The sequence below is a fragment of the Abramis brama genome (assembly GCF_963993115.1).
Source record: "Abramis brama genome assembly, chromosome: 4".
In the NCBI taxonomy this organism is placed as follows: domain Eukaryota; kingdom Metazoa; phylum Chordata; class Actinopteri; order Cypriniformes; family Leuciscidae; genus Abramis; species Abramis brama.
In genome coordinates, this window is record NC_139966.1 from 15,000,563 (window position 1) to 15,072,651 (window position 72,089).

At 39.2% G+C, this 72,089-nt stretch overlaps 1 protein-coding gene and 1 long non-coding RNA gene across 2 annotated transcripts; both read left to right on the forward strand.

The window, feature by feature from the left end:
* The first annotated feature begins 2,826 nt into the window (after positions 1–2,826).
* Positions 2,827–16,445, forward strand: LOC311081668 (E3 ubiquitin/ISG15 ligase TRIM25-like). The gene is made up of 5 exons (XM_084112278.1): positions 2,827–3,489; positions 3,888–3,983; positions 5,524–5,757; positions 6,178–6,337; positions 15,046–16,445. Exons 1-5 carry the CDS (start codon positions 2,920–2,922, stop codon positions 15,567–15,569), a joined length of 1,584 nt encoding a protein of 527 aa, XP_083968404.1. The 5' UTR covers positions 2,827–2,919; the 3' UTR covers positions 15,570–16,445.
* A 22,894-nt stretch (positions 16,446–39,339) lies between these two features.
* Positions 39,340–41,147, forward strand: LOC311081714. The gene is made up of 3 exons (XR_014605986.1): positions 39,340–39,923; positions 40,680–40,804; positions 40,893–41,147. It is a non-coding gene; the product is annotated as an uncharacterized lncRNA (long non-coding RNA).
* Positions 41,148–72,089: the final 30,942 nt, after the last annotated feature.

Consider the following 72,089-nt stretch of genomic DNA (forward strand, 5'->3'; position numbering starts at 1 on the left):
TCCAGCGCTGCTCCTGCTTATACGCCTCCCTCTCATGTGTCTGCAGAGACTTCTCAAGGAGATGACGCAGGGTTGCAAGGTCACTCCCCTCTGTCTGGTCTCCGCCCATTGCTTGGGCCCCACCATCGCCATCTGGGAGTTCATCCGTCTCCTTTTCAACCTCCTTCGGGTCACCTTTGCCTATCCGCCGATATGCCATTCTCCCCCGGGACTGGCGCCGTTTTCCTCCTCTATTAGCCAGTGTCGGTCACCATCCCACTTCTGACACCAAATGTGGGGAACCGAGCGTCACCCCAAGTATTGGGATGTGTAGGCTCACTGGCTTGCGATGGTGGAGGTGGAAAAGACGGCTACCAGATCTCAATTGTTCCAAAAAATAAAATAAAGTTTATTTATATTTTAACTCAGAATTCAAGAAAACAAAATAATCAAAAATAAATCGGAATAGCACAATGCTTTTAGCTTCCAACAATAGCAAACACTTTGTACATAGCCTCACAGCAAGCTAGTACTCACCCTCACTCTCCCGAATGCAGAATGAGGCCCTCTTAAATAGTCCAAAGCATTAAGCCAAATTGGACCATACCAACATTCAGGGTATTATCTTTAGCCTAAGGCCATAAATAAGCTATAAGCTAAGTAGAAAATAAACATTACATGAAAACAAAATATTATTATCATATCACTAACATTTTATACAACATTTACACCACCTATTCACACCCCACATATACATACAACACATTATTACAAACAGACACCCCTGTGAACAATGCTCTGCACCCTCTGCCCTGTGACCGAGATAAATACCGCCCCTACAGCGGCGCGCGCATCCGCATAGGAGCAGTCGAATCGGACCGGGATGCAGGAAATGCGTGAGTCACAATATGTATGAATTAACTAGGATTTTTAGACAGAAACAGGGAGTAAATGAGACATGAACTAGTGGGTACCGCACTACATGTCATGAAGGTGGTAAAGTAGGAAGTAATAAGCAGTGACAAATTAGTTTTGAGTGTTGTGAATGAAATCGCGGACTAACCGTTCTACAAACAAATGCACGCGAATGCGTTAATGGCGCATAGCCCCGCGCCAGCCTTCTCTTTAAACACAACCCCCCCTGTGTTCACTAGCCATCCATACCCCTTCACAAAATAACACAATTAGCCTAAGCATGGCATCATGTTTATAAAGGAGCGTGCAGGTGTATGTGTGTGCGTGTTCAAATGTCCAGAGTCTCTCCCGCTCTTGCGTGTAACGTCATTCACAGTCAATGCGAGAGTGCGTAACAGTGAGAAGTGAGGTTCACTTTCTCACACACCTTTAACCTTATTTTAATTATTCTCAGGTTAGGTAAAGTAAGTCACATCTGTCCTAAATACTAAGCATTTGAATTTCCAAACTTACAATATTTAGATCACAGAAGACTTCTCCGTGGTCGGTTCAGCTCATTCTTTTGTTAAACTGAGACTTATGGCAGGCGAGTTTATTCATTTCAATTATATATATTTTTTATTAAATACAGGTTAACTAGTTTACATAAAAGGGACTAAAATATAAAATAAAAAAAAAGTAAATCAAAACCAAATAATTTACAAACTTTTAACTTCATGAGGCACAATGGCAAGGCATCTAACACCGGAGAGGCCGTCCTTGGTGAATCAGCGTCTGACTGCACATGTCATTCCAGCTCTTTTAAAGTCCATCAACTTTTTGACATCTTCAGAAATCCCCTCCTGGAAACTCCCTAAAACTTGTTCATTGGTAATCCCCTCCTAGAAACCCCCTAGGACTTGTTCATTAAAGCCTTTGCTTCTTCATCCTCCTTCTTCTGGACCTTTTCTTCAACGCATTCTGTATCTCGTCCGCAACACATAGACGGTATTGCTTGCATTTTTCTTCTTTCTTTGGCAAAGCTCTTTCATACATTTTCAATTTCTCTCTACTCTGACATTTGCTTAATAAATGCTTACAGCATTCAGTGTGGTATGTTTTTCTTTATAAACCATTTTCTCAATAAATGATTTTACAACAACAACTTCTGGTGTCTTGTTTTACAAAAACACTTCCATTATATAAGGTCACCATTATGGTTGACTCCAATACATTGCTTCATACACAAAAAGGCATATTTATAATATAAAAATGTGCATATTCCATAATACTGTCAATTAATTATGAAACAGCAATTTAAAAAAAAAAAATTACTTTGCGTAAAGCAAACATTAAATGTGAGTGATTCACTTTACATTTGTGGTCTATGAGCTCTATACCGGTACATGTAAACGTCCTCCTATTATTACTGAAAAACAGTAAGAAAGATTAAAATAACTTCGCAAAATCATTACCATTGGCAACAGACTTGCTGCCATGAGATGAATTGTTTTTGTAAATATGACTCATCTTATATATCATGTACGGTCTGTATTAGTGTATGATTCTACTGTTCCCCAGGGTCTAGTATTAAAAATAATAATAGAACAATCGCAATACATTGCAAAATCGAATCACAGTAAATGTAGAATCGCAATTCTTAAAAATTGCAATACATATCATATCGGCACCCAAGTATCGTGATAGTATCGAATTGGGAGTTGTATCGTCCCAGCCCTATGACAAACTGGACACAGTTTTCAGTCCTGCAGTACCAGTGAAGTATTTATGAAACAGAATTACTGAACTATTAAGGGTGTTGTCTTGCTTCTCTGTAACTTCTATTCTTCTAGTGTGTGTCTGAGAGTGATTAAACACAATATGTGTGGGACCAGGAGTGAGGAAGCTGCTTTACAGACACGCCTGTTTTGCACACGGCATTTAAACACAGAACCAGGAAACAAGAAACAGTTTCAGTTCAGGGAAAGAGACACTGAAGTGAAGTTGAGCTGTTGTGTGTTTGTATCTTTGTATTTTTCCAGTAAAATGGCAGAAGCCAGAATTACTCAAGATGAGTTCCTGTGTTCAGTGTGTCTGGATCTCCTGAAGGATCCAGTGACCATTACCTGTGGACACAGTTTCTGTAAGAGCTGTATTACAGGCTGCTGGGATCAGGAGGATCAGATGAGAGTCGACAGTTGCCCTCAGTGCAGACAGATCTTCAGTCCAAGACCTGCTTTAGCTAAAAACACCACGCTGGCTGAAGTGGTGGAGAAACTGAAGACTAAACTTTCTGCTGACTGTTACGCTGGAGCTGGAGATGTGCAGTGTGACGTCTGTAATGGAAGAAAACGCAAAGCTGTCAAGTCCTGTCTGGTGTGTCTGAACTCTTACTGTCTGAATCACCTTGAACAACATGAGAGTTTCTTTAAAAGAAAGAGACACAATCTGACAGATGCCACTGGACGACTGCAGGAGATGATCTGCCAGAAACACGACAAGCTCCTTGAGGTTTTCTGCAACACTGATCAGAAGTGTATATGTCTGCTATGTACGATTGATGAGCATAAAAACCACGACACTGGATCAGCTGCAGCTCAGAGGACAGAGAAACAGGTATGAACTTAAAGGAGTCTCATAATACTCATTTACAGGCTTATCATTTTGTGTATGGGTCTACTACAATACATTTACATATTTAATGTCTGTTTTCACCCTCACTGTCTGAATACTGTTTAGCCCTAGAAACAGAGATATTATTCAAAATACATTCTTTTGTGTTATGCAAGAGAAAATCATACAAGTTTGGAAAGACATGAGGATGAGAAAACAATGAAAGAATTTACATTTCTGGGTAAACTATCCTTATAAAATTGATGAAATAATTTGATGAAAATAACCTTACCATGTAAGATCTTTAACCCCTCAGTCTCACCACTTCACAGATATTGGATTCATATCTGTTTACCTGATGATTTGTGTGATGTTTCTCCTGTCACTGGTTTGTACTTTAGCACCAGCTGAAGGAGACGCAGAGGTCGTTCCAGCAGAGGATCCAGCAGAGAGAGAAAGATCTTCAGCAGCTGAGAGAGGCTGTGGCGTCTCATAAGGTGAGTGTGAGTGCGCATCGCAAGATTTTCGTGTCTAATAATAACAATCCACATACACCGTTTTCTTCATGTAAAATCTTCCTTTAATCCACACTCGTTAGAAAATCAAACAAATAAAAGAAAATAAACAAAATATAATCTTAAATCCTAAATATCACGGATGCGGTAAAGAAAACTATGCGACTCCACTCTATTTCATATAAAGGATGCACAACCGCTTCACTTAAAGGCACAATATGTAACTTTTTTGCTTTAAAAATAGCAAAAATCACTATATTTATGTTATATATTTTTTTTAGTTGTGTACTTACATTATCCCGACTGTTTCCAACAACTTTCAAACCAGGAGAAATTTTAATTTAATTTGAAGACACGTCCCTTTTCTTTATTTCCGTTTTGTCGCAGTCAATGGCGTCATATCCGCGTTGTCCCTGGTTTCCGCTCGTGCTGCCATGGTAACCAGAGCTATGAACCAGAGCGTCTGATAGTAACCAAGACGACAGACGTGGACCACTGTAGTTCGCAATGTCTATTTGCACGCTGTTGTTGTTTCGTTCAAACATTATGGACCATGGCAATCCCTTTGGATAAAAAAGGAGAACTAAAACGAGAATCAATATCAGCGCGGTGTTTTCGAGATGCCTAGAGCTCCCATAGACAGTATATAAACGAGAGCTCCACGTCCGAGACTTCGACCGCTCCTACATGTACTTTATTAAACAGGTGAGCACATTTACATAAAACTAATCAATGTTTTATAGTTCAACAATGATAAAATGTTAGAATATGATCTGTATGTTATTCTAATGTTGATCTAGCTCACTGCTAGTCTCATACAGACAGACTAACACATACATTTCAACACATTCAAATGCAGTTTAGTGTGATAGTGTAATGTTAGACCAAGTGAAACAGCGCTGCGTTACCTCACAAGTTTAATTTAAACTGACCTGTGAGTTGTAATTCTGCACTTGCGTGTAGTTCGGTAGAATGAAATGTCCATATTCCTTTTATATCTGCGGGACTCGCGTCGCGTGTGGAGCTGATAGCTGTCTCTTAGCAATCCCGAACTGCTTCATATCAGTCATGATAAAAACATCGATGTATTCAGTCATCCATAAACATTATTAGATCGGTCGGCTTGACGTTGACGACAAGATCCATAATTCTTAGCAAATGTTGCATCATCAAACTACGCCTTTGTTATTGTAAATAGGTTAGCGACCCCTAGTGGAGAAAAAAATCCATACTGTACGTTTAAAGTCGCAATTATTAAAGGGCCAGTGCACAATTTTAACATATAACATATTTCAATGCAAATATAGAGAGTATTTATGTAATTAGTACACACAAATAAAGAAAGTTTACAATCAAACACAAATATTCAAATACTGAAATGCAACATATAATATGCAATAATCGTCACTGAACATAAGCAAAATTAGGCTCCTACAGTGAGTCTGGAGAAGAAGAGAAGTTTGAGAAGTCTCAGTCAGGACTCACTGAAGCTCACTGTGTGATTGTGATGTGTGTGTAACAGCGCTCTGCACAGACAGCAGTGGAGGACAGTGAGAGGATCTTCACTGAGCTCATCCGCTCCATTGAGAGAAGCCGCTCTGAGGCGACACAGCGGATCAGAGATCAGGAAAAGACTGCAGTGAGTCGAGCTGAAGGACGACTGGAGCGACTGGAGCAGGAGATCAATGATCTGAGGAGGAGAGACGCTGAGCTGGAGCAGCTTTCACACACACAGGATCACATCCATTTCCTGCAGGTAACAGAGATCTAGAAGAACAGGATCATAGTGGACTTGAGCAAGAGACTCAAAGAGAGACTCAAACATTTCATGAGAGCAGAATGAGCCATTGACTGAAGTGTTGATCTTCGTGATGTTCGGTGTGTTCCAAAGAATTCAGAATGAATCAAATCTACTCAGTCCCTTCCATGTGACGCCATTGATGCACTTGATCTCTTATATTAATGTCATTGCCAGATGTTTGATCATCCAAGTGTTTTCCTAGAAAGTTCACATATAGTGCAAGTGTAAAACGCTACAACTTATAGCACTAGTATGATATAATGAATATGAGAAGAATGAAGCTAATGCTGTGAAAGTGCTGGATTGAGGAGAATATTATTGAGGAGTTATTGATGAAGTGCGGAGGTGATGAGCTTTGATTTCTGTTTTCTGTAGAGTTTCCAGTCTCTCTCAGCTCCTCCTGAATCTACAGACGGAAATGACAATCCCTTCTGTTCTCTCTCCTCTTTTGATGGCATGAGAGAATCTGTCCGTCAGCTGAAAGACAAACTGGAGGATTTCTGCACAGAGGAGCTGAAGAAGATCTCTGACAGAGGTAAAGTCCTGGAGATTCTGCTCTCAGAAATGATCCTCCATCATCTCATATCATGTAGAAGATCATATTAGAAATGTCTTAGTAATAAGCAATTACTTATGTAACACCCGCTAGGGCAAATTATAAAAAAGGAAAAGAAACAGATCTATCACAGAAGACAATAAATTGTAGAAAAAAAAGTATTTAGTCAGCCACCAATTGTGCAAGTTCTCTCACTTAAAAAGATGAGAGAGGCCTGTAATTTTCATCATAGGTATACCTCAACTATGAGAGACAAAATGAGAAAAAAAAATCCAGAAAATCACATTGTCTGATTTTTAAAGAATTGATTTGCAAATTATGGTGGAAAATAAGTATTTGGTCAATAACAAAAGTTCATCTCAATACTTTGTTATATACCTTTTGTTGGCAATGACAGAGGTCAAACGTTTTCTGTAAGTCTTCACAAGGTTTTCACACACGGTTGCTGGTATTTTGGCCCATTCCTACATGCAGATCTCCTCTAGAGCAGTGATATTTTGGGGCTGTCGCTGGGCAACAGATTTTCTATGGGGTTGAGATCTTGAGACTGGCTAGGCCACTCCAGGACCTTGAAATGCTTCTTACGAAGCCACTCCTTCATTGCCCAGGCGGTGTGTTTGGGATCATTGTCATGCTGAAAGACCCATCCACATTTCATCTTCAATGCCCTTGCTGATGGAAGGAGGTTTTCACTCAAAATCTCACGATACCTGGCCCCATTCATTCTTTCCTTTACACGGATCAGTCGTCCTGGTCCCTTTGCAGAAAAATGTTTCCACCCCCATTCTTCACAGTAGGTATGGTGTTCTTTCTCCTCCAAACACGACGAGTTGAGTTTTTACCAAAAAGTTATATTTTGGTTTCATCTGACCATATGACATTCTCCCAATCCTCTTCTGGATCATCCAAATGCTCTCTAGCAAACTTCAGACGGGCCTGGACATGTACTGGCTTAAGCAGGGGGACACGTCTGGCACTGCAGGATTTGAGTCCCTGGCGGCGTAGTGTGTTACTGATGGTAGCCTTTGTTACTTTGGTCCCAGCTCTCTGCAGGTCATTCACTAGGTCCCCCGTGTGGTTCTGGGATTTTTGCTCACCGTTCTTGTGATCATTTTGACCCCACAGGGTGAGATCTTGCGTGGAGCCCCAGATCGAGGGAGATTATCAGTGGTCTTGTATGTCTTCCATTTTCTAATAATTGCTTATACTGATAACAAGTTCAAACAGGTGCCATTAATACAGGTAATGAGTGGAGGACAGAGGAGCCTCTTAAATAAGAAGTTACAGGTCTGTGAGAGCCAGAAATCTTGCTTGTTTGTAGGCGACCAAATACTTATTTTACCGAGGAATTTACCAATTAATTCATTAAAAATCCTACAATGTGATTTTCTGGATTTTTTTTTCTCATTTTGTCTCTCATAGTTGAAGTGTACCTATGATGAAAATCAGGCCTCTCTCATCTTTTTAAGTGGGAGAACTTGCACAATTGGTGGCTGACTAAATACTTTTTTGCCCCACTGTACATGGTGATCCTGAATTTACTCCATCAGGCAAACAGTTCTAAAATATAATATAATAACCATATTACCATAATTGCAAACTCATACCCACATGATAAATTAATGGATTCCAATACCCCCAATTAATCTAAAAAATAGATTGCGAGTGACTGCATCAGTACAATAAAAACATCACTTGTAATAGTACACCAAAAAATACAGGTTTACCTTCAATTGAGAAAACGAAGTACAGAGGAGCCTATTTATCTATCTGAGCCTATTTAGCCTATCTGAGTGTTATTTAACACTCAGAAATATAATGTCATGATAATAAATGGAGTGTAGAGTGTAGTGTAAAGTCCAAGCAGTCTGGTGCAGGGATGGCTGCTCTTACCCCTTCTAAGGCCGTCGTGACCTTCGATTCGATCTCCCATGTGAGTGTGGAGATAAATAGTGTCTCAGGTAAAATACACTCGGGTGTGGACGGGTGAGTCCTCATATCAAAAATATGAGATAAAGAGTCGGGTTTGATGTTCTTGGAACCCAGGCGGTACGAGAGAGAAAAATCAAAAAGACAGAAAAAAGTGCCCACCAAGCCTGGAGTTGAGACTTTTAGCAGATCTAATATATTCCAGGTTCTTGTGATCGGTCCAAACGATAAAAGGTCCCCCCGACCCTTCTAACCAATGGCGCCATTCTTCCAACGCTAACTTGACTGCTAACAACTCTCTATTACCAATGTCATAGTTACGTTCGGCAGGTGATAACCGGTGAGACAAAAACGAGCAAGGATGCATCTTGTCATCTGTGGGAGAGCGTTGGGAAAGAACCGCGCCTACCCCCAACTCTGATGCGTCGACCTCCACCTGACATGAAGGACCAGGGGCAATCAGGATGGGAGCCGAAACAAAGCGACTTTTCAGATTGGCGAATACAGCTTCGGCTGTATCGGACCACCTGAACGTCGTTCTGGGGGAGGTCAAGGCAGTCAGAGGCGCGGCTAGTTGGCTGAAGTTGCTAATGAAATGCCGATAGAAATTGGCGAACCCCAGAAACCTCTGTAGAGCCTTGCGGGAATCTGGGCTTGGCCAATCTACCACAGCCTTAACCTTGTCAGGATCCATACGCACTCCCTCAGACGAGATGATGTAACCTAGGAAAGGAACAGACTGCATGAAAAGTGCATTTCTACGCCTTGACAAAAAGCCCATTCTCTAGCAACCTCTGAAGCACTCGTCTGACGTGCTGAACGTGTTCCTGGAGAGAAGAAGAAAAAATCAATATGTCATCCAGGTAGACATATATGAACTGATCTACCATATCTCTCAGCACGTCATTGAGAGTGCCTGGAAAACCGCTAGGGAGTTGGACAGGCCAAAAGGCATAACCAAAATATTCAAAATGCTCCCTGGGGGTGTTGAACGCGGTTATCCATTCAGCTCCATTCCTTATGCGGACCAAATGATAAGCATTGCGTAAATCCAATTTTGTGAAGACTGATGCTCCCTGCAACCGCTCGAAGGCTGAAGACATCAACGACAACGGGTAAGTATTCTTTACTGTGATGTTGTTCAGCCCCCGGTAATCAATACACAGTCGCAGAGAACCATCCTTCTTCCCCACAAAAAAAGAACCCCACCCCCGCTGGAGAAGAGGAAGGACGGATGAACCCCGTTGCTAGAGAATCAGAAATATATTTCTCCATGGCCTCCCTTTCTGGAGCAGAAAGCGAATATAACTTGCCTTTAGGCGGAGACTTACCTGGCAGTAAATCTATGGCACAGTCATAGGGACGATGCGGAGGACGAGAAGCAGCATGGGACTTACTGAACACTTCCTTCAGGTCGAGGTACTCAACGGGCACGTTTGACAAATTCACTGCCTCCTCGTGAAACACAGAACCAGACACAGACGAACAAGCAGACACTAGACAAGACGCATAACTTTGATCACTCCAGGTCGAGATAGAATCTTGGCCCCAATCCACCCTGGGGTTGTGTTGTACCAGCCATGGGTGGCCAAGAACTATGGGTGCTAACGGGGAGTCCAAAAGTAGAAATGACAGTGTTTCTGTGTGACAGGCTGACCGTGTCCCCGCCGCTGGCCTGTGGGACCTCGAGGACTCCAGGTAGTCTGATTGGGCGTGTAAGTCATTCCATTAATTCAGACAAGCATCCACTCTCAGTGCCTGTTCAATCAGCCCGTTCAGACTCTGTGGAAGGTCTAGGGCGTAGATCTCTTTCTGAACACGGTCAGGCAACCCATGCAGGAACATGTCCCACTGCGCCTCTTCGTTCCAATGGCACTCTGCGGCCAGTGTGCGAAACTCGATGGAGTACTCCGATACGGATCGGTCTCCTTGCTGGAGGTTGGCGAGTAGCCTGGCCGCCTCTCTACCCGCCACCGCATGGGAAGGCAGTGCTCAGTGGTTCATGTAGGTTGTCTACAAACCGGAAGGTTGGTGGTTCAATCCCCGGTTCCACCTGACCAAGTGTCGAGGTGTCCATGAGCAAGACACCTAACCCCAGCTGCTCCCGACGAGCTGGATGGCGCCTTGCATGGCTGACACCGCCGTCGGTGTATGAATGAGTGAGTGAATGGGTGAATGTGAGGCTATGTAAAGCGCTTTGGTGGCCATAGGTCTGTGAAAGCGCTATATAAATGCAGTCCATTTACCGCACGGTCGAAGACTCTCTTCATTTCTTTGGAGAGTGCCTGGAACGAGGCGCAGCAGAGATCTTGGTTCTCCCACACCGCCGTTCCCCAGAGAGCCGCTCGTCCAGTCAGCAGGGTCAGCACGAAAGCCACCTTAGAACACTCGCTGTTAAAAGTCAGCGGTTGCAGAGAGAAATACATAGAACACTTAGTTAAGAATGCTCTGCAATAATTGGGTTCACCTGAATAACCTTCCTGGGCAGGTAAGCGTGGCTCTGGCTTACGACTCGGATCCATGGAAGCGGGCTGAACGGGCAGTGTGGGCGGCGCAGCGGGACTCTTCAGTTGTTGGAGCTGTTGGGTGAGCTCGGACACCTGTGCCACCAAAGCTTGCACAGCATGACCCGTGTTCGAAATGTGTTCTTCCTGTTGCTCCATGCGTGCAATACTGCGCGAAATGAATTCACTCAGACCTGTTGAACTCGCTGCATCCATACTGTGGTCAGATCGTACTGTCACGATAATAAATGGAGGATACAAGATGCAAGTAACAACAGTTTATTTATAAATGAAGTGTAGTGCAAAGTCCAAGTAGTCTGGTGTAGGGATGGCTGCTCTGAGTGGCGCAGGGACGTTGACAGTCAACCCGCTCGGTGATGTCAGAAGTGCAGAGAAAATCCACGAGAATCCAGCATGCAGCAATAAACTCCAGATGAACAGTAATCCCAGGGCAGAATGTAAAACAACAAGAACAAGAGATCAACACAGGCAAGGTATATGGAAGCAGGACAGGACACTGGGAATACTCACAATGATCTGACAACACAAGACACCAAACAATGAACACATATAAGCACGGCTGATAGGCAACAGCTGGCGCTAATAATTACGGTGATTGGCCATCACCCTGACACACACACACACACACACACACACACACACACACACACACACACACTGACATACAAGGCAGCAAGAGAGACAGTGAATTCATGAACCGTGACATATAATTCCTCTTTACATGCTTTTTTAATTATATATAGGTGAAAAATAGTACTAATATACACCAAAATATATATTATAAATACAAATCTATAATATACATCCCCGAAAAAAAGTTTGGGATCGTTAAGTTTAAAAAAAAAAAATTGTAAGAAGACTTAACTTATTTGATCAAAAATACAGTAAAAACAGTAATATTGTGAATGTTATTACTAATTAAAAGAACTGTTTTCTATTTTAATATATTTTAAAATGTAAAATAATAATCTGGAATGCATGGAGGTGTTTTTTTCTGGACTTTTTGATGAACAGAAAGATTGAAATAGAAATATGAAATGAAAAATAGAAATGTGAGTTATTTAAAATGATTTAAAATAGACATGTTTATTAACACTTTAAATGTCTTTACTGTCATTTTAAATTTTTTACTGCACATTTACAAAGTGGGAAAGAGAGCATAACTATATCATACTTACTGACATCCAAAAAAGCAAGATTTGAAATGAACTCGTGACTTTAAAGGAACACTCCACCCATTTGCATTAAGCTTTGCAATGTTAGAAACCCAGTCATACTATTGAATGGTCGTGCAACATTTTCTAATTTTTCCCTGAGACGAGAGAAATCTGTATTTACCTCTTTACACTTCCTCCTACAATGACGCAAAAATCGTCATTTTGCGTCATTGTAGGAGGAAGTGTAAGAGGGGGGGATTTCTGTTAAGACTACAAGCTCTAGTTCCCACCCTTTCAAACCCGCCCATAGGGGGTTGGAGCTAATGCGCTAACAGACCTATCACAGATCAGTGCGAGTACGTTTGATTTCACCAGCAGAAACCTGCAGAAAACATGGACGAAGAAAGCTGAGTAGTAGGGGTTACCATACACTTTTTCCCGGACATGTCCGGCCGTCGAGATCGTCCAAAATGTCCGGGATTCAGCTTTTGCTTTCTGCGGTCGCCATTCATTGTTTACATGCTCACCTTTTGTTTCAATCTAACTGAATTCATTCCGATTGGTGAATCTGAATGTAGTGTTTACATGAACGCTAAACAAGTGATCGGTTGATGTGCGTTTTAACATTGCTAAGAAAATTCCCGCACCTCCGTGAGATGCAAGACCGGTGCGTCTCGCAGGTCTCGCTCATCAGTAATCACGCCACCGGCCTCGCGCCGTTCTCCCGTGGCCCTCAGTCTTGTCCTGTTCGCCACAGTAAACATGATGAATGGCGACTGTAGAACGCAAAAGCCGAATCCCGGACATTTTGGGCGATCTCAAAATCACGGGCAAACTCGTCACGGAGACTCACTCGTAGCCTAGACTTGTTGTTTTCAACTGCGCTCTCTTACCGGTAGGCGTAGCTTAGGAGTGGCCTCGTAGGGCAGCGAAGCAAGTGCATTCTGGGAGTTGTTGTCTTTCATCCACATAAGCCAAAAATACATTTTCTGGCTTTTCTCAGTCTAGAAAGCTCCAAATTCAAAAATAATTTCACATTTCTTCTACATAAATGACCTATTTTAAATACACATTCATCTTTCCAGAGGTGGAGTGTTCCTTTAACAAAAATGTAAATCAGGACAGGCCTAAATTGGGGGTTCAACATATTCTTCAAAAACAGGATAAAACTAAGGGATAAATATGGGTAACACTTTATTTTAAGGTGACGTGATTACACGTTACTACATGTACTTACTATAGTAATAACAAATTGTGCATAATTACAAGTAACTAACCCTAAACCAAATGTAACAGATTGAAAGTCTGTTTAAAATAAAATACATTTTAAATAATTTTATATAAATCTAGATTCCCAGCCACACCAACACAGCGAGAAAGACACAAGAAAATATATCAAAATAGTATTTTATTATTTTAAAAGTTAAGTTTAAAAGGACATCAAAATCACCATCTCCTCCTCAAAAAGCAGGGGAGACAATAAAACCATGGATTGTCCAATATTCTGTCCCAGGGTGAAACAATACCCAAGTCCAGTCCAGCCTGGAGTCAGCTCAGCGGGACCTCGAATAGCTGATTCAATCCAAAAATCCAGGACCCGGAATTCCGTGGCGCCGCTCTGCTTCTGTCAGTGGAGAGATCGTAAAATCAATAGGTAGCCTGCTCGTAGCCCGGCAACTTTAAAACAGTCTCGGGTGACTAGAGTGACAACTTTCCTTTTCTATACTTCAAGTGGACTCCTCAACAATACTGTTGTGTCTGCTGCTCTGCCGTCGGCCCCTGGATCTGGCACCTTCGCAGAAATGAACAACAACTAACAACGACTCCTTTAGCTCAAATGCTAAAAACACACACGCGCATCAGTGTGGGAGAAAAGGACCACTTGCCTTTAGTCGGAGTTTTGTGAGCGTTGACACTGCAAAGTCTGGGATTCAGCTCCACCAGGGCACAGGAGATCCAGTCAGCAACAACAACGAGGGAAAAGAAGATCAGCAAACCAGTCCGCTGCAGCGCACGTCCATCCGTTCAGAGCGTTGTCCCCTTTCAGTAAGAGATCTAGCTTCCTTTTATTGGGAGTGATCTGATCAGCTGGCAAATTAGATCGCTGATGTGAACGGGGTTCTACAGGTGTGTCAATTAGTGTTTGTTGTTGCAGTTTGTGAAGGGGGGAAAAAACAGTATTATCAATGGTCCAACAACATCACAGCAAACAAGGGAAAACCACAGCAAACAATATAAAAGTTAATCCACAACAAACAATATAATAAATTAATCCACAGCTAACAAATATGAAAGTGTTAAGGCAAAAATCGCTATATCAAACAATAATTTCCAAAATAAAGTAAAGTTAACCATCAATCACACTGCTCCACTTGTTTTATATTATATGACACAAACCCTAACTGTAACTCTATAGGAAGTACATGTAGTTAATTGATATTACTCAGTACTTACTAGAGTAAGTACAATGTCACTACATCACCTTAAAATAAAGTGTAACCTAAATATGATTATTTTTCACTGAAAGCCAATTAAAAACATTGATCCACGTTTTAGAGGTAACATTCACAGTAGTAAAAAATTTGCTTTTCAAGAGTTTCAGGAAAGGAAGAACAAACTGAAAACTCTTCAGTAAAAAACTATTCCACTATGTTTTTATCCTCAACAGGATTTTGTATCAATTCTCTTTAATTTTTGAGTCCTCAGATGGAAATTTATAAAGCTCAAGATCACCAAAGGCTGAAAACACTGAAAATCCCCAACAATATTATTACACTTATTGGTGAATCAATTTAATGGATCCTTGCTAAATTAATATATCAGCTGCTTTAAAAAAAGATAAAATTAAGGGTAAATACATTCTACCATTTTAATAATGTAAATATAATAATAGACCTAATTATAATAAACAGAATAATAACCAACATTAATATTCAGGGAAGACGATTAGACAATATTTGATTTTTATTTTAAGAGGGGGTTGTCAGGGACCTGGATGATGGATAATGATAATGTTGATATGCACAGGATATCAGACAGATCTGACAGATTCATAATTGTGTTTTCTCTCCATCAGATTCCCATCAGCTCATTCTGGATCTGAACACAGTGAATAAAGCCCTCAGTCTGTCTGAGGAGAACAGAGTGATCACTAACACTGACACAGAGCTTCAGCCGTATCCTGATCATCCAGACAGATTTGATGTGTGGCCTCAGGTTTTGTGTAGAGAGAGTGTGTGTGAACCCTGTTGGTGGGAGATTGAGTGGAGTGGGAAATATGTGTGTATATCAGTGTCATATAAGAGCATCAGCAGGAAGGGACGGAGTAATAAGTGTCGGTTTGGACGTAATGATCAGTCCTGGAGTTTGATCTGCTCTTACTCCAGTTACTCATTCACACACAATAACATAAAGACTGAACTCCCTGTCAAGTCCATCAGCAGGAGAATAAGAGTGTGTGTGGATCACAGTGCAGGAACTCTGTCCTTCTACAGCGTCTCTGACACATTGAGCCTCATACACACAGTCCAGACCACATTCACTCAACCACTCTATCCTGGGTTTAGGGTCCTTACTGGATCATCAGTGAAACTGTGTTGATGAATGAGAATAGACTGTAGAGAGATTCTACCCATAATGCTTTGAGCTGCATGATAAATCAGTAACAGTGAGATGTTCTAGAGTCTCTTATTTTCTCTTCATTACATTAATAACACAGCTGACCTTCTGTCAGTGAAATAACATGTCAGAATAAATGTGTGTAATGAATCCTCATATAGACAGTAAGTTCAGTGTGTGTGTGTGTGTGGTAGAGCTTAGATTCTCTGCCCGAGACCGAACTTGATCAAGCATTTGTGTTTTTTTAATCATTACTTTATTAGCCTAATTGGGTGGGGAGTAAGCTATGCCATTATCAGAAATATTATATATATTTTTAGCAAAGTAGGCCTAAGAAACAAATGTGTACAAAGCTGCACAAGTTAGGCTACAAAGTTACAAAATGCAACACGTCACGTGTCATGCGCAGCGTCTCCTCCACTCGCACACATCACACTGGGCCTGCTGTGCTGTACTGTGTAGCTTAAGTGCAACATGGAGATGTAAATAAAAAAAAGAAAAACAGGAGAATTAACTTTGAGCAAGTTTGGAGGAAAGTCAGAGGTATGGAACCATTTTAAACAAGTCGTGGGCAGTGACAACATATGTGTTGGCTTTGTCGAGTACATTAAGTGCTCGCCTACGACAGCAACAAAACGGGACTTCGTAGATGAAGACACATGAAGCATGCCATGACAGAAAGGATGATAGTCAGCCTTCAATGTCCTCTTTTGTTACTTCTCCAGTCCTAGGCCATCCAAAGTTCATTCTTGTTCATTTCTGTGTTCATCATTGTTCACATTTTTTTTTTTTTTACGTTTCTTCATTCGGATCCATTTGCGATCCATTCCATTCTGAATAAACAAACAACGCAGTTTACATGCTTCGTCCTTGTTGCATTATTCATTAAGATAATTCTAAACAGATTTCTGTAGTTCGAACAACTCGGAATTGTAGTTGAGAACATCAGTTATAACGGCCCACGTATTAAAAAATAGTCTTTTAGGTTTAAATCGGGCTCGGGCTCATAATTACAGTTAATGTGTCGGGCCGGGCTCAGGTAGGGTCGGACTTGATTTTTTGGGCCCAATCTAAGCTCTAGAGTGTGTGTGTGTGTGTGTGTGTGTGTGTGTGTGTGTGTGTGTGTGTGTGTGTGTGTGTGTAAATTACCTTTCAATTGAAAATGTATCATTAATTTTTTTTTTTTTTTTTAAATTGATAAATGTCAGTTTATTAATAAATGTGAAATATATAAACCCAGATCCTCTGATCGCACTGTAAACCCTTGATCAGTGAAAGTATGAGCACAATTATTCTGATCTAATCCAGTTTACTGTAAATAAAAAAGTGTAATGTTTCAATAGAGGCTGTCAAACACTCTCATTAGCTTCTTCTACATCTAGCAGCACGTTCATAGTTGAGCGACCCATTTGATCTCTACGATGACCTTTGACCTTCCTGAAAGATAAGCCAATCCCACTGGATTATGACCTCTGTCAGTATTTCTGTTAAAGAAACACGCTGTATCTGAAAAACTTAATTGAATTTCTGTCTTTGATCTGTTGTTGTTTGTTGTATTATTAAGTCAAGTCATCTTCATTTATATAGCGCTTTTAACAATGTAGATTGTTCCAAAGCGGCTTTAAAGAGATACAAGGATAGTTTAAAGTAGCAGGTCTTGAATAAAGTTATTTTCCAGCTAAAGTTAATTTGATTGATTCACTTCCGTCGCAACAATCATTAGTTATTAAATGGATAGTTCACCCAAAAATGAAAATTCTGTCATCATTTACTCTCAGCTTGTTTCAAACCTGTAAGAATTTCTTTTTTCTGCTGAACACAAAAGAAGTTATTTTGAAAAATGTCTATAACCAAACAGTTGATGGACCCCATTGACTTTCATAGTATTTTTTTTTTTCCTACTATGAAAGTCAATGGGGTCCATCAACTTGTTTGGTTACAGACATTTTTCAAAATATCTTCTTTTGTGTTCAGCAGAAAAAAGAAATTCTTACAGGTTTGAAACAACTTGAGGGTGAGTAAATGATGTCAGAATTTTCATTTCTGGGTGAACTATCCCTTTAACTTAGGGGCTGCTAACACAACACCGTTTTAACAGGAAACTCTACACAGACTTTAAATGTGAAACCGGTGAGAACACTGATGGCGTGCACATGCGTATTACGAGTTCAGTCTATTGGTATGCGTGTTTGAATATATGTGTGCAGGTTTGTAATTCCCTACAAACCAAGCCTTAAAAAACTGCTTGTCTGGCCTTAACATTTTGATACAGAATTGTATCACTTCGGGGTAGATACGCGAACCGAATTTTCCAGACAACGCTTTATCTGTAGAGTGGTAAAGGGATCCTCCATAAGGAGAAACTAGTTGGCACTTTAGCACCCTGCTATGACATCGGGTCCAGGCGCAGGTCCTTCATCAGATCTGGATACGGCCTGGATCCGGCAGGCTGCGGGAAAACCTCGGGATAAACAAAAAGACTAAAATTAGCGTAGATGCCATTCTTCTTATGATGTAACGAGTACATCAGGATTTATGGGAAGTGTTCCCGGTTACGATTTTTAATAGGGAGCCAATGCAGTGTTGACAGAACAGGGCTAATATGGTCATATTTCCTGGTTCTGGTAAGAACTCGATCTGCTGCGTTTTGAACTAGCTGTAGTTTGTTTATTAAGCGTGCAGGGCAACCACCCAGTATAGCATTACAATAATCTAGCCTTGAGGTCATGAACGCATGAACCAGAGTCCTGCACGGGTCCGATTTTGTAAACCTGCACCCGCCCGTACCCGCAGTGCTTAAAACCGCAACCGACCCATTTTCCAACAGCAGCACTAATTAAAATCCGCACCTGACCCGACCCGCTTAAAATAGAACCGATACCCGACCCGCACCCGAAATAAAATCAGTTTATACTATCACATTATAGACACAATTACAAAAATGTTTATTGCCAGGTCATAAAGAAGTTATTACACGACAATTAACACAAGGACAACTTCAGCCAAAGGTGTCAAAAGGCCGGTACATGAAGAACATGGCAAATGTTACCACAAAACTGAGTAGCCTTATAACATTTTACCAATTGAACAGACGCGGCTACAACACTATATCTGCCACAAAATTCGTCTAGCCTACATCTGACAATTTTGGGTTCAAACACGCCCTGCACACCACACATACTTAACAGTGTTAAATTTGAAAAATACTGTTCGATAGAACTGCTTGGTTTGTCACCACAGTTATCTGCGTGCTTCCTCAGTGATGAAGTTCCACATTTGCGGCTATCCAACACGAAAATGCATGCAGCAAAGCCTTTCACAATATTTTCTTCAGATAACTCCAAATTTCTCCCACACACTGGACTTGATTTTTGATGACGTATTGTCGACAACTTTACAGTCTCCACTAGCTATTCTTTTCTTCAACTTCCATCTCGACGACTGCAAGCAGATCGCGCGCGCGCCGTTATGAGGAATTTTTAAAAGTGAAAGTAGCCTATACGTTATAGATTCCTGGGAGGGCGTGGCGCGTGGGCACAAATAAACTGATGTGGATTTTAAATGATTTTATCAACTTGAAATACAGGCATATTTTTGTAGATGTGTTCCTAAAAATATGCATATATTTTTACGTTTGCATGTGATTGTTTTAAACCCGTGTTTAGACCTGTGTTTCCCCCGTGTCCAACCCGCACCCGTACCCGACACAGTTGGATATTTCTCACCCGTTTGAGCAAAATCGGGTACCCGATTACCCCGCGGGTACCCGAACCCGTGCAGGACTCTAGCATGAACTAATTGTTCCGCATTTGTCAATGAGAGCATATGGCGTAATTTAGATATATTTTTAAGATAGAAAAATGCGGTTTTACAGATACTAGACACGTGACTTTCAAATGAAAGATTGATATCAAAGAGCACACCCAGGTTCCTAACCAACGACGAAGACTTAACAGAGCAGCCATCAAGTGTTAGACAGTATTCTAGGTTATTACGTGAGGAAGGTTTTTGTCCAATAATTAGAATCTCTGTTTTTTCAGAATTTAGAAGTAGGAAATTACTAGTCATCCAGTTTTTTATATCAGCTATGCATTCCGTTAATTTTGTGAATTGGTACTTTTCGTTAGGTTGTGAAGAAATATAGAGCTGAGTATTGTCGGCATAACAGTGAAAGCTAATGCCATGCTCCATGATATCTCCTAATGGTAGCATGTACAGAGTGAACAGCAGTGGTCCTAGTACTGAGCCTTGTGGTACGCCATACTGAACTTGTGATCGATGACACATCTCTTCATTTACTGCTACAAACTGATAACGGTCAGATAAGTATGATTTAAACCATGCTAATGCAATTCCACTAATAATTTTCAAGTCTATTTAAAAGAATGTTTTGGTCAATAGTGTCAAATGTAGCACTAAGATCGAGTAACACTAATAGAGAGATACAACCACGATCGGATGATAAGAGCAAATCATTTGTGACTCTAATGAGAGCTGTCTCAGTACTATGGTACGGTCTAAATCCTGACTGAAAATCCTCACAGATATCAATTCTTTCTAAAAAGAAACATAGTTGTGAGGATACTGCCTTTTCTAGTATCTTTGACAGAAAGGGTAGATTCGAGATCGGCCTGTAATTGACTAATTCTGTAGGATCAAGTTGCGTGTTTAATCATAGCCAGCTTAAAGGCTTTTGGTACGTATCCTAGAGACAAAGATGAATTGATGATATTAAGAAGAGGATCTATGACTTCTGGGAGCATCTTTTTCAGTAGCTTAGTCGGAATAGGGTCTAACAGACATGTTGTTGATTTAGATGAATTAACGAGTTTGCAAAATTCTTCCTCTCCTATAGCAAAAAATGAATCAAATTTTTCCTCCGGGAGACTACAATGCACTGCCTGATGCGATACTGTAGTAGATGTTTGCTTAGTTATAATTTTGTCCCTGATATTATCAATCTTATAAGTGAAGAAGTTCATAAAGTCATTACTGCTGTGCTGCTTGGAAACTTCTGGGCTTGAAGCTTTATTTTTCGTTCGTTTAGCCACTGTTTCAAATAAATACCTAGGGTTTTATTTATTTTCGTCTAATAGGGTTGAAAAATAAGCAGATCTAGCAGCTTTTAAGGCCTCTCTGTATGCAATCGAGCTCTCTTTCCATGAAACGCAAAATACCTCTAGTTTTGTTTTCTTCCAGTTGCGTTCCATTTTTCGGGCTTTTTCAAGGGCCCGAGTGTGCTCGTTGTACCACGGCGTTGGACTATTTTCTTTAATCTTCTTTAAGCGCAATGGAACAACTGTGTCTAAAGTGCTGGAAAAGTGAGAGTTAAAAGTTTCTGTTGCAATATCGAGTTCTTCAAAGCTATCCGGGATGCTGATATGATGAAACCAATTAGGAAGATTATTAATAAAGCAATCTTTAGTGGCAGAAGTTATAGGTCTAACATATTTGAAACACGGAGTCGGCTTTGCAGCCTTGGCTAAATGTAATTTACACGAGATTAGATAATGATCTGAGATGTCATCGCTCTGCTGCAGAATTTCAACGGCATCAACATTTATTCCGTGTGATAATATTAGATCTAGAGTATGATTACGACAATGAGTAGGTCCTGACACATGTTGTCTAACTCCAATAGAGTTCAGAATGTCTTTAAATGCCAATCCCAATGCATCTTTTTCATTATTTATATGTATATTAAAAGCACCAACAATTAGTACTTTATCTGCAGCCAATACTAACTCTGATAGAAAGTCAGCAAATTCTTTGTTAAAATCTTTATGGTACCCTGGTGGCCTGTTGATGGCCTTACACTATATATTTTTACATTAAGCACGAACACTTCAAAAGAATTATATTTAAAACTAGATTTCTTAGTGATTTTGAAAATATTACTATAAATTACAGCAACATCTCCCCCTTTGCCTTTCAGACGAGGTTCATGTTTATAACAGTAATCTTGTGGGGTGGACTCATTTAAAGTAATGTAATCGTTTGGTTTTAGCCAGGTTTCTGTCAAACAAAGCACATCTAGATTATAGTCAGTAATCATACTCATTAACAACGAGTGCTTTTGAAGTAAGGGATCGAATATTCAGCAACCCAAGCTTTATCATTTGCTCATCTGTATTATTGCTGTGTTTTATTTGTTGAACATCAATTCGATTTTTACCCTTAGATGGGTTTGGACATTTTTTGGATTTCCAAATTCGGGGAACAGACACAGTCTCTATATGATGATAGCTAGGTGAAAGACGTGAGGCCGCTAGCAGACGGTCGGTTTAGCCAGTCTGTCTGCTTCCTGACCTGAGGCCCAGATTGTCATGTTTTATCTCTAAGACTATGAGCCAAATTACTAGAGAGAAGAGCAACACCATCCCAGGAGGGATGAATACCATCTCTTTTCAACAGGTCAGGTCTGCCCCAAAAACTTTTTCAATTGTCTATTAATTCTATATTATTTTGCGATAAGCATTTGCCAGCACTTTTAAATTTGCTTTGATGTCAGGCACTCTGGCTCCCGGCAAACATGTGACTATGGTGGCTGGTGTCTCTATTTTCACGTTCCGTGTAATAGAATCACCAATAACAAGGGCACATTTAACAGGATTCTCAGTGGGTGTTTCACTGAGTGGGGAGAACCTGTTTAAAGTTGTTATCGGAAACGGAAGAGCAGCGTTTTGTCCCGCGACTACAGCGTCTCTCCATCACCCAATTGCCCTGCTGCATGGGCTCTGTGGCCGGAACCGAACAATGTAAAGAGTTCACTAAGCTAGTCGCATCCAAAGCAGTATCTAAAGCACTTGCATTCTTACTATCCTCGATTAAAGTTTGGATGCGTGTCTCTAGTTCTGAAATCTTCCCCGTCAGCTTTACTATCTCCCTTCATCACATGTAAATCCTGTGCTGACAGAGAAGGATATGCTAAACATGTTGCATGAGGTGCAAGTAACAATAAGAGGAGAAGATGACATGACTTACTGTGTTTGTTGACTGATCCTACTCACCTAAGTTGTTTGATGGACCCGTAAAAGGTGCGAGAAATTAAATAAATAAAGAGCGTGTGGATGGCACGCTAACAGGCTATCAAATTACTACGGTGTTTTGCTAGCAATAACGATTTAGTTTGAAGTTAGCGATGTCAGGTTAATGTGTGATGTTGAGTAAGTTATATTTAGCAGTATAAACAACAAGGAATGATAGTAAATAATGATTCAAAACAGAAAGTTATATGCACACCAACGCAAACAGCAGCAGAAGCAACGAGGCAGACCAATTATTACACCATTCCTCTAACACTGACCGACAGGAACACAATGATATCATCACTGACTCTCTCGTATACCATTATTTGACTTTATTAACCACTATCAGTCCAAAAATAAATATACAGTATACATTAAATCAACTTACATAAGGCTACAATGATAAATGAGACAATATAGACCTGCAAACATGTTCAATTATAATGTATATGAAATGTTTGTTAACATTGTTATATACACTCCTGAACAAAATCTTAAGACCGGGGGAAGCATTCCAAGTTTTACGCATTTCGCGCTGGTGGATCATAACAGGGTTGTAAGTGCTGCTTCAAAATGGCAAAAGAAGAAACAGGAGCAAGACACAAAAAAATAGAGAGTAGGCAATTTATTGAAAACTTCATTTAAACTCAAACAGGCTGTTCATCAGCTGATCAAAAGTTTAAGACCATAGCCCAAAAATAAACCCACAACAGAACTAAAAGTGTCAAAAAAAGACTCAGTAGTGAGTAACCCCCCGTTCTTGTTGATTACTTCAAACACTCGCTTCGGCATGCTTGATGCGACTGTTTCCTGGAGGCTGCTGGGAACGTTGCTCCATGTGGTGAAGATGGCTTCACGAAGGGCATCCACGGTCTGGAACTGACGTCCGTTTTTGTAAACTTCCCTTGCCATCCAACCCCAAATGTTCTCAATGGGATTTAGATCAGGGGAACACGCAGGATGGTCCAAAAGAGCGACGTTATTCTCCTGGAAGAAGTCCTTCGTCAGGCGGGCGTTGTGAATTGCAGCGTTGTCCTGTTGAAAGACCCAGTCATTACCGCACAGACGGGGGCCCTCAGTCAAGAGGGATGCCCGCTGCAACAGATCCACATAGCCAGCCGCCGTTTGACGCCCCTGCACAACCTGAAGCTCCATTTTCCCATTGAAGGAAAAAGCACCCCAGATCATGATGGAGCCTCCTCCACTGTGCCGCGTAGAAAACATCTCCGGTGGGATCTCCTTGTCATGCCAGTAACGTTGGAAGCCATCAGGACCATCCAGGTTAAATTTTTTCTCGTCAGAGAATAAAACTTTCTTCCACCTTTCAATGTCCCATGTTTGGTGCTCCCTTGCAAATTCCAAACGGGCAAATTTGTGGCGTGGGAGGAGACGTGGCCTTTGAAGACGTTTTTTGTTCTTGAAGCCCTTCTCTCGCAGATGCCGTCTTATGGTTATTGGGCTGCAGTCAGCATCAGTAAGGGCCTTAATTTGGGTTGAAGATCGACCTGTGTCTTCACGGACAACCCGTCGGATCCTGTGGCTCAGTGCAGGTGAATTTTTTTTGGGTCTACCACTTGACTTTTTTGTCCCATAACTTTCAGGATCTTTTAAGAAATGTAAAATGACTGTCTTACTGCGTCCAACCTCGGCAGCGATGGCGCGTTGCGAGAGGCCTTGCTTGTGCAGCTCAACAATCCTGCCACGTTCAAAGAGAGAAAGCCTTTTTGCCTTTGCCATCAGGAGATTGTGACAGTAGGACTGCCTGAAGAACAATGACATGAAAGCCATATTTTTGTGCAGATTTTACCTTTTTATGGCTATGGTCTTAAACTTTTGATCAGCTGATGAACAGCCTGTTTGAGTTTAAATGCCGTTTTCAATAAATTGCCTACTCTCTATTTTTTGTCTCTTGCTCCTGTTTCTTCTTTTGGCATTCTGAAGCAGCACTTACAACCCAGTTATGATCCACCAGAGCAAAATGCTTACAACTTGGAATGCTTCCCCCGGTCTTAAGATTTTGTTCAGGAGTGTATATATATATATATATATATATATATATATATATATATATATATATATATAATTACATATTAACAAACAATTGATATTATATAATATAATTGAACACATTTGTAGGTCTTGTATCATTTAGCCTATATACAGTATATATCCAACAGGTTTCTTTTTTTTCTTACTGCTGAATGAATGTTTTGTGCCCAAGATTTAATTAGATTGTTTTAAAGATTCATGATACATTTCTCTCTGGTTTTGTTTGGCAGCTGTAGTACATTTTATGATTATAAGAAGAACATTAGAACATTACAATAAAAAAAAATAAAAAAGTTTTTAAAGCAGAATTTAAAATCACGAAATTAAACTTAAATAATGTAATATAATTAATAAATATAATTAAATAATAAATAATAATAACAGATACACTTTTACCTGGTAAGATGAATGTGAGCTTAGTAACTGGCCTGCAGTATATTAGCCTACATTTTATGTAACCATTAACTGTGACCTGAAGACTTCACTCGTCACTCCTAATTCCAGTGTGTCAGAAGCTATGAAGAGTGTCAGGGGGCCCTATTTTAACGATCTGAAACGCAAGTGTCAAAGCGCAAAGCGCAAGTAACTTTGTGGGCGGGTCTTGGCGCTGTTGCTATTTTCCCAGCGGGATAAATGACTCTTGCGCCAGGCGCAAATCTAAAATGGGTTGGTCTGAAGTAGCTTCATTATTCATAGGTGTGGTTTGGGCGTATCGTGAAATAAACCAATCAGAGCGACATCTCACATTCCCTTTAAGAGCAGACGCGCTTTGTTCTAAAGCGGATTCCTATTATAACGGTGTATTTGCCAGGCGCGCGCCAGGAGCGGTTCACAGCCAAGGAGAGCAACGCTCTCGTCAGGGACGTTGGGGATGGAGAAACCCACCCAAATTAACTTCGGTTAAAAAGGCGTATGATAATTTGGGTAAATGTGTAAGCTAGATGTATGCTTTTATAATAAATTGTCTATCTATCTATCTATCTATCTATCTATCTATCTATCTATCTATCTATCATCTATCTATCTATCTATCTATCTATCTATCTATCTATCGTAATAATATATGATTTGCAAAAATGAAAACTGCTGCTTCTGTGTAGATGAGAGAATCAAAGTGTATGCGCGTTGTGCACACGCTACATTGATTATGGCCAAGCATGCGCCCTTAAAATAGCATATGAATAACATGCGCAACCCGCCACTGACTTTAAACTATTTTTTCCTGGTTAGTGGCGCAATTGTTTTCTAAACCTGCAAAATAGCATGAAGGAACGTTTGCGCCGGAACACGCCTCCTTTTTTGCGCTGAACCGCCCAGGGAGCGCAAGTTCATTCCCTAGTTTAGCGACGTGCTTTTGTGGAGGGAAAAGCGCGCTTTGCGCGGGTGCAAAATAGGAATGATACATGCGTCGGTGTACAAAGTCAATTGCGCTGGGTGCAAGATAGGGCCCAGGGTGTTTTTGTGGCATTGCCGCAGTGAAGGCTTCTTTCTGGCAACTCAACTTCTCGAAGTAAACTTCTGATCAGGGACATTTGGGTGATTTCTGTTATCATTATGATCAGGGACATTTGGGGGATTTCTGTTATCATTATGATCAGAGACATTTGGGTGATTTCTGTTATCATTATGATCAGGGACATTTGGGGGATTTCTGTTATCATTATGATCAGGGACATTTGGGTGATTTCGGTTATCATTATGATCAGGGACATTTGGGTGATTTCGGTTACATTTGGGTGATTTCTGTTATCATTATGATCAGAGACATTTGGGTGATTTCGGTTATCATTATGATCAGGGACATTTAGGTGATTTCTGTTACATTTGGGTGATTTCTGTTATCATTATGATCAGGGACATGTGGGTGATTTCTGTTATCATTATGATTTAAAAAGGAGCCAAATAACTATGTGATAATAAATGGCTTCATATGATCACTATCCTTAAATATCTATCCAAAATCAATGCCAAAATTTCACAATTTCTGCCAGGGTGTGCAAACTTTTGAGTACAACTTTATCATGGCTTGTGTGTCACAGTGCTGACTAATTATAAAAAGACCAAACTCAGTCAGTATAACTCAGTTTTGAACATTTACATCACTTTAAAAAAGAACATAACTGATAATCCTGATAGAATTCTTCAGTCTATCTCACACAAGTTTCAGGTTCATGAGTTCAGGAGAAGAAACACTCTTCTTTGATCAACTTCTGATGCTTCATTTACAACTGAGCTTGACAGAAGATGTGGAAGATACAATAGACGTTTATTTAGTGTTCGATTCGTGTCTTTGATTTGTGTCGCTTATAAACATTCAAACAGTTTGTTATGGGTCTTAATGTGACGTGAAAAACAACTGCCTGTCAGGACCGGGGACCAGAACTCAAACGCAGACCAGAGTGTGAGTTTAATTAAAGGTGAATTTATTAACCACAATTGTAAACAGTTATGTAAGCTGAGAGGTGAATGTTCTCGTAGGACAGAGGGTTGGTGGTCCAGTTCCAGTGATCGGTGTCCTGAGGTACTGATGAGAGATCTGAGTCTGAGGTTCAGGCTTGAACTCTGCAATCAAGATAGGGAAAAACAAATTAGCTCTCAATTCCCCAACAAATGACAAAAACAGACATTTCAGAAAATAGGTCAGCTGACGTGTTTCGTTGTACTGAATGGTACAATGATCCGGCGGGGACTGGAAAGTTGGTCTGGCTTTTATAAGAGAGTAGATTGCTTGATATGGAACAGGTGTGCATGATTGACATGATGAACCTCAGGTGAGAAGACAGCAGCACTGGAGGTATATGAAAAAGAGTTTGGCATAAATGTGGTGTGGCCTATTAGACCTGTCTGGGAATTAGAAATACCATGTGTAGATTTGGAAATACTTGAGATTAAACGTAATAATAAGAATGCTGATTTAAATAGTGTATATTATAGTTATGGAGAATGTAAGTATAAGGAAGGTATTCAGATTTTCACAGATGGGTCAAAGGACATGCAAACAGAGGCAACAGGATCTGCAGTTGTTGTTCCTAGGTATCAGGTGGAAATTAGTAAAAGAACATCTGATTGTCTGAGTGTGTTTGCAGTTGAACTGTTTGCCATATTGATGGCTTTGGAATGGACAGAACATATTAATGAGAAGGAGATATTAATATGTAGTGACTCTGTAGCAGCTCTTATAAGTATAAAGACGGGAACAACTAGAAGTCATCAAGATCTACTGTATGAAGTGTTATTTGCAAACTCAAGAATGGTTAGGCAGGGGAAAAATGTAGTATATCTGTGGGTACCTGCACATATGGGAATTCAGGGAAATGAGAAGGCGGATAAGGTGGCAAAAGAAGCAGTTAAAAAAGGAGATGTTGAAGTCAACATTAAATTATCAAAATCAGAGGGGAAAGGCATAGTGTGGAGAAGTATAAATCAACAATGGCAACAGAGCTGGGATAATGAAACAAAAGGGAGACATTTACACGAAATTCAAAGCAAAGTAGGTATATCAAGAAGTAGGGGAACAAAGAGGAAAGAGCAGGTGATAATGAGCAGGCTGAGAATTGGGCATAGTAATCTTAATGGTACACTTTTTATTACAGGAAATCATCCTACAGGAATGTGTGAACAATGTCAGGAGGCTGAGACAGTAAAACATATTCTTATAACATGCAGGAAATTTAATCAGGAAAGACAAGAAATGGTAACGCAATTAAAAAAAATAAGAAGGGTAGATAATACAGTAAAAAGTTTATTGGAGTATGGAGAGAGTGTGGAGGGTAGGAAAGTGATATTTGGTTTTCTGAGGATAACTGGATTAGATAGGAGGATTTAGTATGAATGAGAACAAAGGGTAATTAAAACCGAAAGGTGGCAGTAATGCAACTCAAAGGATGCCAGCTGCCTTAAAAACCCAAAAAGAAGAAGAAGAGGAGCAGCACTGGAGAACACGCCCACCAGCGATCTCAAATCAGCCAGAGCCAGGATCACGACCAGGGGTTCGTGACACTGCCTCATTCATGGATTTATTCACTGAATATTTATGTTCAGGTATGTTAATATGTATTATGATCATATTTTGTTTATAAAAAGTATTTTCATGACCATCTGCATTGTAGTTATTGTAGCCTCCATATTTTTGTTAAATACTCTTGTATAATTAAGTGATAGAAATTAATGTTTTTTCACCATTCAGAAGGTGATTTGGGGTTTAAATGTTACACAAAATAATGTTGACTGAAATATTTTTCCTAATTTAATGTGTGACGTAACAATTACTACGTAACTAGTAAACAAGTGAATGACTAGTTGAATAAAGTTGTGACGAGGTCTCAATGAGATGAGGTCTGACATTAGCCAGGCTAATCTGAAAGAGTCTATAAGTATGAATAGAAAGTTCAAGATCGAGGACTCTTCGGTCAGAAATATGTTCATTATGTCAAATCAGAACTACTGCATGGCTGATGAAACACCAGAAAGAGTCTATATGAGTATGTTTAAAAAGTTCAAGATCGAGGACTCTTTTGCCAAAAATATGTTCAGTAGGTCAAATATGGACTGCTGTCTGGCTGATAAAACATCAGAAGTCAACAATTATGAATAGAAAGTTCAAGTTCAAAGACTCTTCGGGTAGAAATATGTTCAACATGTCAAATCTGGACTTCTGTATGGCTGAAGAAACATCAGAATAAGTAAATGATTATGTAAATGCAAGAAGTGCATAACAGTGCATGACGTTAGATCGTTTGTGCAATGCAATGCAACATGTTATCTCTTTAATGAACATGGGAAGGAGTTAGTTCTGGTGTGCAATGCAATGCAAAAAGTGCATAACTGATGTTATTTTTCAATGCACAACGATAGATCGTTTGTGCAATGCACTGCAACAACACATGTTATCTCTTTAATGAACATGGGATTGATTTAGTTCTGGTGTGCAATGCAATGCAAGAAGTGCATAGCCTATATGAGTAGTACTTATGGGGTGGCTTGTGTCAAAATGATTTACGACTTTGACCTTTGACCTTTTGGCAGGTTGAACTTCCGGTGACCTTTATGATTGACGGGTTGAACTTCCGGAATGCGGTCATGGGATTAACCTATTGACCCTGCTAGCCTATCGATCATGTTGTTTGACAGTTAGTTTTGAACTATGACCTAGCTAGGACTAAATCATAATTTTGACGGGTAGTTTTGTCCTATATTAACAGAACAGATGTTTTTTTGCCGTTTGTTTGAACTTTGTCCCAGTTATATGTGTGTGTGTGTGTGTGTGTGGTTATATGGCTTGTGTCAGAGACCTGCGCCCCCACCGCAGTGAAAGTGAGAAGCGTATGTCACACAAAATAATCTCATCCTTTAAAATAAAACATACATTGAAACCAATTATTTTAGATGAATAAAAGTGTATAAAATAAAAAGCTACTAAAACCAATTATTTTAGAGAGTTGAAAAGTATGTCCATACCATTGACGTCCACAAAAATAATTAACCTAAAGTTGAAAAACATACCTTTAAAAAGCGTTTAAAAAGCTTACTAAAACCAATTATTTTAGATAAAAATTACATAAACAATGTACTCTTTAAAAGTGTATAATCTAAATCAATTTAAGGTTGAAAAAAAAACATTTAGTTATTTCACATTCCTATCCTTTATATAATTTATAATATAAATTATATAATAATTATCATGCTAAGGTTGTTTTTAAGTCTATAATATAAAAGCTTACTAAAACCAATAGTTTTAGCTGAATAAAATTGTCTTACCTTATTATTTTAGAGAGAACCTACCAGGGATGAAACGGGCTCGCAGCTCCATCTATTGGACTCTCTCTGAATCGACGATCAGAATGAGACATGGTCAATGTTTTGTTAGGGATAAAATGATTTTCAAACTATAATCCAAAATTTTTAAAAGTTGTAATAATGTTTTCAAATGATTAAAAGTGGTAAAACAAAAACACTCCTTTCCTGTATGAGCTCACCAGCGTCTATGCACGCCCCCTCTCCGTCTGAGCTCTGACCCCCTCCTTTGCATACTCCTTTGCATCGTGAAATCTCACACTAACAAAAGTTGAAAACATACCTTTAAAAGTGTATAATATAAAATAAAATATCTTGCTAAAGTTGAAAAACATACCGTTCCTTAAAAGTATAATATAAATATCTTATTGATCCAATTATTTTAGTTTTAGATGAATAAAAAATGACTGAGTTAAAATTAACACATCAATGTCCATACCACTGATGCCCACAAAAATAATTAAACTAAAGTTGAAAAACATACCTTTAAAAGTGTATAATATAAAATAAAATAATTTTACTAAGGTTGAAAAATATTCTGTTCTTTTTAAAAGAATATAAAATAAAAAGCTTACTAAAACCAAGTCATTCAGCTGAATAAAATCATCTTACCTTATTTTAGAAAGTTGAAGTATACCATTGATGTCCACAAAAAAATGATTCGGTACTGAAACTGAGTTTTCACACATTCTGCTGTCAAAATGATTTACGACTTTGACCTTTGACCTTTTGACAGGTTGAACTTCCGGTGACCTTTATGATTGACGGGTTGAACTTCCGGAATGCGGTCATGGGATTAACCTATTGACCCTGCTAGCCTATCGATCATGTTGTATGACAGTTAGTTTTGAACTATGACCTATCTAGGACTAAATCATAATTTTGACGGCTAGTTATATTTGAACAGATGTTTTTTGCCGTTTGTTTGAACTTTGTCCCAGTTATATGTGTGTGTGTGTGGTTATATGGCTTGTGTCAGAGACCTGCGCCCCCACCGCAGTGAAAGTGAGAAGCGTATGTCACACAAAATAATCTCATCCTTTAAAATAAAACATACATTGAAACCAATTATTTTAGATGAATAAAAGTGTATAAAATAAAAAGCTACTAAAACCAATTATTTTAGATAAAAATTACATAAACATTCTATCTTTTATATAATTTATATAATTTATATAATCTAAAGCAATTTAACTAAGGTTGAAAATATTCTGTTCTTTTAAAAGCTTACTAAAACCAATAGTTTTAGCTGAATAAAAGTGTATAAAACATTCTATCCTTTATATTCTATCCTTTATATAATTTATATAATATAAATTATATAATCTAAGGTTGAAAAAAACATTTAGTTATTTCACATTCCTATCCTTTATATAATTTATAATATAAATTATATAATAATTATCATGCTAAGGTTGTTTTTAAGTCTATAATATAAAAGCTTACTAAAACCAATAGTTTTAGCTGAATAAAATTGTCTTACCTTATTTTAGAAAGTTGAAGTATACCATTGATGTCCACAAAAAATGCAATGTATGAATGGATTCAAAATTGTTTTACACAACTGAATTCACATAGTCATTCCTGAATGACCTCACACTGTTTCAAAACATAAGGAGCGCGTGTCTGTGTGTGTGTGTGTGTGTGTGTGTGTGTCTGTGCGCGTGTCCTCTTCCTGCGAGCTCTGACCCCTCTCCTTACAGTGTAACTGTCAAGTGAATCTCACACTAACAAAAGCTGAAAAAACATTCTATTCTTTATAATCTACTAAAACCAATTCTTTCAGTTTTATAAAAAATCATCTTACATGTTTATAGAGAGTTGAAGAAGCTCTTAACACATCAATTCCATACGAATGGGTCACAAAAATAATTTAACTAAAGTTGAAAAAAATATTCTGTTCTTTTTAAAAGTATATAATGAAATACTTATAAAATCTACCGAACCAAGTATTTCAGTTTTAGATAAACAAAACTGTCTCAAAACATAGCGCGTCTAATGTATGTGTGTCAAAAAGTAAAGGAGCCGTGCGCGTTTCTGTGTGTTCATGTGTGTGTGTGTGTGTGTGTGTGTGTGTGTGTGTGTGTGTGTGTGTCTGTGCGCGCCCCTTCACATGTGAGCTCTGACCCCTCTCCTTCGCATACCAGAGCACGGTGAAAGTGAGGAAGGGGTTTCCTAATATCACACTAACAAAAGTTGAAAAACATACTGTTCCTTAAAAGTGTATAAATAAAATGGTTATAAAAATATACTGAAACCAATTATTTTAGATGAATAAATAAAATTCATCTTACATGTTTAGAGTTACAACTCTTGAACTTACAAGTTCAAGAAGCTCTTAAAGACATAAATCACAGAGTGGTTCTCTCTCACACCAGCGTCTCTGACTCAGAGGGTTGTATTCAGTGATGGGATGAGACATTTTGAATGCTGTGTTGGGGGTAAATTAATTTCAAAGTTTAAATGATATCTTTTAAAAAAAATATTTGTTTCATAACATATAGATGTCCATACATCCTATGAATGAGACTGCAGTTGTAATAGAAAAGACTTTTTTTTTCCTGACTCTGCTCCTTCGCATTCCTGAGCACAGTGAAAGTGAGATTAAACATCATATACAATAATATAAAATAAATACCTTGCTAGAAATCTACTGAAATGCTTGTAAAAAGAATAAAATTCATCTCACATGTTTAGAGAGTTACGATTCTTGAACTTATGTGTTCAAGAAGCTGTTGAGAGCCATAAATCACAGAGTGGTTCTCTCTCACACCAGCGTCTCTGACTCCTAGGGTTTATTCAGCGATCAGAATGAGACATTGTGTTAGGGCTAAATTTATTTCAAAGTTTAAATGATATCTTTATAAAATGTAAATGTAATGTATAAAAAAGTCTCTCAAACAGAGGCCCTCGCTCGTGTCTATGCTGCATTCTGACATCCCCTCCTTTCATTTCCAGAGGTAACAGTGACACTGTGAAGTGTATCTCACACTAACTAAAGTTAAAAAACATTCTGTTCTTTATAAGTATATAAAAAATATTCTCTCTCTCATCTAAAAGCATAACCTTAAAAAGTTTGCATTAGATATTTTAAAAGATTGATTAAATTAAATCTTTAAAGTTTCAATACATACTCATCTTCTATTTATCTGTACTTATGTATGATATAAATTATTATTTTTTGCTTAACGGTGACCTAAAGTATAATTGTTATTAAACAATGTCTGTTCAAAAACTGTACTTGGTCGTCTTAAATCTCATTTATACGAAAAAGATTCAACCAGCATTTTTTGTTCATGTGGGGGTTTCAACTTTTATGGTGGGGCTTTCCATAGCTATCCCGTACATCTAAACAGAACCATCACAGAAAACTACATTTTCAAAATGTAAACAAAAGTTTTAGCTAAATAAAAACACCTTATTTCCAGAGAGGCAAAGTAGTTCTTTATGCAATGATAAAAACGATCCAAAAAAGCAAATAGTTTAAGTCGTCCTATAACAGCCCCAGGCCCTTCAGTGATAAACTACAGTGTGAACTGAAGCTTCAGGATATAGGGCGACAGACCAGATGAGTCTCGGGGGGAGTCTCTCTGCATTCCAGACTACATCCAAAGTTTACACTAATTTCATTTAAAAGTTTAAATCAAATCTTTAAAATCATATCTTCTTAGAAGATTTATGTATTATTGTTACTAAGCAGCGTCTGTCCAAAAACTTGAGATCTTAGATCTTTTGTCCATACAACATGAAACATGTTGTCAAAGTTTGTCACAATGTTTTTAAGAAATCCTAGGACTTTACATTGCTCTTATTTAGACAAAGTTGTATCATTTGGAAAATCATCACACAATTTGAGAGATGCAATGTGTGATAAGTAAAAATCACCCATCGTATAAGATCATTTTTACTTGTATCTCCCGAACTAGGGTGAAACCCTTTACTGAGAATATACCACCGGCCATCTACTCAAAATATATGTAGAAGTTTCAAATGTTAGCATTTGTTGATGGTGGTCGCATGAACAGACTTTGGGGAGAGCTATATCAGGAAGCTATGCCCTTTGACCTCCTCGATTTTGCAGGCCTTTTTGTTAAAGATTCCCATCTAGCGGTGAAATTCTATTTTGCATTTAAACGAATAGTGCTTTCTAGCAGTTCTCCCATCTACTCGTTTTTTTTTCAACTTTGGTAAATGTGCCAAGAATCTATGACAACGTGTCTTCCGATAGCGCTTCATCGAGTTTAATTGTACATGTTCTACCGTTATGATGTACTTGTTACATGTTCTACCGTACATGTTCTACCGTTCTATATAATGATTTACACAACCGAGCAATAGACCGTACCTTTGACTTACCCGTCGAGAAGAAAGTAGATTCCTAGATAAAAGCTATCCCGATATTTATTTACATACCGATAAATTAAATTTGAATTTAATTAAAACTTTTCCTGTGGCTCGGCTTAACTATGATCCAGCATTATATTGTACCGTGCAGTGCAGCCTTTCAAATGTGGCGGGGGCAGTATCAACGCCTCCCATATGGTCTAGCGGTTAGGAGTCCTGGTTTTCATCCAGGCTGCTACTCAATAGTCGAATAATCATCAATAATAATTTTTAGTAATTCATAGTCTTAGAGGCCTACACGAACTGCAGAAACAAGCAGAATGTGTGAAAACTCAGTTTCAGTACCGAATCATTTTCACAAATACAATTATATTGAATTCAGAAAATTTCACTATGGAATACTTTATCTATCATAATTTCAATTTAGTACGTCATCATTTCAACTTTTCATCTCATAATTATGACGCATAGTCATAATTTCAACTTTTTAAGTCATCATTTCGACTTTTTGTCAATTACGCCTTTTTAATGTTTTAAAGTCATAATTTGGTTGTTGACTATAGTAGTGTTGCACCTGCATGTCCACTATAACTCGCTTGTGAGAGTCAGAGTGTGTAAAGTAAGCTCTCATTAGTGTTAGTAGAGTATTACTGGACTGGTAGGGTTAGAATAAGTAATATTACAATAAAATATCTGTTGGTGGTCATCGCGATAAAGAGTTAGCAGATATTAAGCAGAAGTCAGAACTTCAGCGGTTTAGGCCCGTTGGCGAAAACACTGCATGTGTAAGGTAGTTTTCCAGATTTTCACCCAAAATCAAATACTGTATGACACTTTTCAAAGTTAGAATAACCTGTTGTGTTCTGACACAAGGCCATTAACCGGTTCTTTTTGTTTTATAAATGTACTTTGCTTATTTCTAAATATCAACCTGATAAATATGAATTCACGATTAAACAAGATAATTTTTAAGAAAAAACATTTTTAAGAAAAATACAACTAAACCATGATAATGTTTAGTTTAGATGTGGATGATTAAGTTTCAGGCATAGTGCAACCAGATTTCTCTAACATCTCACTCACAACGCAAAACGTTGTAAATAAACATTTTCAAACTGTAATTTTATTTTATTGATTATGGTGATTTAAAGTTTTTGTTATTAACTAATACCTTTATCTTTTAACTAACATCTAACCCCAAATAAACAGATAATGGAATGTTCACAATCTACATTGTTAGATATTCTCCTATGTATCTAAGTAGTTGTGCTTAAATCTTTGGCTGTATTTTGTCACACCGTAGTGATACAAAGTTCCAGACTTTGGTAAAACCTGCAGGTAAAATTCCACAAAAGTAAATTCTAATTCTTCATCATCATGAGCCATTTAAAACAAATACAGGAAAGCCACTATAGTGATCCGTTTTAGCTTTTGAATGTCTGTCATTGACATCTTGTTTCTTTTTGTACAGTTTGCAAAAAGTACATAGACTGTGGTCAAACATGTTAGGAATGTATCCTATACATTAGAGGTCCTTCTACACGATAGGCCTTTAACCGGTTCTTTTTTGTTTTATAAAAAAAAAAGAAAAAAAAAAATATGACTAAAAAAAATGACTAAATCTTTCTGCGATGCCTACGAAACATCGACGTAAAAGATGAGTATGGCTGTTTTTCTGTTACCTATTACGCTATAACTCGTCTAACTATTACACTTATTTTGTTATTTTGTGTGTGTGTCGCTAAACAACGGTTAAGCTAATGAATTACGGTTGATACGTGGTATTTTTACGTGAATTGATTCATTTTTTTATTCCGACCACACTTTGACACCATTGTTTTATTCGGCAGAATGCCGAAATATTTAATCTATCGTCAATTTCAATGGTTAGATAAATCATCTAACTATTATATCTAACAAGCACAGTCGCATTAGAGTCAGATTCTTGTTTATTTTGAACATTGTTATTGAACCGTTTTTCAATATTATTGAAAATAAATGTTAAATAAAAGCGCTATTGTTCTCGGCCTCATCAAAGTTCACATAGTTTTCACAGGAGCGTACCGTTTTTGAACAAGACTTTGTTTAAAAGATTTTGTTTGCATTTCTTCTGAAACACCCTGTTTTGAAATTGTTTAACATCGCTAGCGTAACACTTACCGTACTGCCGGTTGTGATTGTATGGCGTTTTCTTTACACTTTTCCTACAGTTAGCTGTAATGTTAGTGAACTCTAGGTCTTCTCTTTGTTCATATACGACGGTATTCGCATGAATTGGCTTGAATTGTATCTTGATTTGATACGAGAGACATTTATTATATTATATTATTATACCATAAATAGCGCTAGAATGTATATTTTAATATTTTAATCTCTGGTTCTATGTTTTTAAAGACAAGGACGCCTCTTTCTATAAGCGACCCTCAAAATCTGTGCATACAACAAAATTACTTTTGTTTGAAGAAAAACTCAGCGGGTGCTTGATCACTATTGAATCTATTAAACACCCCTGAATTCGGTAATGTTATCACATTTTAATTTCAACTAACTTACTTTTCAAATAACATCTTGTTGGTCAAATTAACTTAAAGCCTGCGCAAAATTATTCTTAAAAAACATTAACTTAAAGCATGCACATCCTATCTACTTTCTAAATGTTTGTAAATCCAAAAACTGTTGTCACTGTTGTCACTGGATTGTTTTTATGCATCAAGTTAAATGTAAATTTGCAAATCCAACTGATAGGAAAACTTTATGATAGGAAAGTACGGACGGCGTCTTTGACCAATCCTCTACATATGGGGCACTTGCGCAGAGAAGGCGCACATTCTTTGCACACAACTAGGTGACCACAGGGGATGAAGACAATGTTTACTTCCTTATCCATGCAAACTTTGCATGTGCGCTCCTCTTGAAGTCTTCTTAACTGTTCCTCCATAGGCAAGTCTGAAAGATCTTGACTCGGGGATGCAGCTTCATTTGTCTGGGCCGTCAGGCCACACTCAAATTCCATCTCCAAAGCAGGATTGTTCTCTTGTTCTCTCACAAATTCTCTCGAGTCACTGTCTCCATGAGTCAATAGCCGCTCAAATAGTCTTGGAAATCTTGCTTGAATCTGATGAACAAACTCTTGGCCCTTTTCTTGCAGCAGGTATTGACATCTTGGAAACCACTTGGCATGTTCTACCCATGGATCATCACCAGACTCCCAACATCTGAGTCCACCATCGCATGAAAAGCACTTCACGTCATCATTACGACCAACATAGTAAAAACCAGCCTTAGCCAATTGGTCTGGTCGAACAGTTATTCTTGAGGGCCAGTAGACAAATGTGAGCGACCTTTCTTCACACCGTTGCATTGCCGATGCATTGAAAAGGCTAGATAAAGGTACATTATCTGCACGGTCACCTCGAATGAAGGGGCAGTTGGGGTAATGTCTCTGGTGCTCTGATACTGCACGATCTCCCGGTTCCCAGTTGCTAAGCTGGCCTCCACAACTGAAGCAAGCCACTCTGTCGCCCTGACCAAGGTAGTAGAAACCAGCTTTGGCAAGCTCGGCCGGACTTACTGGTGCAAGAGTCCAATTCTGAAAGGTGTCAAGGCGTTCCTGTTCCCGACGCATGCCAGGATTGTGACAAGCCGGAGGTTGCTGGTGAGACATATCCATGTTTAAGTAAACTCCTCCGTTTGGCCTGAAACGGATGTCGCAGGGGTGGAAAGCTCTCAGTTGCGAAGCGGGGAAAAGGGTGAAGACATAAAAATGGGACCACAGGGCGTGTCCACTCAAGCCCTTCTCTCTGCCGGACTAGTGTCTAGTCATCCATGGCAGAACGCATCATCTTATTAAAAAATGTAATGAGAACAAGAACAACACCACAAAATGTCCTTTCTTCTGTACACGGCGGGCAAAACAGTTGTATCATTTGATACAACTGTATTGCCGCCTCGGGAATATGGTAATTTAAATGCAGAAAACAAATATTTAATCTTTTAAATCATGTAGTATTCTAAATATTATGAGCTCAGACATTTTTTACCAGAATTTTATTTCAACATTATACTTTCATACATTGAAGTAAAATGACAATAACGACATTTACAGATGGTCTAACCAGAATAAAAAATCTCTGCAGGCTATCATGTTTTGCTCCAGGCTATAGTTGACCAGACTTTCAACTAATTCACCAACGTCAGTTTTTGCATTTTTTGACACCAGTGACACACAGAGATTCGTTACAAAAGTCCATATAGCGAGTATTTCTGTGATTTCGAATTCGTCACAATATCCACCCAACACATCCAGAACTTTTCTGAGGATTACGCCGTTCGGCTCTTTGCCGTTAAAAAACATGGGCGTTACATCAGGCCATGGCTTTGTCAAGCCTCTTACGACATCCATTTCATTTTTGAGATTTGTCACACGTTTGGTATCCTGCGCACAATCTTTTTTCATATCACGCGCAGCGTCGATGATCCTGTGCATCAAGCCAACCATTTGGCCTCTAAAATAATCTTTAAACATAGAGTCCAGCATATCTCTTAAACGACACTCTTTGCCCGTGGCACACTCACACACCGGAGGATAATTGTACCCCGTATCGCCAGAACTCAACGGGGAGTCGCTCTCCTTTAGGTTTTGCGTCGCCATTTTTTCAGCTTTTCGAAGAGTCTACTGAATCTCCTGCAATGTTCCTGGAATCTCCCTTGCGGTACAATCGTGCCTTGTGCGTTAATGCGCAGAAGTTTGTGGGTCAGAAGTTTGCGTCAGGTTCAGGACTTTCAACTTTTGTTGCAGTGGCGCAGCAGTCCGAGGCTAGTAGAGCTAGAGTAGAGCGTGTAATGTCGTGAAATATTTATCAGGCTGGGGTCCACCCACCCTGTTGTGTAGAATGTATGGAGGTTGGCCTCAGGAAAGCCATAAATAACTAGTTCCTGCATAACCAACAAGTCCTACATGTCGCCAGAGAGAAGTTTGAATCGTTCGAGTCATACACACAAGTGCAGCGATGGAGCGCGTGAACACGAGCAGTGTGAGAGGATTCCTGAGATCTTGCGACGATCTGACTGAGAAGATTCGCTGTTTAATACAGAAGAAACTCATCAAGAAGTACTTGAGCAGGTATAAAAACCTATTTTATTTGTGGATTAAAGAATAGAATAAAGAATAGCCATTTCTATAATAAAAGTATTTCTCTCACTATGGACAACCAATCCCATGCATGCCAAACTATCATTTGGCATAACTAATCATTATCAACATATATTTTTTTGATAAAAAGAGTTCCAAATGGCACTTATTTTTGACTCGCTAAGTGCTCCAAAGTTCACTTTGTCCACAAAAAAAAAGGAACTTAGTCTTAATTTAACGAAGGCTATGGATGTTAGGTAAATACGTTTATTAAATTGTACACATTCATTCATGTACACATGTTATGTGTTTCTTCTCCTTTCACATTAAATCACAATTTAGAAAAAAAGAAATTAGAAACAAATTGATTATTTTTGTAGTTGTTTAACATTTCTCAAAACATTTGTCAAATTTGAAATGTTTAGTTTAGCTACTTGCACCTTATCTCGCACTTTGACCGTTATCAGCTATTATCAGATACTATTGTCCTAACATAGACTATTGTTTTAACTCTGGTTTAACCTGCTGTTCACCGTCCATCATGTGCTCTAACACCTGCAGCATCAGCCGGTTCATTGACTTTGGTTGCCATATTAATCTGGTCTTAGAAAAAGTGAATGTTTGAACTCTGGTGTATGCTAAATGAAAACAGACGAACTGGTGTATGAATGTGTTTATTTTATGTTAACTTTATTTTTGCTGTACATACATTTGATTCTTCTAACTGCTTGTCTTTGGTTAATACAGCTGGAGAAGAACAACAGGGAGGTTGGAAGATACAGTAGAGGAACTACAGAATAAATATGGAGAGAAAACAGCATTAAAAAGGATCAAGTCCATAGTGAAAAAAATCAGAAAAAAGAATATCAAACGTAGGAAAAGATTTATAATTTTACTTTGTTAGTAGTGAATATGTTTCTCAATCTTCAATCTTCTTAAAAAAATTTTTTTTTTTAACAGATGGTGACGTTCAGACGCTGAGCATTCAAACACATTCTGGAAACATGACAAACCAACAGCCTAACAACCATCTACAACGACAGCATAATAATGCTAATAATAATAATAATTCTACATCATTCGGACGGCTATTAATTCAGATCCCTAATCAGCTTACCTTCACAATTGACCAGAAGAATGGTGGGACAATAGTTGCTCCAATCATGGTAGAAAAGACAATATATGGTGATGTTAACATCAGTGTGGTGAGTGTCTGATAAGTTAGTCCATAGAGTGTGGAACTTTGCATCACTACGGTGTGACAAAATCAACGCATTCTCATCCTTGGACGTCACATACTGACCCTTGTGACATTTCGTCTACATCGAACGCACATGGCACCCTTTAGCGTCAATATGACACGCACAGGATATGGGTAGGTTTAGTTCTGGGGTAGGTTTAGGGTTAGACCGCTAGGAGGCGCCTTCTGGCTCATATCTATCTGCGTCTCATATTGACGATAAAGGGTGCCATGTGCGTTTGATGCAGACGAAATGTCAACAGCGTCAGTACTATGACGCCTTGGGATGAGAACGGGCTGGACAAAATACAGCCAAAGATTTAAGCACAACTACTTAGATACATAGGAGAATATCTAACAATGTAGATTGTGAACATTCCATTATCTGTTTATTTGGGGTTAGATGTTAGTTAAAAGATAAAGGTATTAGTTAATAACAAAAACTTTAAATCACCATAATCAATAAAATAAAATTACAGTTTGAAAATGTTTATTTACAACGTTTTGCGTTGTGAGTGAGATGTTAGAGAAATCTGGTTGCACTACGCCTGAAACTTAATCATCCACATCTAAACTAAACATTATCATGGTTTAGTTGTATTTTTCTTAAAAATGTTTTTTCTTAAAAATTATCTTGTTTAATCGTGAATTCATATTTATCAGGTTGATATTTAGAAATAAGCAAAGTACATTTATAAAACAAAAAGAACCGGTTAATGGCCTTGTGTCAGAACACAACAGGTTATTCTAACTTTGAAAAGTGTCATACAGTATTTGATTTTGGGTGAAAATCTGGAAAACTACCTTACACATGCAGTGTTTTCGCCAACGGGCCTAAACCGCTGACCCCTGACTTCTGAAGGTCTCTCATGTGTAGATTGAAAAATGGTATTTTATTAGCTAAAATCATCATCTTTATTCATAAATATGTCCTCATGGGTGTAAAATGATCTTTCTTAAAATCAGATCATTTCTTATCTGTTATTTACATGGGGCGGGTAAGTCCAAGGAGGCTTCCGTGTCGTTCCGCCATCTTGAAACACTATAATACCAGAGAGGTACAAAAAGCACTAGCACGTTTCATCATCAACACTACTATAGTCAACAACCAAATTATGACTAAAAAACGTTTTAAGCATTACATTAAAAAGGCGTCATTGTAATTCTGAATTAAAAAGTTGAAGAAGGCCTCTCATGCGCAGACTCGCTCGGTTGAAAAATGTTAATTTTAATATGTGCTTAATATCTGCTAACTCTTTATCGCGATGCCCACCAACAGATATTTTATTGTAATATTACTTATTCTAACCCTACCAGTCCAGTAATACTCTACTAACACTAATGAGAGCTTACTTTACACACTCTGACTCTCACAAGCGAGTTATAGTGGACATGCAGGTGCAACACTACTATAGTCAACAACCAAATTATGACTTTAAAACATTAAAAAGGCGTAATTGACAAAAAGTCGAAATGATGACTTAAAAAGTTGAAATTATGACTATGCGTCATAATTATGAGATGAAAAGTTGAAATGATGACGTACTAAATTGAAATTATGATAAATAAAGTATTCCATAGTGAAATTTTCTGAATTCAATATAATTGTATTTGTGAAAATGATTTGGTACTGAAACTGAGTTTTCACACATTCTGCTTGTTTCTGCAGTTCGTGTAGGCCTCTAAGACTATGAATTACTAAAAATTATTATTGATGATTATTCGACTATTGAGTAGCAGCCTGGACAGCCTGGATGAAAACCAGGAATCCTAACCGCTAGACCATATGGGAGGCGTTGATACTGCCCCCGCCACATTTGAAAGGCTGCACTGCACGGTACAATATAATGCTGGATCATAGTTAAGCCGAGCCACAGGAGAAGTTTTAATTAAATTCAAATTTAATTTATCGGTATGTAAATAAATATCGGGATAGCTTTTATCTAGGAATCTACTTTCTTCTCGACGGGTAAGTCAAAGGTACCGTCTATTGCTCGGTTGTGTAAATCATTATATAGAACGGTAGAACATGTACGGTAGAACATGTAACAAGTACATCATAACGGTAGAACATGTACAATTAAACTCGATGAAGCGCTATCGGAAGACACGTTGTCATAGATTCTTGGCACATTTACCAAAGTTGAAAAAAAAAAAAACGAGTAGATGGGAGAACTGCTAGAAAGCACTATTCGTTTAAATGCAAAATAGAATTTCACCGCTAGATGGGAATCTTCTAAAATCTTTAACAAAAAAGCCTCTAAATCGAGGAGGTCAAAGGGCATGCTTCCTGATATAGCTCTCCCCAAAGTCTGTTCATGCGACCACCATCAACAAATGCTAACATTTGAAACTTCTACATATATTTTGAGTAGATGGCCGGTGGTATATTCTCAGTAAAGGGTTTCACCCTAGTTCGGGAGATACAAGTAAAAATGATCTTATACGATGGGTGATTTTTACTTATCACACATTGCATCTCTCAAATTGTGTGATGATTTTCCAAATGATACAACTTTGTCTAAATAAGAGCAATGTAAAGTCCTAGGATTTCTTAAAAACATTGTGACAAACTTTGACAACATGTTTCATGTTGTATGGACAAAAGATCTAAGATCTCAAGTTTTTGGACAGACGCTGCTTAGTAACAATAATACATAAATCTTCTAAGAAGATATGATTTTAAAGATTTGATTTAAACTTTTAAATGAAATTAGTGTAAACTTTGGATGTAGTCTGGAATGCAGAGAGACTCCCCCCGAGACTCATCTGGTCTGTCGCCCTATATCCTGAAGCTTCAGTTCACACTGTAGTTTATCACTGAAGGGCCTGGGGCTGTTATAGGACGACTTAAACTATTTGCTTTTTTGGATCGTTTTTATCATTGCATAAAGAACTACTTTGCCTCTCTGGAAATAAGGTGTTTTTATTTAGCTAAAACTTTTGTTTACATTTTGAAAATGTAGTTTTCTGTGATGGTTCTGTTTAGATGTACGGGATAGCTATGGAAAGCCCCACCATAAAAGTTGAAACCCCCACATGAACAAAAAATGCTGGTTGAATCTTTTTCGTATAAATGAGATTTAAGACGACCAAGTACAGTTTTTGAACAGACATTGTTTAATAACAATTATACTTTAGGTCACCGTTAAGCAAAAAATAATAATTTATATCATACATAAGTACAGATAAATAGAAGATGAGTATGTATTGAAACTTTAAAGATTTAATTTAATCAATCTTTTAAAATATCTAATGCAAACTTTTTAAGGTTATGCTTTTAGATGAGAGAGAGAATATTTTTTATATACTTATAAAGAACAGAATGTTTTTTAACTTTAGTTAGTGTGAGATACACTTCACAGTGTCACTGTTACCTCTGGAAATGAAAGGAGGGGATGTCAGAATGCAGCATAGACACGAGCGAGGGCCTCTGTTTGAGAGACTTTTTTATACATTACATTTACATTTTATAAAGATATCATTTAAACTTTGAAATAAATTTAGCCCTAACACAATGTCTCATTCTGATCGCTGAATAAACCCTAGGAGTCAGAGACGCTGGTGTGAGAGAGAACCACTCTGTGATTTATGGCTCTCAACAGCTTCTTGAACACATAAGTTCAAGAATCGTAACTCTCTAAACATGTGAGATGAATTTTATTCTTTTTACAAGCATTTCAGTAGATTTCTAGCAAGGTATTTATTTTATATTATTGTATATGATGTTTAATCTCACTTTCACTGTGCTCAGGAATGCGAAGGAGCAGAGTCAGGAAAAAAAAAGTCTTTTCTATTACAACTGCAGTCTCATTCATAGGATGTATGGACATCTATATGTTATGAAACAAATATTTTTTTTAAAAGATATCATTTAAACTTTGAAATTAATTTACCCCCAACACAGCATTCAAAATGTCTCATCCCATCACTGAATACAACCCTCTGAGTCAGAGACGCTGGTGTGAGAGAGAACCACTCTGTGATTTATGTCTTTAAGAGCTTCTTGAACTTGTAAGTTCAAGAGTTGTAACTCTAAACATGTAAGATGAATTTTATTTATTCATCTAAAATAATTGGTTTCAGTATATTTTTATAACCATTTTATTTATACACTTTTAAGGAACAGTATGTTTTTCAACTTTTGTTAGTGTGATATTAGGAAACCCCTTCCTCACTTTCACCGTGCTCTGGTATGCGAAGGAGAGGGGTCAGAGCTCACATGTGAAGGGGCGCGCACAGACACACACACACACACACACACACACACACACACACACACACACACACACACACACACACACACACACACACACACACACACGAACACACAGAAACGCGCACGGCTCCTTTACTTTTTGACACACATACATTAGACGCGCTATGTTTTGAGACAGTTTTGTTTATCTAAAACTGAAATACTTGGTTCGGTAGATTTTATAAGTATTTCATTATATACTTTTAAAAAGAACAGAATATTTTTTTCAACTTTAGTTAAATTATTTTTGTGACCCATTCGTATGGAATTGATGTGTTAAGAGCTTCTTCAACTCTCTATAAACATGTAAGATGATTTTTTATAAAACTGAAAGAATTGGTTTTAGTAGATTATAAAGAATAGAATGTTTTTTCAGCTTTTGTTAGTGTGAGATTCACTTGACAGTTACACTGTAAGGAGAGGGGTCAGAGCTCGCAGGAAGAGGACGCGCGCACAGACACACACACACACAGACACGCGCTCCTTATGTTTTGAAACAGTGTGAGGTCATTCAGGAATGACTATGTGAATTCAGTTGTGTAAAACAATTTTGAATCCATTCATACATTGCATTTTTTGTGGACATCAATGGTATACTTCAACTTTCTAAAATAAGGTAAGATGATTTTATTCAGCTGAATGACTTGGTTTTAGTAAGCTTTTTATTTTATATTCTTTTAAAAAGAACAGAATATTTTTCAACCTTAGTAAAATTATTTTATTTTATATTATACACTTTTAAAGGTATGTTTTTCAACTTTAGTTTAATTATTTTTGTGGGCATCAGTGGTATGGACATTGATGTGTTAATTTTAACTCAGTCATTTTTTATTCATCTAAAACTAAAATAATTGGATCAATAAGATATTTATATTATACTTTTAAGGAACGGTATGTTTTTCAACTTTAGCAAGATATTTTATTTTATATTATACACTTTTAAAGGTATGTTTTCAACTTTTGTTAGTGTGAGATTTCACGATGCAAAGGAGTATGCAAAGGAGGGGGTCAGAGCTCAGACGGAGAGGGGGCGTGCATAGACGCTGGTGAGCTCATACAGGAAAGGAGTGTTTTTGTTTTACCACTTTTAATCATTTGAAAACATTATTACAACTTTTAAAAATTTTGGATTATAGTTTGAAAATCATTTTATCCCTAACAAAACATTGACCATGTCTCATTCTGATCGTCGATTCAGAGAGAGACCAACAGATGGAGCTGCGAGCCCGTTTCATCCGTGGTAGGTTCTCTCTAAAATAAGGTAAGACAATTTTATATACTTTTATCTAAAACTATTGGTTTTAGTAAGCTTTTATATTATAGACTTAAAAACAACCTTAGCATGATAATTATTATATAATTTATATTATAAATTATATAAAGGATAGGAATGTGAAATAACTAAATGTTTTTTTTTCAACCTTAAATTGATTTAGATTATACACTTTTAAAGAGTACATTGTTTATGTAATTTTTATCTAAAATAATTGGTTTTAGTAAGCTTTTTAAACGCTTTTTAAAGGTATGTTTTTCAACTTTAGGTTAATTATTTTTGTGGACGTCAATGGTATGGACATACTTTTCAACTCTCTAAAATAATTGGTTTTAGTAGCTTTTTATTTTATACACTTTTATTCATCTAAAATAATTGGTTTCAATGTATGTTTTATTTTAAAGGATGAGATTATTTTGTGTGACATACGCTTCTCACTTTCACTGCGGTGGGGGCGCAGGTCTCTGACACAAGCCATATAACCACACACACACACACACACATATAACTGGGACAAAGTTCAAACAAACGGCAAAAAAACATCTGTTCTGTTAATATAGGACAAAACTACCCGTCAAAATTATGATTTAGTCCTAGATAGGTCATAGTTCAAAACTAACTGTCAAACAACATGATCGATAGGCTAGCAGGGTCAATAGGTTAATCCCATGACCGCATTCCGGAAGTTCAACCCGTCAATCATAAAGGTCACCGGAAGTTCAACCTGCCAAAAGGTCAAAGGTCAAAGTCGTAAATCATTTTGACACAAGCCACCCCATAAGTACTACTTATATGTTATTTTTCAATGCACAACGTTAGATCGTTTGTGCAATGCAATGCAACATGTTATCTCTTTAATGAACATGGGAAGGAGTTAGCTCTAGTGTGCAATGTGGTGGTGCACACTGAATTTTTTTCTTGACCCAAGATACATATTTCTAGCCAAAGAGTCCTCGATCTTGGGCTTTCTATGCATACTCATAGACTCCTTCTGATGCTTCATAAGCCATATAGATGTCCATATCTGACCTTTTGAACTTATTTCTTGTCAAAGTGTCCTGAACATTTTTCAAACTATATGAAGTTATCGACTCCTTCTGATGTCAAATTAGCCTTATTTGACCCAAGGAATATATTTATGGCAAAAGAGTCCTCGATCTTGGACTTTCTATGCATACTCATAGACTCCTTCTAATGCTACATAAGCCATGTAGATATCCATATCTGACGTTTTGAACATATTTCTGATCAAAGGGTCCTCAAAAGTTTTTAAACAATATAAAGTTATAGACTCCTTCTAATGCTACATAAGCCATGTAGATATCCATATCTGACGTTTTGAACTTATTTCTGGCCAAAGAGCCCTAAAAGAATTACACTATACATTCAGATTGATATATTCGGATGTTATATCATCCTGACAAAAGTCCATATTTGACATACTGAATTTTTTTCTGGCCAAGGAGTACTTGAAACTTGACCTTTCCATAAATACTCGTTGACTCTTTCTGATGTTATGTCAGCCATACAAAAATCCATATTGGACCCAAATATGCTCATGCACGGAATGTTGATGGATTTTGACAGTTTGACAAGGTTTTGTCAGTTTTGTGAAAAGATTGTTGGTTCAGTTGCTCTGCTCATCTCTCTATTTTTACAGTGATTGATTCCTGCCGGTTCCATAATGAGACTGGCGCGGCCAGAGATATTTTGGGCGCTGCGGCATATTAAATATATTATAAATAGTTTTTCCGCGTGAGAAATACAATGTGTGGCGAGAGGGCGTGACAAAAGACCGAAATGAGTGACTGTCACATGACACTTGAGAGCCCTGACTGCACTGTAGCAGTTACTGTTACACTGTTTAACCTGCAAGCTAGCTAGCCTGCTAAAAACACCAAGCTTACATTAGCTACTGCTACTATTCCCCACCAATTCACAAGCACAAGAGAAAAAGTATTTTGTACTTACATTTAATACCCCTGGAACTCAATGGAAGATGATTGAAGATGGCATAGTTGGTAGTGTTGTTAGTGTCAACTGAACCAACAATCTTTTCACAAAACTGACAAAACCTTGTCAAACTGACTAAATCCATCAACATTCCATGAGCATGAGTGCATGAGCTACTTTCTGACATTCTGACATTCTAACACTCAAATTTTGACTCTTGAGTCAATATGTATAGAGCGTTAATGTCTGTGTCTGTGTTTTTGAAGTCTGTGCAGCTTCAAAGGAAGTTGATTGAAGATGGCATAGTTGGTAGTGTTGTTATAACCAGTCAACTGAACCAACAGTTCCACGCGCTGTCCGTGGTCTGTGCGTTAATGTTCAGACTATATGGCTTATGAAGCATGAGAAGGAGTATAAGAGTATGTATAGAAAGCCCAAGATCGAGGACTCTTTGGCCAGAAATATGTTTATTGGGTCCAATATGGACTATTGGAGCCCAAAAATCCATATGGACCGTGCATGAGCTACTTTCTGACATTCTAACTGAAAGTGGGTGAATATCAAAATACATGATAGAAACATTTTGTTAAACAAGTGTTATGTTGACAACACTATTGAAACAATTACTTTTTATTACAACTGTACATGAATAAATAGGCCATTTGGCCCTGGACTAATAGGGTATTCTATTTGTCCATTCTATTGGCTCTATTCTATTTTGAAGACTTGTGCTGGCTGCACAAGTCTAATTTAAGGCTCTCACAAATAAATAGTATGGGTATATTATACATTTTCTGAGTCATCAGAGTGCCTTGAGTATTGAAGTTGTTGAGTTTTGTGTCCCTGGTGTTCTTTCATGCAACAGGGATAAAAGAAAGCATACAGTTTAGGCGGAAATTGTGAAAAAATGTGTGTTATTTCTGGTTTAAAGAAGTCTTGTGACCTCTATGTTTGTCAGACAGATTCAGTACTGGGCTTAAATGAAAGCCTAAAAGGTCCCCTTTCCAACGATACCAAGCACCATATTATTGAATATTGACAATATCCCTAGCATGAGCCTAAACCAGATATACACCAGATTTCAAAAACCGAATTTATTTTAGGGGGTTAGTAACTTCATGAGCTGAAAAAGGTGATTTCGCTACCACCCCTGCACTGCTATCGTGATTTTTCTAGTACTAGGGGTGTATACCTTGCCAAAAATCACTATGAGATGTTGTCCCCCAAGATGATACCAATGGACCAAATTTAGGGCCCTGGCTCATGTACTACATGGAACCTTGCTCAAAGACACTGCATATCAAATTTCAAGTCTATCGGAAAAACGGTCAGGTGTTTATACGTTTTTTTTTGTTATAGCGCCACCATGTGGCCAATCAACGTGATTTTTTTACTGTGACCCCAGACTGACCTCCTACACATGTGTACCGAGTTTGGTAAAGGCAGCTTATTTACTTGTCGAGTTGTAGCCATTTTAGTCATATAGGCTCCTGCTACAATGTTAATTTTGCACCCCCTAGGAAACGTGAATCGAAATTTCTATTTATTTTTTAATAATTATTGATATTCAGACTCCAGAGAACATTTTTGCACTGGTTTGGTTCTAAATGGGTGAAAAACCAGGGACTAGTTGGCAAAAGTAGCTTTTTGACAAAGTTCAAAATGGTGCATTTTCACGCTTTTGGTTGCTATAGCGCCACCTATTGGCCAATCGGGCTCATACTTTGATAGGTTCTCCCTAAATTGAGGACTACCATCTGGCAAAGTTTCAAGGCTCCAGCACTTATGGTTTGGGCTGCACGATGTGTTTTATGGCGGAAGAAAAATAATAAAAATCCTTACAATTACAATAGGGTTTCAGAACTTATTGCTTGAACCCCTAATTATATTAAGCAGAAATGGGAAAGATAATTAGGGGAAGAAATTCCAAATGAAGAATGGTATTTTGTTTTTAAGACACAACATACGATTACCTATTCGCAGAGATGGAAAGAGTTTGCGTGGAAAATTTGGTAACACTTTAGAATACTGTTTCTTACTTACTGCATAACTAATAAGTAATTATTGAAGAACTAATAGGTAATTATTAATTAACTACTTCTTCACTACTGTTAACTACTAAGGAAGATGTGTTAACTAATCAGTATGTAATATATTTTTATGATTGTGTTAAGTAACAGTTAGTTAATCAATAAATAATGAATTCTGTCATAACTCTTGAAGAACTACTACTAATTATCTACTAATTAAGGTTCAAGAAAAATAACTAAGAAGTAACTACTAATGAACAGTCATACAAAACTAACCTCAGATTAGTTTTTATATTTTATATACAGTACTGTGTGTGTCTGTTTTCCTCAGCATAGAATGCCATTGAGTAAATTCATGTTTGAGGCAATTGACTGAGGGAAACTGAAAATATAGGGAACTTATTAGTAATTCATAAATAATTATCAAATAATTCTGCAGGAATTACTTAGAACCTGGAACAGTATTCTAAAGTGAGAATATAGGGAACTCATTAGTAATTAATAAATAATTATCAAATAATTATCCAGGAATTAGGCTACTTATAACCTGAAACAGTATTCTAAAGTGAACATATAAGGAAATTAATTGGTAATTAACAAATAATTATTAGATAATTCTTCAGGAATTACTTGGAACCTGGAACAGTATTCTAAAGTGAGAATATAGGGAACTCATTAGTAATTAATACAGAATTACCACATACTTCTGACTCAAATCAAACTTACTGTAAAAAACACATTATTAACGGTATTATCTAAACCTTTATAAAATAGATAAGTTATCATACATTATGATACATTTTGCTAATTAAATAAAAAGTTTGCTTATTTGCAGATCAATATATAGCCTAGTAAATGTCTGCACTTATCTTTCTTATTAGTGCTGAAGAATGACTAAAACTGGCTAGAAAATAAAATAAAAAACATTGATCAGTGCTTTTTACTTTTCAAGTAATTACCTTTGTACTTTTACTAAGGTAATTTTGAAAATGAATAGGCCAATAGTTTATAATTTTACTGGAGTAATATTTTATTGGGTTATCTGTACTTTTACTCAAGTACTTGATTTGTGTACTTCATCCACCACTCCACTGCTAAAATAAAACGGTTTATTGTAACCACTGTGTATGACTGTTCATTAGTAGTTACTTCTTAGTTATTTTTCTTGCACATTAATTAATAGATAATTAATAATAGTTCTTCAAGAGTTATGACATAATTCATTAGTTATTGATTAACTAACTGAAACTTAACACAATCATACAATTCTATTACATACTAATTAGTTAACACATCTTCCTTAGTAGTTAACAGTAGTGACTTAAGTGTTAATAAATAATTATCTATTAGTTCCTCAATAATTCCTTATTAGTTATGCAGTAAGTAAGATACAGTATTCTAAAGTGTTACCGAAAATTTTTGTGCGTTATTTCATTACTCCCAGAATCAAAAGTAAACAATTATCTACACCACAATTATGCTGGAGGATATGTGGGCATAGTGATGTTGATCATTTACATGTATTCTGGATTTGCCCAAAAATATTACCTTTCTGGAACATGGTGTTGATGGAGATCCAAAAGATTTTAGGTTATAAAATATAAAGAAATTTCAATATATTGTATCTGGGAAACACTACACACAATCAGTGTTGAAAGGAGATGTATATCTTGTTAATATATTGAGTGTAGCATGTAAGAAGAGTATTATAAGGCATTGGTATAAGCCGGACACCTCCTTACTTGGAGAATGGATAGAAATTGTTAAAGAAATATATAATATGGAAGAAATTACTTTTAGTTTCTGGCCTCTTTTCTCCTACATTTCCCAGTTCCCTGTCGGCGACTGGAAATGTCATTTGCAGCAAGCGCACGCCTGCCAGCAAACGCAGAAGAATACATGTTGACGCTCAACGCATACCAAAAGCCTGTATCCCCCTCTGGCTCAGTAGTGGAATGATAGGTTTTTCGCATGGGAGACCGGAGTTCGTTTCCCGGTCTTGCGGCATATATTTATGCCGCCAATGCTCCGCTCTGTCAGTCCCCCGGGGGCGACTGCAGAGGTGCATTTTTGCAGTCAGCAAGCGCGTAGTACCCGCTTGCCTGCAACCGAACACCGTTTCTACGGTTCCCGTGCGTTGTAACCACTGGCGAAAAGAGAATGGAGTGTTTTAGCCCCTCTGAAACCGGGCAATATCCACTCTTCTCACATTCTGACACTTTCCAGGCGTCTGAAAATGTCAGTATTGCATTTAATACTCACGGTAACTGAAAACCTATGTGTCTTCCTCTGTGGTCCAGTGGTAGATTCATAGCCTTTCACGAAGTCGACCCGGGTTCGATTCCCAGGTCCGACGGCAGCAAAATTTATGCCGTCACATACAATTCGCTCTATCAGTCCCCTGAAAGGCGACTGCAGATGTGAATTTTTGCAGCCGACGAACACGTGGTACAACCCGTGCCCGCTTGTCTGCACACGAAAGCCGTTCTACGGCTACCTAGAAAAATCCCATTGGGATGTATTTCTGGTGTTCCGGCCACTGCTGATGGTGCTATATGTGTAGAGAAGATGCCCACTGTCTAGTGCCCATACCTACACACAAGCACAGCCCTTCATACAGGGCCCGCGCTCATAGAATCGACTCAGGTCGATCGCGCTCACAACATAGTAACGTGCCCGCTGCTGGTGCCCACAAACACTATGTTCTGCATGCCTCATGGCTTTTTTCTATAAAAGAAGCCTGTCCGCATTCGCTCTGCTCAGGCAGACAGTGCGCTCAATGCAGTAAATGTGTCCGCTCTTCCGAGCCCACATTCACTCACAGACATTACATGTCCTACGGGACTCCCCCAGCCCTCCCTCACTCGGTTAAATACCGCGGCGAGGTTGAGTGCGTCTGAAAATGTCGATATTGCTTGTTATGCTACCCGCATGCTTGCAAACAAATACTCGCGTTAACTGAAAGTTAATGTGTCTTCCACTGTGGTCCAGTGGTAGATTCTAAGGCTTTCACGCGGGCGACCTGGGTTTGATCCCCAGGTCTGACGGCAAAAAGTTTTTATGCCGCCAAATACAAATCGCTCTGCCAGTGCCCTGAGAGGCGACTGCATATATGTATTTTGCAGCCGACGACCACGTGGTACAACCCGTGCCTGTTTGCCTGCACACAAAAGCCGTTTTACGGCTACCCAGAAATATCCCATAGGGATGTATTTTCTGGTGTCCCGGCCACGGCCGATGGTGCTATAAATGTAGTGCTGATGCCCACTGCCCAGTGCCCATCGCTACACACAAGCACAGCCCCTCACACGGGGCTCGCGCCCATAAATTCGACTCAGGTCGATCGCGCACCCAACATAGTAAATGTGCACATTCCCCAGTGCCACAAACACTATGTCACACGTGTCACGTGGTTTCTGTAAAATGAAACCTGTGCACGCTCGCTCTGCTCAGGCAGATAGCGCGTCAAAAGCAGTAAATGTGCCCGCTTCCCGCCCACACTTACTCACAGACAACATGAGTCCCACGAGACTCGCTCAGCCCTCCCTCTCTCGGTTAAGCACCGTAGTGGGGTCGAGGACGAGCGCTCTGCCCGCTGTGATCAGCGCGCTCCCCGCCTCGAATGTCACAGGCATAACGCCTACGTTACAGCACACCGAAGCACCTCTGTCGCCCAGAGGTTTCAGAATGGGTGCTAGACATTATAAAGAGAGGCTACTCGCTACAGTTTTGTCGACGCCCTCCCCGCTTCACAGCGCGCGTCGAAACTACGGTGAATTCAGAAGTAGCACACCTACTTCGTGCCGAAATATCAAAACTGATGAGCAAAGGGGCTATAGAGCCTGTATCTCAAGCTCAAAGCGAAGGGGGGCTATACAGCAGATACTGTCTGGCAAGAAAGACGGGGGTTTCAGACCCATACTGGATCTAAGACAGCTGAACGAAGCATTAGCGAAACGCAGTTTCAGAATGCTTACAACCAGGAAAATCCTCGCGCATATTCGCAGAGGAGGCTGGTTCATGTCAATAGATCTGAAGGACGCGTATTTTCAAATACAGATAGCGTCATGTCACAGGCAATACTTGAGATTCGCCTTCGAGGGCCAGGCATACCAGTTTAACAGTCCTGCCGTTCGGCCTGTCCCTGGCGCCTCGTACATTTACGAGGTGCATGGACGCAGTGCTCGCTCCTCTCAGACTCAGAGGCATGCGAGTGCTGAACTATTTGGACGACTGGCTGATTCTGGCTCAATCACGATCAGAGCTCGTGGAGCACAGGGCCATTTTACTCGATCACCTCGAGAAACTTGGTCTCAGAGTCAACTGGACGAAGAGTTCACTGAACCCCAGTCAAACGATCCCGTTTTTGGGTATAGTTCTGGACTCACAGTCTATGACGGCGTGGCTGTCGCCACAGCGCACGCTGGACATTCAGCGCGCAGCGAGCTCTCTCCGCTGCGGCGCGACCTTCCCGCTCAGGGAATTTCAGAAGATGCTAGGTCTCATGGCCTCAGCATCACCAGTTCTTCAGTTGGGCCTGCTCCGCATGCGCCCCTTGCAGTTCTGGCTGAAAGCGCGGGTACCGCGCAGAGCGTGGATATCCGGTCGCTGCGTCTCAAGGTCAATCAGAGCTGTGTTACAGCTCTAAAACCTTGGACAGCGAACGACTGGTACCAATCAGGTGTAAGCCTGGGGACTTCCTCGAGAGTGAAAGTGGTGTCGACGGACGCCTCCACCTCAGGATGGGGAGCGCTGCTCGAGGGCAGACCGTTCTTTGGCCTGTGGTCAGAACGAGCGCGCTTTCATCCCCGAATCAAGGACCATCACGTCTTAGTCCGTTCGGACAACATGTCTGTGGTGTCCTACATAAATCACTAGGGCGGTCTCAGATCCCGAGACCTGTACAAGGTTGGCGGAACGCCTCCTGGTTTGGGCTCAGCACAACTTGCGCTCGCTGAGAGCAGTTCATGTGCCTGGGCTACAGAATCTGGGTCCAGACAGACTGTCCAGAAACAACATTCCCACGAGCGAATGGTCTCTACACCCACAAACAGTCCAGCTGCTGTGGGAGAGATTTGGCAGAGTGGAAGTGGACCTCTTCGCGTCCCACGAAAACGCTCACTGCCCCGCGTTCTTTTCCAAGAACGAAAGCGCGCTGTCCCAAAGGTGGCCGCGCTGTCCGCTCTATGCTTTTCCCCCCGTCTCCCTCCTTCCTCAGGTGATAGAACGGGTGAGGGAAACGAAATGCTCAGTGCTGCTTGTAGCACCACTTTGGAAGAACCAACCATGGTTTCCAGATTTGATGCAGTTAGCAGACACTGCCCCGTGGCCGGTGCCGTTGAGGAGGGACCCCCTCTCGCAGGCCAGGGGCTCGATTTGGCACCCTCGACCAGAGTTGTGGTCCCTCCACGTGTGGGCACTCAACGGTTACCCGCTGATCTCTCAGTGGGAGTGCTAAATACTATCACTCAGGCTAGAGCTCCGTCGACTCGACGGCTCTATGCTTCAAAGTGGTCGGTATTCTCCAGCTGGTGCACAGCTCGGGGATGTTCACCCCTCGATTGTGAGGTGACGGAGGTTCTCTCCTTCCTACAGGAGCTGTTGGATAAGGGCAGAGCCCCCTCCACGCTCAAAGTTTATGTGGCGGCTATCGCAGCGTTCTCTGAAACAACGCTCGGTCAGTCAATAGGAAGGAACGATTTGGTCATCCGCTTCTTCAGGGGAGCTAGTAGGCTGAATCCTCCCAGACCTCCCTCAGTCCCTGTATGGGACCTCTCTACGGTTTTGGAGGCCATGAAAGGTTCCCCTTTCAAGCCCATCCAGACGATTAGCCTCAAACATCTGTCATTTAAGACAGTGTTCTTGCTGGCTCTCGCATCAGTGAAGCGCATAGGTGACCTGCACGCGCTCTTGGTGAGCCCGACGTGCTTGGAGTTTGGGCCTAATGATTCAGGAGTCATACTCAAACCTAGGCACGGTTATGTGCCAAAATCCCTCAACGCACCGTTTCGGCTCAGGTTACTTCCCTGTCTGCCCTGCTGCCCTCTGTCGGAAGAGGAAGGAGACTTAAGTTCTCTTTGCCCTGTTAGGGCTTTAAGAGCTTATGTGTCTCGCTCTGCTGTCTTCAGACAGGCTGAGCAGCTGTTTGTCTCGTTCAGTGGACGTTCCAAGGGAATGGCTGTTTCGAAACAAAGCCTATCCAGATGGATAGTTGACGCCATAGCGTTAGCTTACACTTCCAGGGGTCTTCAGTGCCCACTGGGTGTCAGAGCGCACTCCACGAGAGGCGTCGCCTCGTCGTGGGCCTGGTCTAGTGGGATATCCTTACAGGATATATGTATGGCGGCGGGTTGGGCCTCGCCGTCTACATTTATCAGGTTTTATAACCTAGAGGTTCCCGCCTTACAGGCTAAGCTGTTGTCGGTGTAGCTGAATCAGTAGTCTGATTGGAACACTGAGATCGCAAGCGCCGACTGTCATATGGGCAGTATTGCGTAAGACCCACATTCCCACATTAGTCAGGCTCTTGCCTTGACTATGTGATGTCATATTATTGCGTCTGCGGACGCTGCTATATATGGGGACGGAGGGTTCCCCCTCCTGTTCTAGGACTCTGTGAGTCCCTCTAGTGATTGTGCACTGTAAATCCTGGGCTTCGCTTCCAGGTTTATTGGTGTTTGATCCCTGCACGCACGGCGTTTTACATTGGGTTCCCGCAGCGTCTTAGCTAAGACGCAGTACGAGAGAACTCTCGTAAGAGAACGTACTCGGTTACTAACGTAACCTCGGTTCTCTCTAGAAGAGGGAACGAGTACTGCGTTCCCTGCCGTGCGTACGATTCACTCTGGTTCGCTTCGGCGATGAAATAAATCAAGTGAGTCAGCCTTTTCGAGCTACCTTTATAGGGCTAGGCCATGCCCGTTTCGGCGGGAAGTTGCATCTGATGTTGCATCAGCCCTCGCTCGATAGGCTTATGCAGTTGCCGCAGAGCAGCCAATGAGCGAGCGAGCCGTCTCGCCTATGGCTGTATGCTGCTGCAAATGCGCTTTACAATATTACAAAATTAAGGATAATTTTTTGCTTCAGTATTTCGTGAAAAGAGACTTTTCCCGCAGCGTCTTAGCTAAGACGCAGTACTCGTTCCCTCTTCTAGAGAGAACCGAGGTTACGTTAGTAACCGAGTACGTTTTCTCTGCCAGTTGAAACAAAGGCTCTCTAAGGGATTCCCTCGGCCCGTCTGCCTTACTGCTCTACTGTTCTGCCGCTCTACTACCCTACTGTTGTACTGCTTTTCTTCTCTCAACACAGCAGCTAACCAGCCCAGCTCAACTTCAAGGAGATGTTTGTTTGGACACTGTTCAATTGCCTTGGTCACAGTGAGTTTACTGATTTGAAGTGTCCTGTTCTTAAAGTGTTCACATTGGGAAGGTTGATGTGTGTGCACGAGTGCTTTGACGGTTTTGGATTGTTTGGTCTGCATCTACAGTTCCAGATAAACAGCCTCCTGTGACCTAGTGAAGAACCTGCTAAAGCTTGAAGAACCTGCCAAAGCTGTGTCTGTCTGAGTAGAGAACGAGGAACTGCTGGTCGATTCCTCCTGGGAGTAATTGCTCACTTCAAAGACTCTTTTAATCAGTTAATAAATATAAACTTTTGAAGCTATTCTGTGTCCTGTTCTGACTTTGTGGGAATACGGTATTGCTCCTCAGGGTGGTACGCAATTTAGGGAGGGGCGGCTGGCGCCCGCCCCCCTGCCTGTGACACTATCACACCACATACAGGACCTGGGGATATTGTACATTGGATTTATTTATATCACACTTACACCTTGTGCAAGAACTCAGTCAAATACTCAGCGAGTATGCAGAATAATCATTAAAACAGAAATGTAGTAAACGTGGATGAAACTTAAAGGATTTATGAACAGTGTTTCTATGAATGTAGAACAAGTCTCTGTTGATACTTGAAATGGTCACTCCGTGACTCTTCAACAATTTTCTAAAGATATGTGAACATGAACTTGGGGAATACTGGAGATACCATTCTGTCGACACACAGAACACACGTAGAGTTACTCACAGGTGATGTGTGGAATTTCTCTGTAGATTTAGACAATAGCTGGAAGCACTCCATGAAGACATGCAGAGTTGTGCTCAGATGACAGTTGGGGATATTTGCAAACGTAATATGGAAGCTCTCTGTAGATATTTTCTGTTGATATGTGGTTAAGTCCTTATTGGATGCTCGGATAACACTCCGTGGATAGAAGGATAACACTTTGTGGATATGTGGATAACACCAGATAACATAGAAATAAATAGATAACACTTTGTAGAGAACTCTATGTAGATAAGTCTCTGTAGACTTGTGAATGACTCTCTGTTGACACGTAGACAACTCTCCGTAAAACGTGGATAACAGGGGAAACAGTGATATTTGTTTAGTTATCAAACAATGATGTCTTCAATTGGACTTGAAGGTGATTCAGGAATTTCCTCATCTTTGTTTTTTTTTGGTGGGGCAGAACAGTCAGAATCCTTTTTTCTTTTCTGTGATGAGGATGGGATTTCTGGTTCTGCAGTGGTTTCAGCAGATGGTGGATTTTCTTCCAGTTCTGGAGAGGCAGTTTGAGATTCATTTATTGATGTTATGAAGAGGTTAGAAGTATAGCTTATATCTAAAGTTTTGCAATTTAGCAGCTTTGAGGTCAGCTTCTTTGTTCTTGATGAGGAATGTGAGGATTGCGTGGCATTTTGTAGTGTATTTGTTTGATTTTCTGAGAAATTGACATTTGTTGCATCGGTGGAATTCAACTTTTGTGTTTAAGTTGGGTTGAGGAGAGAGGGATTTGGGACACTGTTTCAGTACCTTTATTTTTGCACTTTCTAAAGGTGCAGTTAAGTGCAGAAGTGTGGTATTTTCGACGGCAGTGCTTGAGGGTACTGGTAGTTTGAATGGTACTGGTGTGTCCAATTTGGTAATGACTGTGTTGCGTGTTGTTGTTAGGTTTTTTCCCCTTGATATATTCTTGTTGCCAGATCAGTAAAGTTGTATGAATTGTTGCACTGAATTAAGTCAATGTGTGACTCCCAAAGTGCTAGTCTGATTGTATCTGTATTGTCAGCGATGTGACAATATTTGACCTCGCAGTCAACATTATTGACTGTCACTGTTTCCGATGTGCTTTCGATTTTGTACACCATTGCAGACAATGCGGACAACCTGTGAATTACAATAGTGAAATTAGATATAGTAATTATTGTACATAGGTAGGACAAATATTATTTTTTATTATTAGGGATCAGTTTAGGATCATCTGAAATACCTGTCAATTAGTAAGAGTATTTTTATTTTATTTATAATGTATATATAGTAGGGGTGTAACGGTATGTGTATTTGTATTGAACTGTTCGGTACAAGGCTTTCGGTTCGGTTTTCGGTACGCATTTTCAAACCGAACGGTTCATTGGGTAATTTTTCCTGCTGACCAAAATTTCGTGATTTCAAATGTAGTCACTCATAAAGTAAGAGACGCTGGCGCAACCACAACATTGTCCAACATCAAATGGGCGGAACGAAACTGAGCTACTCGTTATTGTGTGGTTGACGGACCGTTTATCAGTTTGGACCAGTGCAGCGTGAGCCGATCTTGATCAAGCAACACTGTTACTACACAGCGCTAATAAGAGATCCAGTAAAGAAAGCATTTGAATTTGCCACTTAAGTAATAACATCGCTGCGAGATCTAGTGACAAACCTTCACATTTCTCTGTTATTAACGGATCAAACAGCGCATGGAAACCAGAAAGAAACATTGTGCCATGAACAAACTATCCAGTGTCCACAGATCTGCAACATTCACCATGGATTTACTGTAGTAACACTAACTGCAACCATGGAAGTTTGGCAGGAATAGTAGGCTATAATGCTTTCAAGTAATATTATGTTGGTTTTATTTTGACATTATGAATAAAATTGATGCCCTCAAATGGTAATCTGAACTAAAATAGACCTTTGTTTATAACTACTACAATATTAGTCTACATTTCATTTTTTCCAAGGAGCTGATTTGTTTTATATGCTCCTAAGAAGAGTCTATTATAGCTCCATCATTGATCAAAGTAAAAAAAAAAAAAAAGAAATCATACTTTATTATGTTAGTTTTAATTAAAAAAAAAAAAAATCTGACATTTCTTTCTTTTTGCTGTATCGAAAATGTACCGAACCGTGACCCAAGTGTATCGTATTGAACCGAACCGTGAATTTTGTGAACCGTTACACCCCTAATATATAGTTTTAAACTTGACCAAAACCACTTGTTTTTGTCAAAGGAGATGACAAAACATTTATTGTTTTTACAAGCGATCATGTTTACGGTTGCCTGATTTTAATATTTTAATTTCCTAGTCAGAGCTTTTCTGTTAAAAGAACACATTTTCTACCCGGTCTTTTGAATAGTATGTGGCAATCATGCGCGCGCGCTCTCAACACTGCTGAAGAAGCGCGGATGATCTGAAAACACAGACAAGTAAGCTGGAGTTCAGCCATCTTCATTTGAGATTTTCTACTTAAACTAAAGTATCATTCATTCAGTCTGTGGTGTGTCACGAGCCGCTTTCGTTGTTTGTACAACAAAATATGCGATCAAAATGCAGGCTGATATCCAGCAGTGTTTTTAATTTTGATCATATTATACGAGCAAGAATGCAATGTTTGCTGTATAACCAAACGATTTCAAATGTGACATTGATTTTAACAGTTCAACAAACTAAAGGGTAACATTAGTGATGTACTACATTTAAAACAGTATTTTCAGGAGGCGTATTATTTTGCAACGAAAGCACTGCAGCACACAGCGGTGATTTGTGAACCAATCTGTGGTTTTGAATGGATTGTGAGATTCAATGATCAGTTCATAAATACAGCCACTTGCTTGAATAAATTATTGACTTGATGACTCACTCATAAAGACAGTAACTTACCTATTGGCGATTTTAATTTAATATTAAAAGTACCACTTTGTTTTTATTATCATTGCATATTTATTGAACATTGTTTTATTTAAAGCATTATTTATTTTATAAAGGTAAAAAATGTACTGGAAAAATTGTTTAAAGGGGAAAAATATTGTCCCTTAATGGAAAAGGTGTGACTGCAGTCTAAAGGCCTGTTCACACTGGGACGAATTCCGCGCGCGATATTCGCCGACATTTAACGCCTCGTGACTAAACAAAGGGCGCCAATGTGAGTGTGCACACCGGCGCGAAAAACGCCACGCGTAAAAGCGCCATTTTTTAAAAAACGCCTCGGGTTTGTTTTTTTGGTTTGACGCGCCGGGTCAAAAACTATCCGACCAATGAGATTGGCGCTTTTGCTCACGTGTCTGGAGCTTCTGAAGTTACAGTAAAACACAACTTGGGGCCGCTCAAACACAAAACGGTCTTGCCGAGCACACATACGTAACGGCGAAGAAGATATACGCCAAGTAGCGTCTACACTGCCGGGAAGAAATAAGACGAGGAAGATGCAAGGCAAGATGAATGTAGAGCTGCTGGTCTTGTTGGTGTCGGAACATAAAGAACTATATGACAAACGCGACAGCAACTACAAAAATCTTGATAAAAGAGAACTGTTATGGAGTGGTATTGCACCTTGTGTACCGGGGTATTTCTGTTTTACATTAAGCGCCATCTAATGTCAGGGAATGAATTTGCATGTTCACTCGGCTCATCGTCAGCGAAAATCGCTTGGGTGTGAACACAAAAAACGCGTTGAAAAACGCTGGTGAATAACGCGCGCCGATATTCGTCCCGGTGTGTAGGGTGCTTTAGTGGAAGAAAGGGGGTATGGTACTCTAAATAATTGGAGAACCAGTGAACTAAGGAAAAGGAATACCACAAATTGCACAAAGCTACTGAGTAGTTCCAGTGTTATGGACATGACATTTGCAGTCAAAATGTAAAATATAAATTCTCAGAAAATGCATTTAATATCAATATATTTAAACGTCTGTTTATATGTCCATACTCCCTTAATAAAGGAGTCCAGATATTAGAAAAATATTAGTCTACACATGCGTTTTATATTTAATATGAGGGAAATACACATGCGTTACGGACGTGACAAAAAAAGACGTGAGCTGTGGGAGACAACATACTTTGTAGAAATTCTGCGAATTAAAATGTACAAGCCAAAAGAAATAATACCAACCGAAGGGATGAGTGTTGGCTCTCTATAGTACATTAATAATTTATTTTATTTTATTTTTCATGTTTTCATTTATGAGGAAAAAACGTTCTTATGGATGTGACGGATTTTCGTTATGGACGTGACAGTTCCGAAATCGACACTTGGCTGACGCTGGAAAATCAGAGAAAATGCTTTAAAAACTTGAACAGAGACCTGTTTGTGTGTCTCTGTTGGGTATTTGAAACAACCAACATCTGAGATGATGACATGTCAGACATCAGCATGGGCGGTGCTAGGTAGGGGCTAGCAGGTGCTTCAGCATCCCCAGGAAAGACCAAAGCACCCCGATAGCACCGCCAAAAATAATTTCTGGAAGCAATTATATTTATTTGTTTTCTATGGAAGCCCTGAACCACATTTTGAAGAAAAAAAAAGAGAACTTATCTTGTTATTTCGAGATATTAAGTCGTTATTTTGATATAAAAAGTTATTTCAACTTAATATCTCATTATTTCGACATAATAAGGGGACATTCTAATCTGCATTAAGCCACATTAAGTGTTCTTATAATGGTTTACTATGGGAGGAAAATGCTTAAAGTGTAATTAAACGTTTCATTTATATTCTGGGCTCATCTGATTTTTTGTACATAGCATATGTCACAGTAGCTACGTTTACATGGACACAATCGGAATGAAATTGATCCGATTGATGAATCCGAACAAGGTGTTTACATGAATGATAAATAAAGTAATCGGGTTGATGTGCACGCGCATTATATGTCACAAGTTTCAAATCGGATCTGATGTTTTGACATGCGCACACTGCACGAATATACAGAGTTTCCCGCTTTTCGCGCATAAATATTCTCCACAATTGGTTCTTTAATTGTTTTAAAAAGCAGACGTAATATTAATTCGTCTCTGGTCATAATTTAGAGCATAATAACCGTTTTGCCGTGCTGCTTATTGATCATGCAGTAAAAATGCCCCTCCCCGCGGCCAAAACCAGTCGTCTGTGGATGAGAATCCAAAACAAGGACTGGTGGGACGTTGTCCTGCTTCACTTCACAGACGCGCGAGTGAATTTTAGAATGACGGGAAACTTATTAATATTACACTTTATTAAACAGGAAGAACAGCTCGTTCCGCGCGTCATACGTCATTACGCTAGTTAACGTCATTGCACATGCGCAGTCCTTTCAGTTTCGGTTTTCAATCCGATCAAGTGTTTACATGTTCTCTCGATCGGATTACAAAAGGGATAAACCACCCCTTTCAATCCGATCAAAATTTCATTCGGATCGAGCTCAATCGGATCGATTAAGGTGTTTACATGAAGGTTTTTTAGTCCGATTGAGCCTTCAATCCGTTTATAAGTGTCCATGTAAACGCAGCTAGTGTCTGGTTTGTGTTTCCCCGGGTGTCCACTAGAGGTCTCTTCCCCATACTGTCACCATTCACTCATGAGCTGCATTTCCCACAATCCTTGTCTGCACTCATCACTGTTCATTGCACCCAGCTGTTCCCCATCATGATTGTTAGTTTCTGTGTGTATAAATACCCTGCCTGTTTAGTGTTTGTTACGGAGTCCTTGTTGAATGTCACGTCACTTCTGTAGTCTCTTTGCTTGCCTGTTCTTGTTTGTGTTTCTTGTTTATGGACTGTTTATTTGAATTTTGACCCCTGCCTGGATGACTCCGCCATTTTTTGGTTGTCAGGTCATGTCCCATTTCTATGTGGAATGATACTGGACTATGATCAGATAATACAATTGCTTTGTAATCACAGTGTTTGATGTTTGTTAAATATGCATAATCTATTAAGAAGAAATCTATTCTAGAAAACGAATGATGAACCGGAGAGAAATAAGAATATTTCCTTGTGTTGGGAGATAAAACTCTAAATGGATCAAATAATTTATAGGTATTCATGAGTGCCAGAGGAGAACTAGCCCCCGACTGAGCCTGGGTTCTCCCAAGGTTTTTTTTTCTCCATTAGGTCACCTGATGGAGTTTTTCGGTTCCTTGCCACTGTTGCCTTTGGCATGCTCAGTTGGGGATACTTAATTTAATTAATGAAGTTCCTAAACGTAAGTTAGGGAGGAGTGAGCCCATCTAATCTTTCAATCAACAGCCTGAGTATATAAGCAGCCGCTTACCTCTCTCTAGTATCAGCTGTTCCAGTATCCCTCCACCTCCCCAAACTCCACCTTCATCTCAGGTTCCTTGCCCTTCAATTATTATATCCTACATTTAGCCACTGGGGGGGTATATCAGAGCTCGAGTTGAAGCTGCTTCATCGAGCCCCTCTTCAGTGGACAGCAAGCCAAATAAGTTTAACCTAATATCTTAAAGATTTTATGGGCAAACAAACTCGTTAAATCAATCAACAATACTATTGATCAGCATTACCAAACGTGGACGTTTTACACTAGAAACAAGCATTGATGTATTATTTTAATTTAATACTGTGAAGCTGCTTTGATACAATTTGTATTGTGAAAAGCGCTATATAAATAAAGTTGACTTGACTTGACTTTAGCAGACTTTGATATGTTGGATGGTTTTTGTGATGACCTATCAATTATTGGGTCTAACACCAGATTAAAATCCCCTCCAATAATCAATTTATGAGAGTCCATATTAAGTAATGCTGTGAAGAAAGAGGTAATAAAAGCCTCATCATCAATATTGGGGGCATATACACTAGTTAGTTAGATTAACTGGTTTATTGTACAATTTTCCTGTAACAATAACATATCGTCCTCGAGGATCAGATATTATTTTTAATGCTAAGAAGGGAATTGTCTTTCTAATAATTATAGCTGCGCCTCTGTTTTTTACTGGGAATTTAGAATGAAATATCTGTCCAATCCATTTAGTTCGTAACCATTTATGATCCTGATCTCTCAAGTGTGTTTCTTGTAAAAACCCAATATCCATCTCTAATTTTTTAAGGTGGGTCAATACATTTCCTCGTTTAATAGGTCCATTGAGTCCTTTACAATTCCAGGAAATAATTAGTAATAATAAGTAATAATTGTAGTAATAAGTTTTTGTGACTAGATGAGTCTAAAATATAGTTTTTAGCCATAACTGTTTAGTTGGAAAAATAAAAAATTACTCAGTTTTGTTTTTTTGGACGGTCTCCAATAAAAATCAAAGTTATATTCAACTGTAGTGCAGGTAAAAACACAGAACAAACCAAAGTTCCTAAATACAACAAATCCTGCTCCCTCCCTGAACTCCCCTGAACTAGCTGCTCTGTCAGAACTACAGAGGAAGCGCGTATTCCCAAAAGAAAGGTTATTTATACACTCAGAGAGGTGTGTGAACATTTGACTTACCACTAAGCTCCTAAAAAAAAAAAAAGAAGTTAAACCAATTTCGTTTTCCAGACCTTCTTAACCATATTTGGGCCAGTACCTATGTCTAATTTAACCCAGAGTTCCCTAAATCTGAAGCAAATAAATGTAAAAAATATAAAAAAATAATGAAATAAATAAAAATAACAGTAATAGTAATCTATAGTAATACCTGGTTGAGAGTCCGTTACTCAGTTCGTGTAGGCCATAGCATTACCACACACAAGTGTCCAAATTAGTGTTCTTACGTTCAATGCTCATGATGATTTATTGCTGTCAATAAACCTCTCCACTGCCTGTGGGTCGGTGAAAGACATTTTGGAACCATCGGCTGTAATCTCCAGCTTGGCAGGGAAAAACATTCTGTACTGGATTCCAGCGTCACGCAGTTTGGCTTTCACTTGATTAAAGGCTGCTCGTTGTCGTCCTACCTCTGGGCTCATATCGGGGAAGATATGAACCTGTGCTCCCTCGAAGGACAGCTTGCCTTTGGTCCGGGACAACGACATGATCTTTTCTTTATCCAAGTAGTAGTGAAGGCGGGCGATTATGGGTCGGGCCTTTCACCATTACATGGTTTTGGGGCAAGGCTTCTGTGGGCACGATCAACAAGAATGGGGCCGTCAAAGTTTTCTTCACCAAGCACTTTAGACAGAAACTTGGCCACAAACGTGGTTGGTGTGTTGTTTTCGGACCCCTCTGGGATGTTTAGTATTCTGATGTTTTGGCGGCGGCTCCTGTTCTCCAAATTGACGCATTTTTCATGAAGTTTCTTATGATCAGCAGCAAGAGATTGGCAAGAATTCTCTAGAGCCGTGAGCCTATCAGAAGTGTCGCTGAGGGACTGCTCCATGCCCGTCTGTATGTTAGCTGCTTCTGCCTGCATTGAAAACAGTCTTTCAACTTTTTCTGTTAGCTCGTCACGAATAGTTTTCATGTCTGCTTTGGTTGTCTCCCGCAAGGATGAGATCTCGTCGTGTATTTCTTTGCCAAGGCCCTCTATTTCTGTTTTAAGAAATGATCGCATGGTGTCTCCATACAAGTTGAATTCTGATCTCAGTTTGGCACGCAGACTGCCTAGTGAGATTGGGCCTTCTTCTGTTAGCCCCGCGGCTCCGCTAGCTTTAGTACCTTCACTGTTTTCTGCGGTGGCGGCGTGAGACTCGACCTCCAGAGTCGTCTGCGTGTATTTTCTGCCCTTCCTTTGAGACATTTTAATATCACGGACGTTGTGGCTCAGTTTGTTTGAAATTAGCTGGTCTGGAAAATAAAATTTAATAAAATTTACACGGAGCTGGTCCCTTGCTCTGCTCACGCCATGCGACCGGAAGCGGAAGTCTCCAACTTTGATGTTATTTTTATTAGAAAATAAATAAATGGAATATCTGTGGTATTTCAAATTAAAACAAAGTATGAAGACTCGATTACTACTTTTGCAAACCACTAGTAAAGATAAACAACTATGTGCCAGGAATCAAGTGTTGATAGTAGTGATATAGTAGTGGGGATGGCTGTGCCAGGCTAGTAATCTCTACTACACAATGAGGCCTGCTGGTGGTCATTTTGGTCTGGGTCATACAATTCTATGTTATATAGCTGACCCGGCCCTGGCCCCCCCATCACAGTCAGGAACGATAATGTGGCCCCCAGAGAAAAAAGTTTGCTGACCCCTGATCTGTATATTAAAATCACCAACAATTAGTGCTTTATCTGCAGCCAATACTAACTCTGATAGAAAGTCAGCAAATTAATTTATAAAATCTTTATGGTGCCCTGGTGGCCTGTATACAGTAGCCAGCACAAATCTCAAACGTGATTTGTCATTTACACTATATATTTTTAATTAAGCACCAACACTTCAAAAGAAGCATATTTAAAACTTGATTTCTTAGTGATTTTGAAAATATTACTATAAATTACAGCAACACCTCCCCCTTTGCCTTTCAGATGAGGTTCGTGTTTATAACAGTAATCTTGCAGGGTGGACTCATTTAAAGTAATGTAATCGTTTGGTTTTAGCCAGGTTTCTGTCAAACACAGCACATCTAGATTATAGTCTGTAATCATATCATTAACAATGAGTGCTTTTGAAGTAAGGGATCGAATATTCAGCAACCCAAGCTTTATCATTTGCTCATCTGTATTATAGCTGTTTTTTATTTGTTGAACATCAATTAAATTTTTAACCTTAGATGGGTTGAAACGGGTTTTGGATTTCCAAATTCGGGGAACAGACACAGTCTCTATATGATGATAGCTAGGTGAAAGAGGCTCTATGTGATGGGATGTATCTGACCTTGGTGACGTGAGACAGCTAGCAGACGGTCGGTTTAGCCAGTCTGTCTGCTTCCTGACCTGAGCCCCAGATTGTCATGTTTGAGCTCTAAGACTATGAGCCAAATTACTAGAGAGAAGAGCAGCACCATCCCAGGAGGGATGAATACCATCTCTTTTCAACAGGTAAAGGTCTGCCCCAAAAACTTTTCCAATTGTCTATGAATTCTATATTATTTTGCGGACACCAACTCAGCAGCCAGCCATTGAGTGAACACAATCTACTAAGTATCTCATCACTCCTGCGAACAGGAAGGGGGCCAGAGCAAATTACAGTGCCTGACATCGTACTTGCGAGTTCACACACCTCTTTAATATTAATTTTGGTGATCTCCGACTGGCGGAGTCTAACATCATTAGTGCCGACGTGAATAATAATCTTAGAGAATTTACGATTAGCATTAGCCAGCACTTTTAAATTTGCTTTGATGTCAGGCGCTCTGGCTCCCGGCAAACATGTGACTATGGTGGCTGGTGTCTCTATTTTCACGTTCCGTGTAATAGAATCGCCAATAACAAGGGCACATTTAACAGGATTCTCAGTGGGTGTTTCACTGAGTGGGGAGAACCTGTTTAATGTTGTTATCGGAACGGAAGAGCGGTGTTTTGTCCCGCGACTATAGCGTCTCACATTCACCCAACTGCCCTGCTACACCGGCTCTACAGCCGGAACCGAACAATGTACAGAGTTCACTAAGCTAGTCGCATCCAAAGCAGTATCTAAAGCCTTTGCATTCTTACTATCCTTGATTAAAGTTTGGATGTGTGTCTCTAGTTCTGAAATCTTCCCCGTCAGCTTGACTATCTCCCTTCATTTATCACATGTAAATCCTTTGCTGACAGAGAAGGATATGCTAAACATGTTGCATGAGGTGCAAGTAACAATAAGAGAAGATGACATGACTTACCATGTTTGTTGACTGATCCTACTTACCTAAGTTGTTATATAGTTGTTAAATTATATATATATAATTACATATTAACAAACAATTTATATTATATAATATAATTGAACACATTTGTAGGTCTTGTATCATTTAGCCTATATACAGAATATATCCAACAGGTTTCTTTTTTTTCTTACTGGCTGAATGAATGTTTTGTTTGGCAGCTGTAGTACATTTTATGGTTATTAGAAGAACATTAGAACATTACAATTAAAAAAATAACGTTTTTAAAGCAGATTTTAAAATAAAAAATATAATATAATTAATAAATAAATATAATTTAAAAATAAATAATAATAACAGATACACTTTTACCTGGGGCCTGTACCATGATGGTAGTTGAACAAACTCGGGGTTACAGGATTGGTTTTGAGTCGACAAAACCAAACCGATGCGATCAGGCTTTATTGGTACCATGATGCAGCTCATCAACTTTCTCTGTCAACTCAGGCTTTGATCTTTAAGCTATGATTACTCCACGAGCGCGTGCACATAAAAGAGTGACGTTGGCACCTAACAACCAATCGCGTTCGATATAGATAGAGCGAGAGCGATATATTTTTCCGCGGAGGAGCAAAAGATAATCATTCAGAATTACGATGAATTTAAATATGTATTTCAAGCTCGAAACAATACGGTCTCTGCTGCCAAAGAGAAGATTACTGTTGGAGAAAGATTGCTGATTGCGTTATATGTGTAAGTTAAACAAATACGTTTTATAGGCTATTCATGTAAAATGATGTATATATTTTAGCCTATTTTTATAATATATAAAAAATGTGCATGTATATACTAAGAAAGATTAATATTCATTGATTTTTAGATGCAACCCCAACTCCAAACGTTCTTGACAGCAGATAAAGACAACATATAAAAATATAATTCAAAGTGGTGAGTATTTACCACAACCTTTTATTATTTCTGTGAACATTTTATCACAAACACTTGTTTGCAGCAAACAGAAAAAAAGAGTTAAATTCAGAATACACTGGCGGAGGAGTTGGCTCTGAGTAGGCAATAAGGGACGGCCGATTATGGATGGGATTACAGGTGCTGTACAATCTGACCCTGGTGCTGGCTCCTCTTAGCAAGTAGGCTGGGTACGTGTGCGATACATTACTACTTTTAAGTTTTAAATATGGCTGACTGTATGTTCTGCAGTAGAGGGAGATGCAGTGTCCCTGTTGAAGCCAGCACACTGTAGCAACAATGACATCTGCTTCTCGCATTAAGTGATCATATGATGGTAAGACACATCGTCTTGTGTCCCACTGGTTAATAATTGCCCCACGAGGAGCAATTTGCCAGCGCCAGTTTGGCTGGCCTCGGGACATTCCACACACACACACACGCACACAAAAGCCCTTTGAGTGCAACTCCATATAGAAAGATGGCTCTTGAATGTATACCTTCCGATATGTATGTGTGATTAACTTTACCTTATAATAGAAGTGTGGTTTGCTAGAGTATAGGTTTGAATCCTAAATGTTCATTGAAAGGAATTTCTCAAATAGAATCATGGTTTTGTAACCCTACCTCAGACCATAAAACTTTACAACCCATGAAAGCAGACATTCCAACGCACACACACACAAACACACTCGTGGACTTTGAAACATACACTTCCACACATGCGATCCAATAGCCATGTTTTTGATATGTATTTTTATGTGTGTATAATTTCCATGGCAGATTGAGATTTTCTATGTTCTATCATAGAAATTAATGGACTCTTAAGATGCTCAGAATCCTACATTAGAAATGCATATCTGTATTTCCCATATTCTGTACATATCCATGTCTAGTATCATTCTAATCGTAGTGATCCCACGGAATTGCATATATGTATGAGATTACAATGAAATGTATTCTTATGGGTATTATCTTTTCTGAAAGAGAAAATACGAATTCCATCTCTCACATGACAAAGTCAAAGTAGGCGTTTCTTCTTCACACAAAGAAAATGTTCCCGCTGTCAGATAAGGAGATCTGATTGGATGTTGTCCCCAACAGGAGGGTGTAAACAAGTGTCTTTAAAAAGCAAGAGACCCTGTTTCCTCTCTCTCTCTCTTCTCTCATCGATCCCGCTGATCCCACTTCCTCGCTTCTCCACGTGCAGCGCTGCTCCGGTTGGACAGGCATCGCCTTGGCCTCTGGGACACATGGCCCGCGTCATGTAAAAGCCTGCCGTCTTTGTAACCAAGATTTGCAACCTCTCCCGTCCCGGGAGATGAACTTTCTCGGTAACATTACAGTCAGTAAGCCTTTTAAACTTCGCGGCACTGGAAGACCCAGCAGAAACAGGACACGTCCGCGCTGTCCGCTTCCTGCCTCAGCCTCACCAGAAAGAGCACAGAATTCTGCAAGTATATTGAGTTGATAAAAGCTGTTTTCCCGGTGTCTCGTGAATCTAGGTTTCTGTATGTAATAATTACTAGCTTTTCTTTCTTTCTTTCATTTCATGTTATCCTGATCACGTATTTTCTTGTTTGGTTAAATGTGTGTTTGTTTTATTGTTTGTATTTTTACGTACGTTTGTATTTGTAGCTCATATAATCTTTAGTTTT

Bases quoted from the DNA above. Each gene is read 5' to 3' on its own strand.
- LOC311081668 (XM_084112278.1), top strand. From the start codon at position 2,920: ATGGCAGAAGCCAGAATTACTCAAGATGAGTTCCTGTGTTCAGTGTGT. The intron at 3,984-5,523 runs GTGAGTGTGAGT...TGTGTGTAACAG, and splicing joins AGGCTGTGGCGTCTCATAAG to CGCTCTGCACAGACAGCAGT. The intron at 5,758-6,177 runs GTAACAGAGATC...TGTTTTCTGTAG, and splicing joins ATCACATCCATTTCCTGCAG to AGTTTCCAGTCTCTCTCAGC.